A 72,089-nucleotide genomic window follows, 5' to 3' on the forward strand; every position below is an offset into this window, starting at 1 on the left:
TGGGACACAACCAACTGAACGGTAATTCAAGGAATGTGAGATCTGGAGCTTTTCTTAGGGTAGGAGAGATGAGCATGTTTCTTGGCTGAAAGGAACTAGCATAGAGATACATGAGAGAATCTGTAGTCAAAGAAGACAGAGGAGAAAGGGCTCAAAGATGCAGATGGTATGAGGAAGTTGACTTCACCATTTAAGACTGAAAAAGTGATATATTGAAGTGTGCAAGTTGATAAATTTCTATACGGGGGAATTAGCAACTTGAGGGAGATCTGAGGAATTCCCCACTGAGGGCCTAGATATTCATTCTCTCCTAAGAACGAAAGAGTTTGCATGGTGTCAAATGCTTAAGAACAGTAAAAATTTGTTGATGCTTGAGAAGGGCAGCAAAAAAAAAAGTGTTGGGATGATATATTCCTGACTGAGGATATGCAAAATCACTTACTGGCAGTTCTGAGTCAGAATTTTTTATGAAGCCTATTCATGTTGCTGTCTTTTCTTGGTTCAGGAGAAGAAAAAGTAGTTGGGCAACATTGATTTTGTGCTGTTTCGTAAAGTTTAAGACATAAGGAAACTTAGCATATCTGTAACATAATAAATAAGATGATCAGCATTTTAGTTCAGGTTTTGTAAGAAAAAAAGATGAGCAATGGAGCTAATAAACAGAAAATGAAAATATCAAGGAATTTGATATTTTCATGAAATGGAAGAGCAGTATAGTGGGAGTTGAAGATAGAGGTTACAGTCAGAGTGAGGTGAGTCATTCGCAATGCTGACAACATTTAGAGTTTGGTAGTTAAGTATAGGTGAATCTCAGTGGAGTAGAGAGGGTCACTTGCATAAGAAAGGTTCAGCGACTTGGAGGCTGGTTTGAATGATGGTTATTAAAAGAAACTGTGAATTTTCATAGATTACCATAGTAAATGAGGAAGATTCTGACTAAGAGGGGTAACAGTGTCAGGGAGGTCAAGAATGAGGATGTAGTTTGATGGCATGAGCCTTGAATGTGGATGAACTATTTTACCTGTACATGGAGGTGCAATCCAGTGACAAGGTGAGAGTGTTCAAGATGAATTACTTAACGAAATAAGCACCTCATTGGAGAAAACTATATGTACATAGCTATAGTATGATAGTGTGATGATCATTGCAATTTTAACAAACACATTTAAATTCAAATTTTTTCAGTGACAACATGGATAATTCATTGCCCTTTATGACTTCACCTCCCAAGTAAGACAAGGGATTGAGCTGCTCACCACCAGGCTGTTACTAATTTTTTGTTATATTGTGACTCTCTTTTAAGTATTCTTCCTCAATGTGCTGGTTTTAAAATATGTTTGAATCTAATTCCTCTCCCTGTGCATTTGGTCTGATGTTAGTGACTTGCTCCTAAATGAATAGAAGGTAGTGAAAGTTGTGCTGTATGATTTCTGAGGCTGATTATAGGAGATACAGCTTCTACCTGGTTCACTGTTCCTTGGGATGGTTGCTCTTGAAACATAGCTGCAATGCTCAAAGTAAGCCCAGGCCACATAGAGAGGCCACATAGAGAGGCTCAGCCTCAGCTGAGATCTCAATTGCTAGCCCACATCAACTCCCAAGTATGAGTGAGGAAGCCATTTAGATGCCTCTGCCTCCAGCCACCACTTGAGTGTAACAGCTTTAGAGATACCTATAGATAGAGATACATAATGAGATGACTTTTAACATTTAAACATATTTTCTGTCAACAATGATAATTCAGTAACCCCTATAACTTTCCTCTCAAACACCACAAGGATTTAAGTACATCTTAATATTTTTCAGCACTGCAATAAATTTTTCTTTTAAATATCTTTTCTGTCATTTCCATGGGATGTTGGGACAGAGGGTAGGTAAAACATGTGCCAGGTCAACTATCTTTATCTAGACACTACAAATACCAGTCTTTTACTTATATTTGCAGTTTACAGCCTTCATCTGTCCTAAACTTATTTCAGTCTGGTTTCTATCCCCAACAGTCTACTGAGATGCTCTCCCCACCATCCCCACTGATCAAGTAATCAGTACAATCTGGTGCTCAATTGGAACACCCTCCCTACTTTTAAAGTACTTCTCTTTCTAGGATTTTGTGGCACTGTTTTCTCTGGATTGTTTCCCTAGCCTTTCTTTATTTTACTAACTCCTCTTGTCTATTACTTAATGCTTTGATGCTACTATGGCACAAGTCCAAATCCCTCTGCTGGTGAGTCGCTGAACTTATTCAACTCTCTTCACTGATCTCCACGTAAGCCCTGCCCTGTTCAGGTGGTCTGTTTATAGTCCCCTAAGCTTGTCATGTGTATTCCAGACTCAGCATTGGCTTATACTGTGCATTCTACATGAAATCCCTCCCACCTTGACTAGCTTTCCTCATCTTATCCATCCTTTAAACAGGAGCCCAAATCTCCATACTCTATGAAGCATTTCCTGGCAAAATCCCAGAGCACTTTAAATTCTTTTAGCTTCTCTAGCTGAATAGTCATTTTTTATTTACCATAAACTCCCATTTATCATTAATTACCTCTAAATTTACATGCTACTTCCTTGGTTAATTTCTTCAAGAGCAGAATTTGTGATTTGCATATTTATAATTCTCTTCCCCCATGCATCATCTAGGAATGTGAACACAGAAAGCACTAACATTGCCCCTGAAATAATAAACAAGAAATTAATTGATCTGTAACTACCAGTAACAGTTTCTTGGCTAGGAAAAAAAAGGTGGAAATTTTAGAGTTGAAGATTAAGCCAGCCTTTGAATAGCTGCAGGTGAACAGTGTTAACAATATTTTAATAATGACCTAATAGGGAGAGCATATTAGCCCAGTTAATAGACTTTTAAACAGTCAGCACCTGTGTGGTTTGGTTTTTGTTTTCCTATGTTATCACTTGGCTGTGGAGCATTGGAGTATCAGAAAAACCCCTTGTGCTTCTCAGCACAGCTGGTTTCAAGAGGGATGCCTATGACCCACAGATTAACGAGGATTTCATAGCTTCATAAAATCATATTAAAAAGGAAAACACCTGTTAGGTCAGCTACCTCAAATAAGAATGTTTCTATGTGTGCGTTCCAGAAGGTAAAGTTGCTATGAGAACTCACTGATTCTGGGCATGATGTTTAAAAGAATCAAGATTTTTAAAACTTCCCTTTTAAAAAATTCTGTTTTCTCAGCTCAGAAAACAAAGAACCTTATGTAAACTAGGTTTCTAATTTTTCTGATATACCTATTTTTCTAATATTCCTTTCTAGAAAGTAAAAATATTAAAATTGTGTTTACATGTTATTAGGTTAGGTCTTAAATGATGGAAAATCATATAATTTTGAGAAGACATCTTTGTAAAAAAGTAAAATTTTGTTGTCATCGAACTGAACTCTACTTTTCAAGCTTTGTGAGATTCTGTGGTCCAGGCAACAAAACAGTCTGGTTGGATATCTGATTTGGAATCTGGACACATGTGGTTAAAAGACACATGTGCCTACTGTAGTAAATTAGGGTTTTAAGAAGAACTAAGGAAACGGGATGGGTATAATAGATGAAGGGGATTAAGAGGTTCAAAATTCCAGTTATGAAGTACATAAGTCACAGCGATAAAAAGTACAGAAGGACTCTACTCAATAATATTGTAATAGTTTTGTGTGGTGACATGGTAACTAAAATTATTGTGGTGGGCATTTCATCATGTGTATAATTGTCGAATCACTATGTTGAACACCTGAAACTAATAAAATACTGTATGTGAAATATACATTGATTTTTTAAAAATTGGAATCAGTTAAAATTAAACAATTCAAAGGCTCAGAATAAAATAAGTAACTACCACAAAAACAGGCATTTTCAAAACAACTTTTCTTACTTAATAAGTGTCTTGCCAATGGGTTTCAACCTTGGACAAGTTCACTGTGGATTCAATGAAACCAAAGAAATGACAGTAGAATGTTCTTAGGGTGAAAGGGTTTATACCCAAGTTTATTCCCACAGTGGCAGGTCAATCACTAGGATCCAGTCCGCACAGAGTGAGTCTGCCTGCAGCAAGCCAGTCTCTGCCTCTGGGCCTCTCTGCCAGTGAAGCTGTCTCAGTCTCTGTCCACAGTGCTGCCACCACTCCAGTCTCATCTCTGCTCTCCTGCAGCGTTGCAGCCATGCCACCATGTCATGAAGAACACTGCACCGAGCTCTGTATATAGAGTCAGTAACAATGTATTGCCCACATGTGTGTAGTGAGCTAGCCAACCAGGGTCAGGTGAGAATCCTGGCCACAGGAACCTTCACCTTATTCACAATAAGTTTTCCATACTCATTTTGTAGAACTGATAAAAAGTCAATTGTTTTCAATGGAAGAATACTTATGTCAGAATCTTTCTGGATTTGCATAATAGCATTTGCTCTTGTTTATGTTCATGAAATCTACCCAAACACTCATTGTCAAGAGTAAAAGCTTTAGAAACACTTTCACAGTTCTGGGAAGGGATGTTATCTTACCAATAGGTTTCAGTTCTGGGCAAGTTCACTAAGGATTCAGTGAGACCCAAAAATGACAATGGAGCGTTCTTGGAGTGAAAGGGTTTATACCCAACTTTATTCCCATGGTGGCAGGTCAATCAATAGAATCCCATCCACTCAGAGCAAGTCTGCATGCAGCAAGCTAGTCTCCACTTCTGGGCCTCTCTGCCCAGCAGCCGTCTCAGTCTCTGTGCTCAGTGCTGCCACCACTCCAGCCTCTGCTCTCCCGCAGCTGTGCAGCCATGCCACCATGTCTCCCAGAGCACTGGGTAGGGCTCTTTATATAGAGTCAATAGCGATGTATTGCCCACATGTGTGTAGTGAGCTAGCTGACCAGGACCAGGTGAGAATCCTGGCCATAGGAACCTTCACTTTATCCACAGATGTCTTTTTCTTTTTACAGTTACAACAACTCAGAAGAAATGTCATTCACCAGCAAGATGATATGATAGTGAGATACAGTGAGATATCATCATTCAAATCTTTATTGCTGCCTAGTTCTGTGGAATGAGGTTAATGTAACTTGGGTCATCTTCAAGCTGACTTCTGTGAAGCTTAGTTAACAATACAAATGTCAAAAATTTCAACTTCATCCTGTGAACAAAGTGTTCTAAAACTGCCTCAGTTGTCTGAAAAATTCAGGTAAGTCTTTATGGAGAAAATAGAAGTTCCTATGGCCAGGATCCTCACCTGACCCTAAACTTCTTAATGATGTAATTGGCCTACTACTAGGCTAATGCTCCCACACCTGTTGGCAATAAGCTATTATTGACTGTGTCACTATATAAAAAGCTCTGCCCAGTACTCGGGTGCAGGCAGAGATGAGGTGGATTATGGACCTGCAGACTGCTGGATGCAGATGTGATTCTAGTGCTCACTCTACGACAGTGAGCATAAAGCCAGGTATAAAACCCTTTTTCCCCAAGAACATTCCTGTTGTAATTTCTCAGTCTTACTAAATCTATAGTGAACTTCTCCAGAGTTCAAACCCTCAGGCAAGATAGGCTTTAAACACCAAATCTGTCTTCACTCATTTTCTCTAAATTTTCCAAAAGTATTTCAAATATTTATGTCTTTCACTCAGCAGGAAACACTGAACAAATTTAGAATTCTTTTTCATGATTCAGGGCCATCAATGAAAGCAACAGTTTCTGTAATCAGAATGTTCATCATGTAAAATGAATAAGCAAACTATGCCCCAGGGCCAAATCTGGCCCTCTGCCTGTTTTTGTAAATAAAGTTTTATTGGAATACAGCCAAGCCCACTCATTTACATGTTGTCTATGACAGCTTTCACTCTATCCCAGCAAAGTTGAATAATTGTGACTATATAAATCCTAAATCCCAAAATATTTACTACCTGGATCTTAATAGAGAAAGTTTGTAATCCCTGACTTACACATGGTTCTCTTTTACTGTTCATTGGGATATTGGATAGTCCCTGGAAGTAATTTTTGGTAATTTATAATAATCCCCATTTATAATAAAAATTTAAATGCTTCTAAATGTCTCCCCACATCCCCATTGTAATAAAATCCCCACATCCCCATTTGTTTTTTTAAAAGTGCTTCTAAATGTCTTTGTTTACATTCTAAATATTTACTTTTTAAATGCCTTTTGAGTTTTTCCACTCCTTTCCATTTCCACTGTCAGCATTCCAAGAAATACATCATCATATGCAAAATGCTACTGTTATAGCCTTTTTACTGCTTTTCCTGCAGCCAGTCTTGCCCCCAAGTAGATCCATTATTCATACTGTAGCCAGAGTGATGTTTTTAAAATACAGGTTTCCTTATCTCACTCCCATACTGAAAACTCTTTAATAGCTTCCCTGTGTTTGTCAGGATAAAAACAGTATCTATAACACCCTGCATCTATTAGTCACATATCCTTCCACACAGTCTAGAACCAGTCTTTTTAGCTCATCTCATCTTACTACTCTCCTTACAGTGGTCTTTCATCTCCTCAGCTTCCTCCTACCCCAGGACCTTTGCACAATCAATAGCATCTGTAGGAAGCATTTCTGCACCCCTCATCTTCACCTATCTTCCAAACAACAGTTACTTTCTACATCCTTCAAATGGCTGATAAAATTCTCCCTCCTTCGGAAAGCTTTATGTAAAAATCATGTAAATAAATAGCCAAACTCTGCCCCAGGGCCAAATCTGGCCCTCTGCCTGTTTTTAAATTTCATATACCCATAATTTTCTTTCCTGCTATTTATCAAAATATTTTTTTCATAACATTTGCATTAAAATATGCCTCCTGCTCTAACCTATAAACTTCAAAATGGCAGGACCAAGTTTGGTTTTTTTGTTTTATTTCTGGTGCTTGGCATATGGTAGGGCCTGAGAAATACCTGCTGATGGAATTCAGGTTTAAGTGCTGCCCTCTGGAGTTGTCTCAGAGTTTTTGCCCCTCAGGGCAGGCTCTTTTAATTTGCCTGACTCCTGCCCATAGATTTTTTGTCTTCTTTCTTTCTGAGGTCTAGGGATATTGGCATTTAGATTTGACATATCAGTATCTAAAGGAAGAATAAATCGGGAAGATTAATGATTATTTGAGAGGCACTTTTTGAAGTAAAATTCATGAACATTAGCAGGTTTATTTGTGCCTTCCTTAGGGGTTACTCACAGAATGTTTTTACAGACTTTCCAGTGATTACTCTGTTGGTGAGGATTCAGGTCCTCTGCCCACTTTTTAATCAGATAAATTTAATCCAGATAAATCATGTGCTACTTTAATACCATGCCAGACATCACCTTTTGCCTCTCCAATCGAAAAGCAAAAGTACGGATTTCTCATGTCTTTTCATACTGTCTCTGAAACAAAGAAATTAACCCATAGGCTTACTTCCAAAGGCATGCATTTCTGAGACGATATAGTAACCTTCACGGTGTCATATGGGTGCTTCTATAGCAGATAATAGAGTCAAAACATGTGTCTTTGTAGACCCTTGATAATTAGAAGGATGAAGAACACAGGTTTTCTGTATGGTCTCATCTTACTGCAGAAACAAAACAATTGAATAATAAAGCTTAGAATCAGAAGAGGCCATTTAATCAATTTTTCTACCTTGAGGCAAATCAATGGTAAAAAGAAGCCCAAAAAACCCATGGGGGACTATCAGGCTGAAGTAAGAGAAAGAAATGGTGCTCTGGGCAAAGAAAATACTTATCCAAAACTATAACACTATCTTTTCATTTTAACCACATTTCCTAGATCTTCAGATACATTTCATCAGCAGGAAATCTCCAAATAACAACTCTTAAGCACATATTCATTGTGTTTACAAAAGAATAACCTAAACTATCTGAGACAGACAATAACCTGTCCCATTTTCAAACATTTTACAATTCAATAGTGAGGATTTTACAGTGTCCTTTGTAATTCATTTTAGATCATATCACCCCCCCCTAGAGCGACAGTGTTCTTCCTCAAATCTAACATAATCTCTCTAGTTATAATTTAATCCCATCCTTCTACCCTCTGCAGAGAGCAGCTGGCAGCATCCTCCTTCCTAATAATCTTTCAAATAATTACAAATGGCCACTCACCAACCCTCAGCTTTTCTTGTCTATACAAAATCAGCTCAGCATTTCTTTAAACTCCTTTCCCCACAGGGGATCTGTTTTTTTGTCCTTTGATATTTTTTATAGGCCACACTTGTGTATTTTTCATATTCTTAGTATACTTTTATTTCTTTTAGTGTTTCTTGTTGCTCAGTAGGCAATGTTATGGAGAACAAACATTGTGCACATTGGAAAAACTGAGACTGAGATTTTCAAGTGGCAGATAACACATACAGGGTTCCTGGGTCTAAAAGTCAACCTACTTGCATTGATAACTAAGGCAGAACCGAAGAGAATTAGCCTTGGGTTGGCAGATGAGAGCTGGTTTGTTAAAAAATCTAACTCATGGTGAGTTTGACTCAGCACTAACAGTGAAGGTGACGAGATACAGGGGGTGATCCTTGTTCATCCTTTCAAGAGAGCTGGCAAGAAGGGAAAGATGTGGACCTTGATACAGAGAGGGGAAAAAGAGTGGAGGGAAATCATGTTGGAGGGAAGAAACTCGAACAGAGTTTGTGGGAAACAACCAGGAAGAAAAAAAGAAAGGAGAGAAAGTGGGCAACTGATGAAACGAGCTCCTGACAGAGACAGGAGGGAGTGGAAAGAAGTGCAAAGAGGGCATTTAGCCTAGAGCTCTTAATAAGCATAGTTCTGCTGCGTTGCTCTGAGCGCGTGATGCCTTGATTTGTACATATTGTGAAATGATTACATCAGGTTCTGCTAACATCCATCTTTGCATATAGGTACAATAAAAAGCAATAAAAGAAAACAAGGAAAATAATTTTTCCTTGTGACAAGAATTCTTAGGACTAAACTCCTTTACCAGCGTTCCTGTATATCATGCAGCAGTGGTAGCTGTAGTCACCACGTTGTCCATTACATTTATTTAACTGATAACTGGAAGTTTGTACTTTCTGACTGCCTTCCTCCAATTCCCCTCCCCCCCACCCTCTACCTCGGGTAATCACAAATCTGATCTTTTTCTGTGAGTTTGTTTGTTTGTTTGTTTTTCGATTCCGCATGTAAGTAAAATCATAGGTATTTGTCTTCCTTTGTCTGACTTATTTCACTTAACATAATTGCCTCCAAGTCCAACCATGTTGCAGCAAACGAAATCTCTTTTCAAAAATTGTCTTAATATTAACTTTAATGTATATTAAAATAAGAACTAGATTTATTTAAGGGTAACATGTAACAAAGAAAAATTAAATGAGCCCAAGGTGACTATTTTTTTTCTGGGTGTGATTGTCTTATGAGGAATTACAATATAATGCATTTCATTAAAAACAAAGAAGCACCCATCTCTGCATCCTATATACTCACCTTGACCTCTCATTTTCTGACCCCTTTGTCAAGGAAATTGACTTTTGTGATTTTCTTTTCCTTCATTCCTTCTTTCCTTCCTTCCTTCCTTCCTTCCTTCCTTCCTTCCTTCCTTTCTTCCTTCCTTCCCTTTCTTTCTTTCTTTTTTAGTTAAAGAATAATTGAAATACAGTATCATATTTGCTTCAGGTATACAACATAGTGATTTGATATTTTATATACATTGTAAATTGGTCACCAAAGTAAATCTAGTTACCATCTGCCACCATACAAAGTTGTGACAATATTATTTGACTGTATTCCCTATACTGTATATAACATCCTCATCATATCTTATTTATTTTATAATTGGAAGATTGTGCCTCTTAATCCCCTTTACCTTTTTTTGAGTAGGCAGTTATGTTAAGTGAAATAAGTCAGACAAAGGAAGACAAATAATTATGATTTAACTTACATCCATCTCCCTCCATTCCCTCTGACAACCATCAGTTTGTTCTCTGTATCTATGAATCTATTTCTGTTTTGTTTTGTTTGTTCATTTATTTTATTTTTTAGATTCCACATGTAAGTGAAATCATATGGTATTGGTCTCTCATTGTGTGACTTATTCACTTAGCATAATATCCCCTAGGCCCATCCATCTGGTCATAAATGGCAAGATTTCGTTCTTTTTTATGATTAAGTAATATTCCATCATATACATAACATGCCTTCTTTATCCATTTGTCTATTGATGGACACTAGGTTGCTTCAAAGTCTTGGCATTGTAAATGCTACAGTGAACATAGGGTGTATGTACCTCTGAATTCATGTTTTTGATGTTTTCAGATATATACCCAGAAGTGGAATTCTGGATCATATGGCAATTTAATTTTTAATTTTTTGAGGAACTTCCATATTGTTTTCCATAGTGATTGCACCAATTTACATCCCCACCAACAGTGCACAAGGGTTCCCTTTCCTCCTCATCCTCATCAGCACTTACTATTTCTCGTGTTTTTGATAATTGCCATTCTGACAGGTATGAGGTGATACTTGAGGTGGTATTTGGTCTTGATTTGCATTTCCCGTATGGTTATTGATGTGGGGCATATTTTCATGTACCTCTTGGCCATCTGCATGTCTTTGGAAAAATGTCTGTTCAGGTCCTCTGCCCACTTTTTAATCAGATTATTTGATGGTTGTTGTTTTTTATGTTGAGTTGCACAAGTTCTTTAACTATCTTAGATGTTAACCTCTTATCAGATATATTATTTGTGAATATCTTTCCCCATTCAGTAGGCTGCCTTTTCATTTTGTTGATGTTTTCCTTCACTGTGCAAACGCTTTTTAGTTTAATGTCATCTCTTCTTCTTCTTGTTTGCTTTTGTTGCTTTTCTAGGAGTCTAATGGTTTCAAATCTTACACTTAATTCTTTAATTTCTTTTGAGTTTGTTTTTGCATATGGTGTAAGAAAGTGATCCAGTTTCATTCTTTTGCATGTAGCTGTCCAATTTTCCCAATACCATTTATTGAAGAGAATGTTCTTACCCCATTGCATATTCTTGCCTCCTTTGTCATAGATTAATTGAGTATATAAACTCCCTTTGTACTTTAGGTATGATTTTTGACTGCTTTATAGTTAAATCATTGATTATTAGAATTGCATTAGCACTTGATTTTAAAATGTAAATGTTTCTAATTCACTTACAAGTGTAATTTCCCCTTTCTGAGCATTTACATAGTTCTTGTCATGATTTGACTTTTTATAGCTTCTCTTTTAAAATGATCAGGTGCCCCCTAAACCCACCAAAATACTTGGGAACAGTCCAAGTTTCCCCCAAATTTTAGTTCCCCCAAAATGCAACCAGCTATGTGAAAAACAGCTTTTGGTATCCTGTTCCCTCAGGGGTTTTGTTTTATGGGTGAGATCAAAGCAAAGGATGCTATTTGGAGTAGACTGAAAAGCAAATCCATTTTCTTAAGCTGGATTTTAATTAGTCAAATGGGACATGTTAATGTTTTTCATTTGAGGTTCAAGGCAAAAGGGACTAAAACAGTGAAGAATCCAACTGAGATTCTCTGACTTCTCTAGAAACATGGGGTGGCACACCCCTCAATTTTTAATTTTTTCCAACAAAAGTATTTTAAAAGAAAAAAAAATTATGCCAGGCTAAATGTTACCCAGGAATATAGTAGCATATGTGCCACGAAGCTGCTAAAGGCTCAAGTACCAGGCGTAGTGTTTCTTTGCAGCACAGTTGCTTATCAATGAAGCGTGTATGCAGCCTAATTAACATAATTGGAACTACTATAATTATGCTATCATTTTGTTTACTTTGGCACATTCTGTTGAGGTATATGGGTAGCAATATTTGCTATTGAAATATTGCCCCCTTGCTGCACACAGGTTGTTTAATCATCCTGTTTATTCTACCTTCCTTGTGGTGCTGCCCTGCTACTCAAAGGTGAGGAAAGTGTTAAGTCCTTGTAGCCAGGAAAGTAGAAGAGAAAAACAATGAAACTACTCAGAAGCCCACAGCCACAGAGCTCCAGGAGTGGGCAGTTCTGTAAAAGCACAATGGGAAAATAATACTCCCCAGTTCAGAGCATTCAGTCTAATAAAATGATGAAGGAAATTGATTTCAAACAGAATGTATTCAGCATGCTCTGTTTTAAGCAATTGAAACAAGTTATATCTCATTTTGAAAAACTGAAAATAAAGTCATAAAGCCTTAGTGGGGCTTGTTCTAAATTTCCATGACCAAAATGGTAGCCAAAGATTTTATTTGCTTTGACCTTTTAAATGAAGCTGCAAGATGGGAAAATGATACTTCTTGCGACTCAACGTTCCTGCTCCTAGTTCCTGCTTTTGGAGGCACTAAGGATTTTTTTCCTGAAGTCTCAGCAGAACCAGGCAGGAGATAAGAACTTCACAGGCCATCAGGACCTTGTATGATTTCTCCTTTCCAGAATCTTCAAAGGGAGGCAGAGAGCAGAGGGCTTGATTTTCAGAATCAGTTTACGCGGCTGTTCTATGGAGCAGAAAAGGTTACACAGGTGCTTCAGGCCTTTGAAGTTTTCTTTTTGCTCGTGTTGTTCCCAAAGAGAAGGTGTGGGCTAAAGCACTCCCAATGGTTCCTACCGGCGGCAAGCCAAGGCCAGCAGATGTTGGTGTCACATTCACAGCCAATGAGTGTAATATCTGGTTTTTCATAACTACTCTTCTAAAGAGCATAAACAGAACACAGCATAAAGATCAATAAAACAGGGGGAGACATGCTCCATGCCCTCTCCTCCCACTGAGCTCTCCGGATGACTCCACATCCTCCTGCGTACATTTCCTGAGTTCCCTGTTAGACACCAAAAGCGACTGAAAAAACTGCTAATGTGTATGCTCCTCCTTAAAGGTACATCACATTTTCTTTGTTTAGGTTCAAGATGTGGATCTTAATCATCTACCAGATGTTTTTATTTACTAGTCGTTATTTAAAATAGAGTGTAGGGTTTTCTTTTTCATTCTGATCTCATTACATTTGGAAGTCTTTAAATGCATGCAACACATGCATTCTTGAAGCAGAGACTCAGCAGCAATAATGAGTGCTGCGAAAGTGTTTTGTGAAATGCACACAAAGCCAGTCAACTGCATGAACATGCTGAACACTATTTCATACTAATCGTATGAAAAGAATAAAACAGGAACATTTTAATAGTGGTTGAGGCAAGTGGATGCTGTCAGTGCCCCTTGTCAAGATCCCCTTTTCCCGGCAGTATACCTCTACCCCAGCTTCTGTGAATGTTGGTGGCTAATGGCTTATACTTGCTTCCTTCTTCAGATAATTTCCTTATGCTGATCTAAACAGGCATGTTTTCCCTACGGTTACTCTGATGCACACACACACAGCAACCACTGCCAATAACTGAGTAAAATGAGGGTATATGGGGCTTGTGCACTAGGCTATGGTGCAATTCATACCCCAAAGCTCCCCAAGGGATCAGCCTGAAGCTGGATATCAGCTAGGACCATAGTCTTATACAAATCTTTCCCCTGCTCTATCATGCTTCCCTCACTGTCTCTCTCTTAAAAGTTCTCTTTGATGAACTGAAATTCCTGCTTTGCTTCTTGGGAACCCAACCTAGAAAATGGGAGTATCTACATAATTTACACCATTAACACTGAGGTTATGAATCAATCAAAATACACTCTGAAAATAGAGGTGGCAAAGAGCAATAAATACACAGAGCTGAAGTCACTCTCTGTCACTGAGCAATAATTCTCTTGTTTATAATGGGTGAATAAATAAACAAACAAAAATGGTTCAAAGACTGCTATGATTATTTTGAGAGGCACTAATGTCCCTTATTATGAGCCCAGGCTCTGCAGCAGACACCTGAGCTCATCTGGGTGCCTCCATTCTCTGGTGGTGTAACCTTGGACAAGCCATGGAACTTCTTTGTTTCTTAGTTTTCTCATCCATAAAATTGGAATGATATTTATAGAGTTGTTACAAGCATTAAGTGAGTTGATGAATATAAAGTTTGGAACAGTATATAATACAAAGTAAGTACTCTATATAATAATAAAGTCATCTTTTATCAATATCATACATGTCTACAAGAACAACATTGTCTTTATCAGCAGACTTTATAAGTACTGGATGTGGGATATTCAGAAGATTCCAAAATGACAAGGCATCCTTCTCTGCCCTGAATCTTGTAGAGACTCACTCAGATTGGATAAAATTGTTCAGAAGGCAGTTCCAGACTTTGCAGGACACAGCAGAGTATTATTCATTCATTCAGCACACATTATTACCAGGAACTGTTGTGGAAATTATACATATAACAGTGAACTGACCAAGTTCCTTATATTCTAACAGTGGACAAAGACAAAAAACAAATGAAAACAAGACTTCTTCAGATAGTAATAGGAGCTATGAAATTAGACAGTAACGATCCAGAGTGATGGCCAAGAGAACTCTCTGGTGATGGAACTATTCTGTGTTGCACTGCTCTGGTAACCACTAGCCACATGTAGCCACTGAGCACGTGGAATATGGCTAGTGTGACAGAATGCATTTGTAGTTTTATTAAATTTAAAATGAAACTCAAATAGCCACCAGTAAATTTGGATTTATAGAAAGAAAAGTGAGAATCCAGAAATAGCCCCATATTTAACATGAACACTGAAATTAAGAAAAAATAGTATATTTTTCTATTGCAGAGTATACTGCAGAGTAAGGAATAGATGGATTTTTCAGTAAATAATACCAGGCTATTTGGATATAAAAGTGAAAATACAAGTTGAGGCCTGGCCCCTGCCTCACACCGTATAAATAAATAAATTCTAGGGATTGTGTATCTAAATATTAAAGTCAGCACAATAAACCTCTAGAAAACAAACATAGGAGGATTTCTTTGCTGCTTTGGCATAAAGATTTCATAAACAGGACTTACAGAACACTGACTGTAATGGAAAAGATTGATAAGCTGGAGTTGATTAAAATTGTTAAATTTCATTTATCAAGATACCTTTATGAGATTTTTTTTAAAGCAAGCCACAGAGTATAAGAAGATATTTGTAATACTGATATCTGACACAGCACTTATATCCTGAATACATAAGGAACACTTAAATCATAATAAAAAGACAGAGAATTTAATGGAAAAAATGGACAAGACTTAAAGAAATCTTCACAAGACTTCACTAAAGGAGATACCTAAATAGCCAATAAACATATAAAAAGATGCTCAATCTCACTCACAGTCAAGCAAATGTAAATAAAAAGCAACATGGATTACCATTGCACATCTACCAGAATGGCTAAGGTTAAGAGGATGGATGATACTAAGGGTATAGGGGAATATGGAGCAATTGGAATCTGATATAAAGTTGTAGGGAACATCAGTTAGTATAATCAATTTGGAAAACCATTTGCAGATACTCTTACTCCAGCGATTCTGTTCTTGAATGTATACCAAATAGAAATGTACACAAATGTACTCAAAAATATATGTACAGTAACCTGAACAGCAACACTATTTATAATAGCCCAAAACAGAAAACAGTGCAAATTCCCATCAACAGAAGAATGGATAAATAGTGGTGGAGTGACACAGTAAATTATTATGCAGCAAGGAAAAAAGGAATAAATCACTGCTATGTATGCATAATAAATGTCATAGATGAATCTCACAAACTGAATGTGGAAGGACAGGAACCAGCTGGAAAAGTATACACTGTCTGAACAGTAGATACCCTATTTAGAGTTTAAAAACAGGTAAAACAAAAAAATCTGCAGAGTGAGATATCAGGACAGTGGTGACTTTGGAGAAAAGGGAGGCTCTTGGTTAGATGAGGATATTTTACTTTTGATGGGTGTTGGTAACATTTAATTGTACAATTTTCTATCTTTTTTCAATAAAAAGCTTATTTATTTTAATAAGCACATCACCAGACAGACTGTATAGCTTGATCCCATCCCATATTGTGAAAATATGTGTGTGTACCTATATAGAAGATTGAATTATCTTTGGGTGTTTGGAGGGAGTTACTAGCAATCTGTTTTTACTTCTCTTACATTTTCTAATGCATCTGCAATAAACATGTATCACATGGTAATAAAAAAGAAAAATTTTTCCCTTTTAGAACAACAGGAAGAACAACAAAAAAATAAAATGAAATGTTAGGCAGAAAGAAAATGGAAGATCAAAGGAGGGATTTTCTTTGAGACAGTATGGGAGACCTGAGCTTTTTTATGTTGTAAGCAGGAAGATTTAGGGAGATGCAGGAGCTGAGAGATTTTCATTTTGTTTTGTCATTGTGAAAACAGGAAGAGCCATCTTATCCACTGGTACCATGTAAAGGACGGATCTTGCTCTGGTATATGCAGTCTGCCAGAATTTGCCTTACTGGAGCTTTTCATTTTTATTAGCTTTCTTCTCATTTCCTTGATAGTCTGACACTCCCAAATACCACCTTTGAAAAGCAGTTAATTCTCTGTGAAAAGAATGAACATAGGGAGCCAACAACAAACAAAACTATGCAAAATGACCAGTATTTTCCTTTGCCTTTTAGATATTCTAACATGATACTCAAGGCCCTTCAAAATGTGGCACCAACCTTCTTTTCTTGCCTTGTTTTCTGCCACCCATATCAGCCCTGCTCTGCTCGAGGCATACCAAAATACGTGTATGCCTCTTGCCATTTCATATTTGTGTTATGATCTAGCCTCTTTCTCTACTTGGCAAAATCCTCCTGGTGTTTTAAGGCTCAGCTCTTAATGACCACTTTTGGGCGGAAGTTGTCTAAATTCTCCTAGTTGCTACAGTTCTGATATCCCTATATGTTTTCTGAACCCTTTTTAATAGTAAAAGCTATTGTTATTCACCAGGAACTGGGCTTGATATCAATATTGCTAGTCCTCAAGTAGATATGATTACACTTCTTTTATTAGATCAGAAAATTGTGCCAGCTCACTTAGCCAGTAAGTGGATGAGCCAGAATTTGACCTAGATCTGTTGTCTCTAAACCAGTATCCTTGTGTATGTGTCTGGCTTACCCTCTACATGGTGCTAATGAGGGCAAGAACAATGCCCTACTAATTTTGGTTTCCCCAACATCTGGCACAAAAATCACCTATGTTAGGCAGTTATAAATGTTTGCAGAACCTAATTAATTTCAATTCGGGAATGGTAATGTGTTATGGGCTGATAATGTCCCACTCAAATTCACGTTGAAATCCTAGACCCCTAGTACCTCAGAATGTGTCTGTACTTAGAGACAGGGCCTTTCCAGAGGTAATTATAATTAACATGAGGTCATGTGGATGGCTGTCATCCAGTAAGACTGGTGTCCTTATAAGAAGGGGAGATTAGGACACAGACACACATGGAGAGGACCATGTGAATGCACTGGAGGACGATGACCACTTTCAAGCCAAGAAGAGAGGCCTTGGGGGAAACCAAACCTGCTTATACCTTGATCTCTAGCCTTCAGAACTGTGAGGAAGTAATTTTCTGGTATTTAAGCTACCTGGTACTTTGCTATGGAAACTCTTGCAAACTAATATAATCACTTGGCCATGGGGCCCTAACAGGAGCCTCTGTCAAAGCTCTACTGAGTTACTTTCTCTCTGCTAGTCTGCTTTGCTTCCTTCTGCTGGGTATGCAAATCTTCCAGTTCCTGCTTCTTCTTTACCAACCATTCCTAGCCCCCTACCACTTTGTTCTTCACTTGGAATTTGTGGTTTCCTGTTTTACCCATCTATGTGACTTCTTTCTCCAGCTTTGCCCTTTGTATTGGCCCTGTTTTAGGCTTGCTTATCTGATTCTGACTTGTAGCTTTTTGTGACCTTAACATTACTGTCTGACTAGAGTTGCCATATTTAGCAAATAAAAAATATTATTTATCCAAAATTCACATTTAGCTGGGTATACTGCATTTTATTTGTCAACCCTATGTCTGACCCTTAATTTGTCACCATTGTCTTCAGTGTCCTTATTGTGACACAATTAATTACAATGTGGTAAAAAATTTATACCTGCAGTTTTAAAAATGTATATTGGGATTTAGGGCAAGACACAGAATTCAAATTCTCACATTCACAGTAACTTTCCAAGTAGCATGAAACATTTCATTCTATTACTTAGAGTCTTTCTTCATCTGTAAACCCATAGAACATTTCTTATCAAACCTAGCTAAGAAAGGGAAAACTTAAACCCATTCTATTTATATCTATCCAGCTCCTCTAAATCGTTGGGCTCTTTATTATTTTTCAATTCTTTCATCATGCTTCCTCCAGCCAGGACCAAGGCAATGTCAAAGGGTTATTTTGATTCACTCTCCATCCCATCCTCTCCCTATCCCCCCCACCCCCACCCAATGCTTAGGAGTCTTTTCCCATTCATTCGTTTGGTATAAACCATTGGAAAAATATCCACAAAACATTTACAAACCCCTCCCCATAAGCCTATGCCTCACCCCAGCATTGGCATCTTCTACAAATAATTCTTTTGGAAAAAGAGTCTGAGTTGTTTACTGACTTCATAAAGCTCTTATGTAAATAAACCAGTTTGTTTTGCTTGTGATCTGCTTTTTTATTCAAAGAGTTGAATCAATAGTATGTTTTGTGACTCTGCTTAAAGGAAGATATAGTTAAGTTTAACAGAGACAGCATGGGCCATAGAGCAGTTGCCCAGGCTCAGTAGATGTTGATTACCTCCCCAATGTTCCTTTTTAGACAGATGTTCCCTAGGAAACTTGCCAAAACACATGCATGTTCTGTTAGCAGTGAAGAAGTTAAATAGAAAAGCCACTTCCTCCTTTCCCTGAATGCATGTTTGAAAATCAGAAACCATAATTAAATGCATATGTGGCATTTTTCACAATATGTTAGGTTGGTGGTTCTAATTATTATCATACGTACCATATTTGATCTGGTGGAACATGTGAAAATGTTTATATACTTTTACATTATGGTTTAACAACACACATAAACATTTAAGTACAAAAAGATTATAAATTTTGTTAAAGGCATTGAATTACTGTCAAAAAAGAGAAAAACTTTAGCAATTAGCCCTGTATTTTCTTGCAAATCTTTTGTCAAAGAACAAACTGTTTCTGAAAGTAAGATTGTAAGGAGAATCCAAATTGAGGAAGTGAGACTGAAATGTGTCAAATAAACAGAATAGATTTTGTTGGAGCAGTCTTTTAGGGCTCTGTGAGGATCTGAGGATTCAGGGCCAGGGCAGGTCCTGAGCTCATCTCTCTATTGCTCCACTTGTGAAAGGTAAAGACCTAGGAGAGGAGGATGTGTGATTGACCCAGTGTCACTGAGCAGTTGCCCGCCTGCGAATCATCAAGAACCCACTATGTCCCAGGCACTCTTCACACATAAATTCTAATCTTCACAACAAACTGGCTCTCACATTAAAAACTGAAGAGTGTTAAGTACTTTCCCATTGTTGTGTAGCCGATTAAAGGCAGAACCTAGAGCAACAGCCAAATCCAGGTCCAAGGCTAAAAGCTTCCTCTGCCCCAGGGGTTGAGGGTGGGCTTAGTTTGAGCTACCCTGCTGAAGTGTTAGGTGTGTTAAATTAATTAAACAAGAAGGCCATTAGGCGGAGCTGGCTCTTATGCCTTACCGGCCTACATGAGCAAACAAAACTCTAAGCCTGTAAATGCTTCAAGGTTGTGAAATTTAAGCCTAAGAATAACCAATCACAACAGGCTTTAAGCTGTAGCCAATCAAATAATTGCTTTTGTTTCTGCCCTTTATAAAAGTCCATCCCTGGCTCCTGGAGGTGGATTAGTTCCTAATCTCTTCCGATTTGGTGCCGCCTGATTCCAACCAATAAATGTTTAAAAACCTCTTAGAATGATTCATATGCCTCAGTTTATCTTTTACTGGGGTGAAGGGATTTTGACATTTTTATATAAGTGACTTGCACTAACTTTTTGTTGCTCCCTGGAAAGATGACAGGCATGCAAAGTAATGCTGAAGCTGTTTTGTAGGGCAGCAATTCAAAGAATGTCAAATCTGGAAAGTCTTGGAGGCATCTGGTCCATTCCTTTAGTTTTAAAGACGAGAAGTCTGAGGTCAACTAGCTGTGTGACTTGGGATCAGCAACAACAAGTGAGGGTGTGGGTAAAACTGCAACATCTGCAGAATCTCTCGCCTGACTTTAGTCCATCTCCATATCAATAGGTAATTACAAGGGGGAGCAAGGGCATATCTGGACTGGAGAGGTTGGTTTGGTTCCCTTTTGCAGCCAGGTCACAAAAGACACGGGTAAGCAGAAGTGGACGACTGCTTGTAAGCAGTAAGCGGGTTTCTCCCACTTTATTTCTGCCACTTTATTTCTCACTTTGACTGATTTCAGTTCAAAGGTGTTTTGCCCCGGGCCGGGAAAACATTTCCCCCTCGGGGTTACAGAGGGTATTTTGGGAACACCACCCTCCAGCATCCTCCTATCTTTATTTCTAAGGCAGAGGAGTGGGTGGCTGTAGTTCAGATTCTGCCGGCTGTCTCTAAATGTTAGACAATCTGTTTTCTTCTGCCATGAAGTCAACAGTAATGATCTGGTTAGGCAGTCAGGACCTACTGCACAGTTAGAGAAATCTCTCCCAGGATGCTTAAGCACGTAGATAACCCAGCCAATCGGGACAGTTTTTCCTAATGTTTTTTGCTAAATGTAAAGGATCAGTTAATCAAACTTAAACTGCTCTAGCTGGTGTCGGCGATTTCCTACCCAACTGATGGGGTTGGAGCGCCCAAGGGAGGGAGTCTCTGCAAACCTAGATGTGGCTGCAGATAAGCTCTGTGGTTGGAAGGAAGTTAAGAATACCCTGAAGTCTAGACACAGAGACTCATCTTTAAAGGTGGACTAAGGAGCCATGGTGAGGGACAGTTGTAAAAGCACAGCTCAGGAGTCCACTTTAATAATGACTAGAAGCCACCAGGCTAGTGCTCCCTTCTGACTTAAACTATTAGAAGCAACCACTATGATTACAAAGGGATGAGAGTAGAGATCAGCTTCCTTCCTTGCTTCCTCCTATTCCTCTAATGCATTTTGAAGTTTGGTGATATCACAGGAGCCACTTTCATTCATTTCTAGCAGTGAAGCAGATCACAATTACCCATTATAACTGCAAAGTAACTTTTTTAAAAATTCAAATTTTAGGGAATGTTTTTAATACCATATGACTGGGTACTGACAGGATACAACACAAAGATAATAGAAAAGTGTTCGGTGGCAGAGCATTTTCATTAAATAGACCTTTTCCTTCTCCTGCGTCCCATTTCCAAGGCTGTTTAGAATAGGAGTTAATGCCCATGCTCAGGAAAGGGCGAACCTGCTTCTAATCTCCCAGGAGTGGGCACATGAGCAGGAGAAGTGGGAGTGACAGCCAGGGCCACCTCCTTATTCCTTCTCTTGAGTTTACTAGCTTCTTAGGCTCTCACACCCAACCTTCTTCTTTTTCTTTCCCTGTTAAAGTTCATCCATAGGAGAAAAGTTGACAAAAAACATGAGAAACTACCTCAGAAGATGAATCACTAAATCCCCAAAGGCATCCAAAATTAGGTCTATCATACTAGTTTTGTAAGTATTTGTTGAGAACATACTAAGTGCAAGTATTGACTAAGAACTGTAGAAAATACAAAAGTAGCACACAGGTTTATAACTGAGGACAGGAATGGCTGTGCTTGGGAACAGTGAGACTGTAGCATGTTTTGGAAAGGATCCTGGTAAGAATTTGGCTCATAGAAAAGCATACCCCTATCATTGGAGATCTTGTCCATGGATTGGCAGTGACGGTATCTCACAGAAGCCTCCCAAGCAGCCCTGCAGAGGAGAAAGTAGATTCCCTCAATTTATATATTGGGAAAATGATCCTCAGAAAAGTTAGATAATGTTAGGGTCCAGGACTCCGGGGTTTCCCCAGAGAGCAAACCACACGGACACGGAGATGTAAGTCCAAGCAAAGTCTTTATTCAGCCGGCTAGCTGGGGCCGACAGCACCTCCCCTGACACGCAGGCCGAGTCCGAGCTGCCGACCCCCAGGCAACTCTAGGTATGGATTATATAGGGTTTTCACAGCCGTTGCACCGAAGCCCGCGCATTTCTACAACCAATAATTTTAAAACACATTCTATATATTCTATATTTTAACCAATGGAGTTGAAACGAGAACACCCCGGTTACCTAACCGCTTCCCGTAATCTCTAGCTCACACAAGCGTGTCTACGTGATTTATCACAGGTTATGTCCCGAGGCTACTGCCCACCTCTGGTTATCTAACTTAGGGCAGGCGTGTTAGCTTCGGGCAGTTTCTACGAAAACTGGGTGGCTCTTGCTCTAGGGTTTAGCTAGGTTTTATTAGTTCTTTTTCCTGACTTTTGCTGCTCTTTGCACTTCTTTACAGATAATTCCAAAAGGCATAGCTAGTAAAGGTAGGAATCAGGTTATCTGACTCCAATGTTGTATTTTACAATTTAATTTTTAAACGTATATACCACTGTTCTGGACTTCTGGGAAGGCAGTGAGGTGAGCATAGTTGTTTAATTTTCTGATGGTGAAAGAGTACTAGAAAGCAGATAGAGGGAACTGAGGAGAATGTGACTGGCAGCCCTTGACTCAGAGAGGAGACAGCTAGAGGTGAGAACAGACCAAACATCACCCAGTGGGAAAACGTGAATCCCGTGAAAGTAACAGGACACCTTCTGAACAAAGAGCTTCTAGACCGGGTGCCATTGCATTCACCTGCAGGGGTCAGAACAAGCATACAACACTTTGGACCAGAGGCAAAACTACCCTGCAAAGACTGCTCAGTGTTCTGACTTAAGCTCCCTTTCCACAGTCCCCCAGTCTACAGAATCTGAAAGCTAGTCAAATAAAACAATGATAAATCCAGCTTTTTTACCTTCTTTATTTGAAAATGAAAGAATTGGAAAGTGGCCCACATCAATCTCAATTTCAAATTTACTTTAAGTCAATCCTGGGTAAATATAGACTGCCCTATGCAAGAAAAAGCAAAAAAAATCACCATGCTTTTGAAATTATATCGCAGGCCAAAAGAAAAGAATAATCCTGAGATCATCATCACAGGTGTCTTCCTTTTACTGCAAAGAAAAAGAATTTTAAAATAATTCTAACTTGGGTTTTCATATATATATATATGAAATATATATATATGCAATATATATATGAAATATAATATATATACACTATATATGTACATACACACACACACACACACAAGAAAACTTTGAATTAAATAAAATGCAATATTAAGTCATAAAGATAAAAAGGTCTTGGATAAGAAAATTTATACAACATGAAAGACATGAATTTACAATAAAAATTACAGTGTAGTCTTTCCAGGATATACTTAACATAACAAAAAATCATTTATTATTTTAATATAGAATTCAGAGGGACAAGGTAAAGAGATCAAAATTTTAATGCAAAACAAGGAGTTCAGATTCAGGAGAATATATAGGATATATATTTAGGAATTTCATTTCTGTGTACAGACACCCAATATCTCAGACATCCAAGGAGCTCAGAAAAGATAATATTTGAGTACTTTCTTAAAGCAACAATTTGAATATGTACTCAAATTAAGATGCAAATCAAAATAAATTCAAATAGTGCCTATGCATGCACTTAAAATTTTACTGAAAGGGTAGAACTTATGTTAGGTGTTCTTATCACAAAAACATAAACAAATAAAGATGCCAGTTCATACCTGTTAGCATTCTATTATCAAAAACAGCAGAGAGAAAAAATTCTGCCAAAGATGTGGAGGAAAGAAAACCTTTCCAATAAAGCTGGAAAAATAAAGGAGGGCAGGAAATTTTGAGGTGATAGATATGTTTAGGGTGTAGATTGGGATGCTGGTTTCATGGATATATATTTATCTCTAAACTCATCAATTTGTATACACAAAATATGTACAGCTTTTTGTATGTCAATCATACCTTAATAAAGTAGTTTTTAAAAAAACGAAACTAAAAAATGGTCAACGATGTGTTTAAAAGAACAGGTGTGTACAATGAGGTTAAACAGTAGCTACATAATTTCCAGTAGGGTTATAAAAGTTAATGCAAATGTGAAAATGGCCTTTGAAGACTAGCTGGAGAATGTAATTAATAGCCATAATATTTAAGTAAAATCTCATTTAAGTGTTATGTATACAAATATGTGGTTTTAGATATGTACATATTTATATACTCAAAAATCTATTTCAGGCAGACCTGGGCTTGAATCCTGGTTTTACCACTTAGTTTAGTGTATCTTTACAACATCCACATACATATACTTACATGCTCACACACACATATACATACAATAAGATAATCGAATAAGATGTTCAAAAGAATTATCTCTAGTTGACAGGATTATGTGAAAATTATCTTATTTTCTCAATACATTTCTTGTCTTACTCAAATTTGTAAACTAAGCATTTATCACTTCAGGAATCAACATGTTTTTATATATAAGAAGAGAGAGAGACTAAAAATTTAAACTGTAATTCTAGCTAAGGATCTTTTCTTCTGAAATTCAAATCTTCTGCACAGTGAAGGACCTGGCTTAAGTTCTAGTCAAACCTATATTGGTAAGCTTATTAAGAACACATGTCATCCTATATATTTTAGAATCTCAAAATGACATCAGTAGAATTATTGACACTCTTGAATGTGCTGTTAATGATCAACATCATTGTAAGGCTATGAAGAGTGGCTGCTGAGAACATGGGCACTGGGGTCACACTGCCTGAGCCTGTTTCCTGCTCAGTCTTTGCTCATTCGCCTCACATTATCCAGGGCAAGATATGTACCCTCTGTGGGTCTTACTTACCTAGCCCGTAAAAAGGAATGCGTTTATCATAGCTCAACTGTGAGAAAGAAGTCATATATGGCGATGAGGAACTGGAAGGTCAGGGAAGCTGCAGTCAGTTTTCAAAGGTAAAGGCGACAGCCCACAGAGCTCTGCTCCCTGCCTTTGGCTCCTCCTCAGCCCTGAGACCTGGGCCTGAGGCTGGGGCTTCTGCAAAGTTTTCTTTATCTCCATCCTTCTGTTTGGGCTAAAACTGTATGTGGTGCTTTAGTCCTGACACCAAAATTCTTTCATATTGACAAATCACTTATTTGGGAAATTTTGAAACTCTATATATGGCATTCATATGGGCCACTGTATTCTGACCACTTAAAGTTTCTATTAAGCATATCACTCGTGTATTAAGAATAGAATAGGAAAAAATAAACATGTGATTTCCATTCTAACTCTGAAAAACATATTATTTAGACATTCTAGCTATGGTGTTGTAGAGCTAAGGCCTCTCAAGCTCCTTTAAAATTATCACAATAGCACTGCATACTCTCTTTGCCCATCAGTGGATCTGTAGAGAAATGGAAGGTGAGTTACAGTTGCTGTGCCCAGGGATTTTTGGCTTTGTTTTGCAGTCATTATATTGAAAATATTCACTCTTCTCTTTCTTTGGTTGGCTGCCCTGTACTTTTGGATTCTAGCCTTCTTGCTTCACTAGAAGCAAGTCTGAATACTAATGGTTAGCCAATTTCAAGTTATCATTTGGAGGTAATTAATTTGGACAGCAAGCAGAAACCTAGCATTTGTGGGTCTGACTTGAGGCTAGGTTAACTCACCGGATAAATTATTCCATATTTAAGTAGCTGCTCTTCCAAAGACCCATTGAATAAGACAGGTGTTTAACCTCTGGTCCCACGTCTAACTCAGTCCCAGTGGAATACCAAGTTTCCTGAATATATCAATGGAACATTTCAGTATGGTTTTTTCATTTAATTTTTACCAAGCCAATCACTTAATTTTCTTTTCTTTTTTTGAGGTCAACAAACTACCAGGAGCTCCCAAAGCAGAATAGAACAGGGAAAGACATGTTAATTATTCTCACATTAGATTTTGGAAAAAGCTATGACTGATTTTACTCATTGAGCAATTATGAAACATATACACCACATTCCAAAAGCATATATTTTACAAACAGTGCTTACCTGACCAGTTCCCAAAACGTTCTCCCTCTGAGAAGCAGGCAGCCCTCAGAACATCGCTCATAAAACGCGTTTGCAGCATTCTATCTGTACTTCTGAAAAATGGTGAAATCTGGAATCAGCCACTAAAAAAACTTCAAGGACATCCCCACAAGGAGAACGCTATATTCTCAAACCTGAAACAGCTGTGCAACTACTTGAGCTCAGTTCCTTGCGGCCCTTTTTGTACCAGGAACTATCACCCAGATGTAGCTACCTGGAAGGACTTGAATGACTCGCATACTTTGTCTAACATAATAGGACAATGACCCAGCCTCTTAGTTCAGAGGTGCAACACAAATGTAGCAGAACATGCCATTGTGCAGCATGGTGGCTGGTCACCAGTCTCGGCGTTCACCGGCGTAATAGACTGAATCATGTTGTCTAAGGCTTGAACTCTTGTGCTCCATTTATTTCAGTCACGCTCCACCGACATACGGTTAGTCAAACGGGCAGAAGTTAACCTCCACCTCTCCATCCTCCAGAAACACTTAGGTCTGTTTCATCTGATTTAACATCAGCACATATGTGCCTTACAAATCTTTGCTAAAGACCGCTCACCTCAATGTTCGGAAAAGGGCACTGCTGCCTCTGACGAATTTAAAACATGGAAGGATGAAAACCAAGAATTTCACAAGATTGCTTTTGTTAAAAATGCTTTATTAGACAAGACTGCCAAATGGGGAATGTATCAAAGGTAATGCTACTACAAAGAAGAAAAGTGCTTTTCTTCCCCAAACATATGTTTCCCAGCTGAGTCCTGTTCTCAGTTCTGAGTCTTGTTTCATGTGGCGGTCTGATTCTCTTCTTTGGCTTAAAGCCCAAACATCTCTGATGATACTTTCCCTATCTTCCCAGACTTCAGATTCAGAAACTGAAACACTAAACGGACCACATAGTAAAGTATTCACATGCGAATGAGTCTCCAAGTAATCAAGTTCTCAAATGACATGTTTGTCCAAAGCAAAAAGTAAAACAAGAGTCATTTTTGCTAGTTGGAAAAGCATGTGGGGGAAGTTGCACATTTTTCTCCCATGAATATTCCTTCTTCTTCAGATTGAAAAGTGAGTGAGGTGAGAAAGGAAAGGCAGAGAATGAAAGAGGAGGGAGATTTTTGGAAATTGGCAGAACAAAATGTGAAGATTCAGAAATAGTGTTGATGGATAGAGCAAGGATTGTCACAGTAAAAGAAGAGTGGTTAGTGTTCCGACATTTTGAAGGTGCATATGCATTAATGCTAATTCCACTGAAAGAGATGTAACTGTTTCTGGAAGATGAAAAGGTTAAGGTTCACTTCTATGTGTTCTGCTCACCATATGTCAGTGGTTTATGACTAAAATAATTGCGGCAGTGCTTCCTCCACTCAGAATGAGAAACACTATAGAGAAAAAGGAGCACATTTGCAGGCCCTGCTCTTTCATGAGGTTTCATGATTCCTTAGCGAGCCTGATCCTGTTCTTGATGACTTCAAATCCTGTTTTGGTCAGTTTCTTCTCAATGTTCACAACTACACTCAGTTACTGAGGAGTGTGACCTGACCATATGCAAAGCCAAATTTCTTTAGGCCTTACTATCCTTTGAGTAATGAATGAGATCACACGAATGTTTGTACTGACAGTTCATTGATTCACAATTCCTACCTACTTAGACACAACTCAGGTCCTCCAGTCTCCTCTGTACCACCGCACCTCCACCCGCGGTGGGAATTCCCGTGCCTTCAGGAGCAAGCGCTCTCTCACGGCAGCCTTGGTGCTCTAGGGCAGTCATCACCGCTTTGTGAGGAACAATGATCTTTCGGTAACCCTGGGGACACAAGAGAGTCCTGCCTGTGAGCACCACTGCTCGAGGGAACTTAGAGGCACAAACCTACTGCTGCGGCCCCTATAGCTGCTCTTTCCCTCTCCTCCCCTACACACAGAAAAATGATTTTGCCAGGGTCTTTTGGGAGTCCTTTTCTGTGAGGGAGATGGTGTGTTCCTCTGTAGATCACATACTGTTAGAAATACTCCCCAAATAAAGTTATTTGGGTCACAGTGGAAGATGACTTTTGGTGAAAGTTCTGTTTTACTTTTACTTACCGCATTCTCTGGGATGTAGATGACCCAGAAAATTGGAGCCAGAAATACATCAAAATCCATGCTCTCTCCCAAATACCTATCCTTCATATTCATCAAGCTCATCATGCCTGGTTCCTTCTTTCCTTCAAAAGACCACTCAGCCCTCCTACCAAAAGACTTCCCTCGGGTCATTCAAATCAGAGCTTCAGATTTGCCAAGGTATTCCTGTGCTCAGTCAGAAAGTGGCCTTCTCTTACAGGTCTCCCGTTTATTCACGGCACGTACCAAAACTATGCATAAGCTCTGATTCTCTTAAGACTTAGGCCAGTTTTCTCCTCAAATTTTAAATTGGATATTTAAATGGGACATGAAGATTCAATAGATTTGACAGTCCTAAAACGATAACCAGACCAAGATATAAATTTACAAAAGAAAATATTTTTGTCGATTTGGAGATGGATTTCATGACTATTATCGCTCTAGTTAATTTTCAGTATGGAGCAGACTACATGGAGATAAGGAAGGGGTTTTAGAAATAAGCTCCTAGAGAAATATTATGTGCTATGAGTCCCACCATTCTGAGACCACATGAGGGGCTTGCCAGGGCCTCTCAAAAGAACTTGATTTGTGTCTCCTACAGCTGGAATGTTTACAGTGAGCTCATGTCAGATTTTGCAAGTTAAATATAAAAGATGACAGGCTGACTGGCTACTCCAAGGTTGAGAAGTATTTGGGGTCTAGAAATGGCTTATATCCCTATAATTTGTTGAGGCAAAGTTTTCCAAGCCTCCCTTGAGAGGTTTTTGTCCAAGAGGAATACCTCAGGCCCAGACAGGCCTCAGCATGGAGTAGGTGAAGTCTAGCTAATCTGGGAAAGCTATAGACCAGTATAAGATGGTATAAGGGAAATAAAACTTTCTTACATTCTTGTCTTCCTTCTTTTCCTATCACCTCTCACCCTCCTCCCCCTGAAAAAAATCAGTAGCTCTCGAGTGCAGGAGGGGGAGGGGGCCGTCCAAAAAGAGGGAAGAAGCTGGCTATGCTCCCTGCTTCCGGGGGCCCCCCTGCTCGTGGAGGGAGAAGGAAGGCAGCTTTCACATGAAGGACCTGGCGATTCTAATTTCTAAATCGAGAATCTATTTACTGATATAAACAGACTAGAAAGTTCCTTACCAGAGAGTCATGGAAATGCCAAATTTTTGTTCAGAGTCATGGAAAACTAACCCCAGCAATTAAAGACAAAATGACAGTACAAAATAAAGTTGCTTTAGGAAAACACTCCATGAATTCTGCATGTAATACCAAGTATGGTAGCCACATATCCCAAATGACAACAGGTGGAAGTCTCACACTTGTGATCATACCTGGTTGCATCCCTTTTTCCTTCTTGACTCTTCAAATCCATATGACACTTCGTGTTTCTAATTAGAACAACTTCTGTAATGTTTCCAATTTCACTGATTATATCAGTTTTATAATCACATAAATTCTAAAGGTGGAAGTAAACTTAGGAGCATCTATCTATTTCAGTGGTTTCCAAACTTTAATGTGTACATAAATCACCTAGGATCTTGTTAAAACTCAAAGTCTGATTCAGTATGTCTGAAATGAGGCCCAAGAGTGTGTTTCTAACAAGCTCCCCAGTGATACCAGTGCTGTTGGTCCATGGACCATATTCTGGATAACAAGGCTCCAGTCCACAACTCTTACAGTATAACCAAGAATACGAAAACTCATAAAACAAAGAATTAAAGGCCCTTATAATAGGAAATTGGGTCAAGAAAAGGTGAATCCAGAACAAGAACCCTTAAGTCATGCTTCTCCACTGCCATTACCCCTACATGTGTTATAACCAGGTCAGGTGCTGAGTGACCTGCAAAGCTCCCCCTCAACCATGTCAAAACATGGTACAGGGTCCACTAGCTACAATTCCCAACTCATTCTATGATGCCAGTATTACTCTAATAACAAGGCCAGACAAAGACATCATAGGAAAACTAAAGTCAAACATGGAAGCAAAAATCCTTAATGAAATATTTTTTTCCCTCTTTTATAATTGGCGTTCTTTATTCAGTCATAAAGACAAACCAGCATTTTTTAATAGCTGCATAATGGCGAGTCATTTTTTTAACTAAAGTATCATTGGTATACAATCTAATAATGGTTTCACATGAAAAACACTGTGGTTCCAACATTCACCCATATTATCAAGTCCTCACCCCCTCTATTGCAGTCCCAGTCTATCAGCATAAGATACTAGAGTCATTACTTGTCTTGTCTGTGCTGTACTGCTTTCTCCATGACCTACCTATATTATGTGTGTGCTAATTATAATGCCCCTTAATCCCCTTCCCCTCCCCACCCACCCTCCCTAACACCTTCCCATCAGTAACCACCAATCCCTTTTCAGTGTCTGTGAGCTGGCTGCTATTTTGTCCCTTCAGTTTTGCTTTGTTTTTATATTCTACAAATGAGTGAAGTCATTTTGTATTTGTCTTTTTTCACCTGGCTTATTTCACTGAGCATAATACCCTCTAGATCCATCCATGTTGTTGCAAGTGGTAGGAATTCTTTTCTTTTTATGGCTGAATAATATTCCACTGTGTGTATGTACCACATCTTTATCCATTCATCTACTAATGGACACTTAGGTTGCTTCCACATCTTGGCTATTGTAAATAGTGCAGTGATAAGTGTAGGGGTGCATATCTCTCTTTGAATCAGGGATCTTGTTTTCATTGGGTAAATTCCTAGGTCTGAAATTCCTGGGTCAAATAGTACTTCTATTTCTAGTTTTTCAGGAACCTCCATATTGCTTTCTACAATGGCTGAACCAATTTACATTCCTACCAACAGTGTAGGAGGGTTCCTCTTCTCCACATCCTCACCAACATATGTTGTTTCTTGTCTTTTGGATGTTGGTCCTTAATTGATGTGAGGTGATATCTCAATGGAGTTTTAATTTACATTCCCCTGATGATTAGTGATGTGGAGCATCTTTTTATGTGCCTGTTGGCCCTCCAAATTTCTTTTTTGAAGAGGTGTCAGTTCAGATCTTCCACCTATTTTTTAATTGGGTTATTTGTTTTTTGGGTGTTGAGGCATGTGAGCTTTTTATATATCTTGGATGTTAACCCCTATTGGATTAATTGTTTATAAATATATTCTCCCATACTGTAGTATGACATTTTGCTCTGCTGATGGTGTCCTTTGCTATACAGAAAACTTTTAGTTTGAAGGAGTCCTACTTGTTCATTTTTTATTTTATTTCCTTGCCTAAGGATATGTATTCAGGAAAAACTTGCTCATTTTTATATTCAAGAGATTTTTGCCTATATTTCCTTCTAAGAGTTTTATGGTTTCATGACTTACATTCAGGTCTTTGATCCATTTTGAGTTTACTTTTGTGTATGGAATTAGACAATAATCCAGTTTCATTCTCTTGCATGTAGCTGTCCAGTTTTGCCAACACCAGTTGTTGAAGAGGCTGTCATTTCCTCATTGTATATCCATGGCTTCTTTATATTAATTGGCCATATATGTGTGGTTTTATATCTGGACTCTCTATTTTGTTCCATTGATCTATGGGTCTGTTCTTGTGCCAGTACCAAATTGTTTTGATTACTGTGGCTTTGTAGTAGAGCTTGAAGTTAGGGAGCTAATTCCCCCAGGTTTGTTCTTTTTTCTCAGAGTTGCTTTGGCTATTTGGTGTCTTTCATGGTTCCATATGAATTTTAGAACTATTTGTTCTAGTTCGTTGAAGAATGCTGTTGGTATTTTGATAGGGATTACATTGAATCCATAGATTGCTTAGGTAGGATAGCCATTTTGACAATATTAATTCTTCCTATCCATGAGCATGGGATAGATTTGTATTTATTGTAGTCTTCTTTAATTTCTTTCATGAGTGTGTTGTAGTTTCAGAATATAGGTCTTTCACCTCCTTAGTTAGGTTTATTCTTTTTGATGCTATGGTAAATGGAGTTGTTTTCCTGATTTCTCTGTCTGCTAATTTGTTGTTAATATATAGGAATACAACAGATTTCTGTGTATTCATTTTGTATCTTGCAACTTTGCTGAATTCGTTTATTAGTTCTAACAGTTTTGTGGTAGAGTCTTTGGTGGAGGGTTTTTTTATGTATAATATCATGTCACCTGCAAACAGTGACAGTTTAGCTTCCTCACCAATCTGGATGCCTTTTATTTCTTTGTGTGGTCTGATTGCCATGGCTAGGACCTCCAGTACTATGTTGAATAAAAGTGGAGAGTTAACATCCTTGTCTTGTTCCTGATCTTAAAGGAAAAGCTTTCACCTTTCACTGTTAAGTATGATGTTGGCTGTAGGTTTGTCATTTTGTATACGGCCTTTATTATGTTGAGGTACTTGCTCTCTATAACCATTTTGTTGAGAGTTTTTATCATGAATGGATGTTAAATTTTGTCAAATGCTTTTTCATATTATTTTTGTCCTTTTTGTTGATGTGGTGTATGATGTCAATGGATTTTTTAATATTTTACCATCCTTGCAACCCTGGAATAAATCCCAGCTGGTCATGATGGATTATCTTCTTGATGTATTTTTTAATTCAGTTTGCTACTATTTTGTTGAGGATTTTTGCATCTATGGTCATCAGGGATATTGGTCTGTAATTTTCTTTTTTGTAGTGTCTGTCTGGTTTTGGTATTAGAGTGATGCTGGCCTCATAAAATGAGTTCCTAAGTATTCACTCCTCTTCTACTTTTTGGAATACTTTAAGAAGGATGGGTGTTAGATCTTCTTTAAAAGTTTGATAAAAATCAGCAGTGAAACCATCTGATACAGGAGTTTTGTTCTTAGGTGGTTTTTTGATTACCAATTCAATTTCATTGCTGGTAATTGGTCTGCTCAGATTTTCTGTTTCTTCCTGGGTCATCCTTAGAAGGTTGTATTTTTCTAGAAAGTTGTCCATTTCTTCTAGGTTATCCAATTTGTTGGCATATAATTTTTCATCATATTCTCTAATAATTCTTTGCTTTTCTGTGGTATCCATTGTGATTATTCCTTTTTTATTTCTGATTCTGTTTACAGGTGTAGACTCTTTTTTTTCTTCATAAGTCTGGCTATAGGTTTAACTATTTTGTTCATTTTCTCAAAGAACCAGTTCCTGGTTTCATTGATTCTTTCTATTGTTTTATTCTTCTCTATTTTATTTATTTATTCTCTGATCTTTATTATGTCCCTCCTTCTATTGACTTTGGGCCTTCTTTGTTCTTCTTTTTCTAGTTTCATTAATTGTGAATTTATACTGTTCATTTGATATTGTTCTTCTTTCTTGAGGTAAGCCTGTATTGGAATATACTTCCCTCTTAGCACAGCCTTCACTGTGTCCCACAGATTTTGCTGTTGAGTTATTATTGTCATTTGTCTCCATATATTGCTTGATCTCTGTTGAATTTTGGTCATTGATCCATTGATTATTTAGGAGCAAGTTGTTAAGCCTCTGTGTGTATAGGCTTTTTTGTTTTCTTTGCATAATTTATTTCTAGTTTCATACCTTTGTGGTCTGAGAAGCTGGTTGGTACAATTTCAATCATTTTGAATGTATTAAGGATCCTTTTATGGCCTAGTATGTGATCTATTCTGGAAAATGTTTCATGTACACTTGAGAAGAAGGTGTATCCCACTGCTTTTGGTATAGATGTACAAAAGCTGTAGATGTCTGGTAGGTCCACTTATTCTAATGTATTGTTCAGTGCCTCTGTCTCCTTACTTATTTTCTGTCTGGTTGTTCTGTGTATTGGTGTGAATAGTGTATTAAAGTCTCCTAAAACGAATGTGTTGCATTCTGTTTCCCCCTTTAATTATGTTAGTATTTGTTTAACATATTTAGGTGTTCCTATATTGGGTGCATAGATATTTATGATGGTTATATCCTTTGTTGGACTGACCCCTTTAACATAATGTAATGTTTTTCTTTGTCTCTTATTACTTTCTTTGTTTTGAGATCTATTTTGCCTAATAAAAGTACTGCCTCTCCTGCTTTTTTCTCCCTACAATGTGCATGAAATATCTCTTTCCATCCCTTTAATTTTGGTCTGTGTATATCTTTGGGTTTGAAGTGAGTCTCTTGTAGGCAGCATATAGATGGGTCTTGTTTTTTATCCATTCTGCAACTCTATGTCTTTTGATTGTTGCATTCAGTCCATTTACATTTTGGGTGATTATCAATAGAATGTACTTATTGCCATTGCAGGCTTTAGATTTGTGGTTACCAAAGGTTCAAGGATAGCTTCCTTACTATTTTACAGGATATCTTAGCTTGTTTATTACTCTATTTCAAGCACACTCTAAAGGTTTTTTTTTCCTCCCCTTCTTTTTCTTCCTCCTCCACTCTTTATATATTAGGTGTCATATTCTGCACTCTTTGTGTATTCCTTGGCTAATTTTGTGAGTAGTTGGTTTAATTTCATATTTGCTTAGTAATTAGTTGGCCTACTACCTTTACTGTGAGTTTATTTTATCTGGTGACAGCTGTTTAGCCTTAGGAGCATTTCCATCTAGAGAAGACACTCAAGTCATGGAAGCACAAAGATCACCCAACAAAAAGAATCCTAGGAAGGATCTCTTAAATTCCATTTAAGAGATCTTGTAGGAATGGTTTGGTGGTGGTGAATTCCTTCACTTATGCTTATTTGGAAATTATTTATTCCCTGCTTCAAATTTAAATGATAATCTTTCCAGGTATACTGTTCTTGATTGGAGGCCCTTCTATTTCATTACATTAAATATATCATGCCACTTCTTTCTGGCTTGTAAGGTTTCTGCTGAGAAGACTGATGATAGCCTGATGGGATTTCCTTTATAAGTGATATTTTTTCTCTCTCTGGCTGCTCAATATTCTCTCCTTGTCCTTGATCTTTGCCATTTTAATTATTATATGTCTTGGTGTTGCCTTCCTAGGATTCTTTTTGCTGGGTGATCTTTGTGCTTCCATGACTTTAGTGTCTATTTCTTTCTTTCCCCAGATTTGGGAAGTTTTCAACAATTATTTCCTCAGAGATTTTCTGTCCCCTTGTCTCTCTCTTCTTCTGCTGATACCCTTATAATGTGAGTATTGTTCTGTTTAGATTGGTCACACAGCTCTCTTATTATTCTTTCATTCCTAAAGATCCTTTTTTCTGTCTTTTCTCAGCTTCTTTGTTTTCCTTTTGTCTAATTTCTATTTCATTTACCATCTCCTCTACACCATCTAATCTACTTTTAAATCCCTGCATTGTATGTTTCATTTCAGATACTGAATTCTTCAGCTCTGAGAGGCTATTTTTCAGGATTTCTATCTCTTTGTTGACATCCTTCCTCAGATCTTGAATACTTTTCTGTAAATCTGTATGATTATGACTTTTATTTTGAAATCTTTATCAGAAGGATTGGTGATTTCAGTTTCACTAAGCCCTCCTTATGGTGTTATTTTTTGTATTTTTTTTTAGACCAAATTCCTCTGCCTATTCATTTTTTTCAGTGTTTCTTATGTGAGGACTTATTCTTGGAAGCAGAATGGGGAGAGAACTTGTAGTTAGGCCATTTGAGGCCCTCCCAATTTTGTCAGATGTCTGGGAAGTTCATGCACTGAGCTTTAATTTCAGGTCTTACTCCACACAAAGTTAAACATGAAACACTTTAAATTCTGCATTTGATTATATACCTAGAAAAGTGAGTCAACAATCCTGTCCAACTTCTTTATTGAGCCTCCCTTGCCTCCGTTTACAATCAGAGTGTTTATCAATTGCATAATTTGTAGAGAAGATACACTCCAAAATTAATAACCAATTCAGATAATAAATTTCTGTAGGAGGTGTCCTCTAGTGTGCAGAAGCTCAATATCCTGTGCAGAAGCCCCAGCTGTTGGCATGCAGTGAGTATGGTGCTTTTCTGCTTGGCTCCTGGTGATTTGTTTTCAGGTGAGCTGTCAGCTGACCATGGGAGCAGTGAGAATACTCTCCAGAGCTACTCTGGGCTGCCATGCCCTCCCTCTGGCCTTCCACAATGGTGGGGCCTGCAGGCAAGTGGGACCGGCACCTGCCAGGAGGAAAGAACTTCCAGGGCTGGGCATGTGGACGTGCGGTGGGAAGAGCATCCCTGCTGCAGGATGGGAGCTGTCATGGGTGGAGCTGCCCTTCACTTAATAAAATATTATTAAGCACAATCCAGCAATACATAAAAAAGATGATATGTCATAACCAACTAGGATTTTTTGCAGGGATACAAAGTTGTTTAAACTTCAAAAACTTAGTTAATGTAACACACCATATTGATAGAGCAAAACAGAAGTGCATACAAGCCTATTAATAGATAGAGACAACCTGACAAAATCTAACATCCCATTAGGTTAAAAACAACAACCACAACAATAACAACAACAACAAAAACTCTCAACAAACCAGGAGTACAAGAAAACTTGATAAAGAGTATCTAAAAAAACAGGAAAAAAAACCCACCAGCTGATCACATACCCATGGTGAAAGACTGAATGTAGATGCTTTGCACCTATGATTGAGAATAAGACAAAAAAGTCTGATGTCACTTCTTTAAGCATTTTATGGAGGGATCTAAACAGAGAAATAAGGAAAAGACAAAGGAAAGAGAGAGAAAAAAATTTTGAAGGCATCCATGACGAAAGAAGGAAGTAAAACTCTTTATTAGCAGTGATAAGTTCCTATTTATAGAAAGTCCCAAGGAATAACAGAAATTACTAAACTGAGTTTAGCAACATCACAGGCTATAAAATCAAAATATAAAAATCAATTGTACTTCTATACACTAGCAATGAACTATACAAAATGAAATTAAGAAAGCAATGTTTTTCATAATTAGATGAGAAAAGGATAGAATACTCAGGAAGAGTTTAAAAAGTATAAGACTTATACACTGAATATATAAATATTATTATGAGAAATTTTAAAAGACATAAATAAATGAAGAGATATGTGCATGGATTGGAAAACTCAATATTGTCAAAATGGCAATTCTCCTCAAGTTAATCTATAAATTCAATGCAATCACTGCCAAAATCCCAGCTGGGTTTTAAGTAGAAATTGACAAGCTGAGCCTAAAATACAGAGAGAAATATGAAAGATCCAGAATTGCCAATACAATTTTTTTAAACAACAAAACTAGAGGACTTACACTATTAATTTCAGAACTTACTATAGAGCCACATAAACAACACAATTTGGTATTCACACAGGGAAGGACATATATATCAATGGAACGGAATTGAGAGTCCACAAATAAACTCTTACATTTGTAGTCAACTGATTTTCAACAAAGATTCCAAGGCAATTCAAAGGCCAAAGGGATAAAACTTTTTAACAAGTGGTGCTGGAACAATTGGATATCCCATGCAGAACAAATAAACAAACACATTTTTATCTCAAACTATAGACCTAAATATAAAAGCTAAAAGCAGAAAATTTGGAATAAATTATAGGAGAACCATTTTTTAACTTTGGGTTAAGCAAACAATTTTAGATATGATCGAAAACACAATCCATAAAAGAAAAATTGATAAATTGGACCTCACTGAAATTAAAGACTTTCATACTTCCAGAAAACACAGCTAAGAAAATGAAAACACAGCCACAGTCTGGGAGAAAATATTTGCAAATCAAATATCTTATAAAGGACTTGTGAACAGAGTATCTAAAGAACTCTTAAAGATCAATGAAGAAAACATAAAGGAATGAGATGTTGGTTGACACGTTATTGCATAGATGAATCTTGAAAATGGTACTTTTTAAATTAATTCACTGAATAAATATTTGTTTTGTTTTTATTGAGATGTAAGACATATAACATTGTGTGATTTTTAGGCGCACAACATAATGATTTTATATATGCATAGTTGTGAAACAATCTTCACCAATAAGTTTAGTTAACATCCGTCACCACACAGTTATCATTTTTTGCTTGTGATGAGAACTTTTAGGATCTAGTCTCTTAGCAACTTTTAAATATACAATACAGTACTGTTAACTACCATCACCATGAAAACATTATTTTAAGTGAAAGAAACCAGACACAAAAAATTACATAATGTATGCTTCCATTTACACTAAATGTCTAGAAAAAGCAAATTCATGGAGACAGAAATCAGATCAGTGGGTGCCTATGGTGGGCGTGGGAATGTAGGTAAACTGCAAATGGGCACAGTGGAAAATTCTGAAACTGGATTTGGGTGATGTTTACACATAATAAAATTTACTAAATGCCTTAATTGTAAAATGTTTTAGGGAAAAAGTAAGGATCAAAATTAGAAATAAGACTTTTTTCTTTTATTATTTCAGCACCTCATCCTACTTTCGGTTAATATACTAATTAGTGGTGACATTAACTGTCTAATCAGTTCAAAATATTAGTCATAACATATCCTCTTCATACAAAATGTGTTGTTGCAACAGGGAAACAATTTGAACACTGTGCTTGTTCTGAGGGGACCAGCTGAGCACCTATTCCCAGTGGAGTCACTTCACATAACATTTTTTGTGCTGTTCTGGACAAAGTCCAAAGCAGCAGTGCTTCTCATCCTGCAGCTTTATCATGTTTAAGTGACTTCTGGCCCCCCCTGCCTTCAAAACATACATACATTGTGGCAGTGCCAGGATTTCTTATGAGTAGTCCACTATGTCACGGGGCACAACAAGCCGAGTATTTTAATCACCTCCTCTTCATCTCACTGGTGAGGGAGAGATTCCCACCCTAGGGTATGGAAATGGCTGAACATATGATACCCAGCACTAGATAGATGAGATCAACAGCAACTTATTAGTCACATACACTTGCAGCATGGGGCTGGGGGGGACACTGTGTGCCAGGCAGGGCTCCAGGGGGCTGCAGTTGGGAATAGAGTGAACAACCAGGAGCTGTGAGAGGCAGGCTTTGGAGTACCAAGGCTGCAGGGTGTTTACTGGCTCCATGGGAGGATGTGATTGGCTTGTTTAAATAATTCTCTGGATCAGCAGGGGACTGAAACCTGCTTCTCAGGGATAGGCAGGAAGTATACCTGATCCATTTGATAAGGAGAGTTGTTTGAATGTGAGGATTTGGAGGCAGAATGGGGAGAGAACTTGTAGTTAGGCCATTTGAGGCCCTCCCAATTTTGTCAAATGTCTGGGTAGTTCATGCCCTGAGCTTTAATTTCAGGTCTTACCCCACACAAAGTTAAACACATGAAACACTTTAATTTCTGCCTTTGATTATATACCTAGAAAAGTGAGTCAACAATCCTGTCCAACTTCTCTATTGAGCCTCCCTTGCCTCCATTTACAGTCAGAGTGTCTATCAATTGCATAATTTGGAGAGAAGATACACTCCAAAATTAATTACCAAGGAGTCATCTATAAGATGTTTTATCTGCTTGTGAGGAGAAACAATATGTATGATACTACAGAGACCTCATAATAAATATAGGGAAGAGATGGGTATTACTTTGGGTCCTGAATGACCCCAGGGAGCATCTTATGCTACTCTATTACCCTTCAGCACTGAGCCTAATGTCTGGCAAACTACAGGTAATAATACCTAACAGTGAGGGCATTTATTGCATGCTACACAATGTCCTAAGCAATATGTATACATTATCCTATTCAGTTGTGACAATTCAATTGTGACTTATCAAGTAGATACTATCATTTCAGTTTCATAGGCTGACAAACATTTCAAATCACAGGCTGACAAACTTTTCCTGTGAAGGACCAGACAGTAAATATTTTAGGCTTTGTGGATTACATGATGTCTGTTGAGATACCCAACTCTACTACTGTAGAGAAAAAGCAGCCAGAGACAATATGTAAATGAGGGGCAGTGACTGCATTTCAATAAAACTTCATTTACAAAAACAGGCAGTGGGTTGAATTTGGCCCATGGGCCTTAGTTTGCCAATCCCTATTTCAGATGATACACTAATGCTTGGTATGATTCAGTAATTTGCTCAAGGTCACACAGCTCAAAAGTGGCAGAACAGGATTTTAAACCTAGATTTGTCTGATTCCTTTTCCTAACCACTATTTCATACTACATCTAACTGTTGCACTAGTCACTGGAGCCCGATACATATTGTTGCATAAAGGACAATTTTCATCAATACTCATTTCACAGAGGAATAAAACTAGTCAGATTGCGTTAAGTCAGAACATAGTCAGGGCTCCTGACTCCAATTCTAAACTGAATGTAAAATATAATTAAAAACTAATCAATCTGGGAGCAGTGGCTCTCTGTCTGCTGGTTTAGTGGTATACAAAGTCTATATCCAGAATGATAGAGCAGTTATTAACAGAAGAGAAACAGACCCTGGACCATGGGCTTTCTTTTCCATTGTTTGGATTCTCAACTGTAGTGGCCTCACCCTAATTCACTTCCATGTCCTTCAGGCTTTGACTATGCACTAATTCGTTTGACTTTCCAGGGCTGTTCGATCTTAAACCTGTTCACATTCCTGTATGCTAGAAGAAATTCAAATACCCCAGCAACTAGCTCTTTTCCTCCCTCAAATTAGTCATAAAAGACTAGCAATATTTTTTTTCACACTTTGTTAAAAAAACTGCTTCCCAGCTGGGATACTGTCTTCTAATTTTTACCAAAAACACATAGAATGAAGAATAAAAAATTGCTGACACATCTTTTACTGACTGCCTGGAAAAATGGCATTTCTAAGGTGGTCCAAGTATTATTTTCCATAAGCTGGAGGAATGAATAACTACAGTGTTATTACTTATAATTCAGAGCTAGCTGGTATGAAAAAAAAAAAAAAAGACATGTGACATCCGGAAAATGTAATTAATTTGATGGTATAAGCCTTCATAAATTATCAAGTATTCCCAGTAGCAGCCATGAAAAACTTAGAAAGAACATGAGCTGCCTTTAAATTGCTTCGTTTGCTCACAACCAGAATTATTTTAAGGTGGTTGAGTTGCTGCTGGTATTTAAAGACGGTTGAATTATTATTACCATTAATGGTGAGTCCACCTTTAAATAAGGTGATAGAGATTTGAAGTCACACACAAGCCAGCATCAGCGTCTAGAGGCTGTCATTCTTCTCGCTAATGAACTGCAGCTTACAGAAATTAATTATGGGGGAAAGGTTGCTGTTACCCCACCAGGAATGAAGTCTCCAGATTCCAAATCAAATGTTGCTGAGGAGGAAGTGCAGAGACTCCACCTCCCAGAGCTGTGCTCATGTTGTGCTCATTCTGCCAGGAACAAGCGACATGCTTGACTGCACAGTGGGAGAAGAATGACTTAGGAAAGGAGTTCTAACATTCACAATAAGTATGAAAGGCAGTCCCAGAAAGACAAAACAATCCAGTGGCTAAAACAATTCCCAGGGCCAGAGTAGTGGGTTCTCAGCCAAGGGCTCTGAGTGACCTTGAATTTAGCTTTGAATATCTGCATGGTCTTTGCAAAATAAACAAGGTGATATCTGACTTTTCCAATTTGTCTAGAGATATATATGTAAAAAGTATACATAGATATGTATGTATATGTAAAAAATATGCATAGGTATGTATAAAATATATCTGTATGTAAAAGCTATACATATTTTAAATGAATATAATGCATAGCATAGTTCTATCTGCTGAAATAATAGAAGACATTTATATCAGCAAAGTGTTTAGGCGGCACCTGAAGACCATCTATGTTACTTTTTGCTACTGGTCGGTGTGCTAAAAACAAACAGGCAAACAAAATATCATCTTCTACTGTTCCAAGATGATATAGTCATCCTTGGGAGGAAGTTACTTGAATTTGTCATCCTGGAGGTATTAAGGATTAAATTCTTTGCCTACTTTTTGTCATTTTGTATGGGAGTTTCAAATATCTCCATGAAGTTCTCGTCCTGGGTAGCAATGAGGTCCCTTTTACTCTTTTGATGATTTTCATTCTGTAATAAGGCATTTATTAAAGGTATGGGTGATTAGAAAATTAAAAACACGAACTATGTGACTTAGGTCAAAAAAATTAAAATAATGAGATCATACCTGATAGAATCCAGACCTGAATACCACCTTTTGAATAAGCCCACCCACCATCTCAGAGAGACCTAGGTTTCATCTTACCTAGGCTACAAGTATCCTCCGGAGGACACGTCAGCAAGCCATAAGCCCACTTTTCCCCTGACCCCTCCCCTCAAAGAGCCCTCCAAAGCCTTGGGCATAAAAAGCCTCTTGACCTGTTAGAGACCCTCTTTTTCCTTTGTTCTGCTGGCCAGGTCAGAGGGGTCCCTCTTCTTGGACTGTTGAGATCACATCCCCTCTCTTCTTTCAATACCCAGTGTCAACCAAAATATTTTCTAAGTGGGGACAGGAGAAGAAAACCTAAAAATAACCCAGCCTGCATTAAAGTAGGAGTTTGAAGACTTCAGAGTTATAATGGTCATTTTCCCAACTGCACAATTGCCTATAGCTGATTTACAGGCAATTTACAGAAATGTTCTCATCTTCTCACTTTCTGGAAATAAGGGGGACAAGATAAATGGACTCCCTGGGTGGCTTGTTTGAGATGGGGAGTGAGGGAAAAGCAGCACTAATTTTAAGGCATCGATTAACATGCTCCCTATTCACTGGCAACATCAGAGCTGTGAAGGAGTTCTAAATGCTTTGAAAATACTAAGGAACGTTTTTATAGAAATGTCATAACCACTGGCTTCTGAATATTCAGTGCAAGAAATTGGGTTCTTCTCTTTATGTATTTATTTATGATAATTACAGGATATATTAAATTAGATAGTGGCAGCAATTTCTTTAAAAAAAAATCATAATCATATACTGAAATAGACAAAGAATAAAAGTGCCCAATTGTAACAATGCATTTCTTCTGTAAAAAGAAAACAAAATAGTTCAGAGTAACCACAGCTTCTGCTATCAGAGATCAACCACGACGTTATGGTTAGCCAAGGTGCAATGACTATTTTTAGGCATGTTTCCTTGTGTCTCAAGGTCTGCAAAGCTGATGACACTGGGTGCTGTCATTGCTCACTGGCAAAGCGCTGAGGATACCTGCAGAAAACTCAACCATTTACCTAATCTATCAATATCTATCTATCTATCTCTAGGTAGCTAGCACCTATGGATGGATTGATCAATGTATTGATCTATTATATATTTATCATAATAGGCGGACCAAACCTCTGGCACAGGTCACTCACCAGTCAACTAGCTCAGAAGTTCATGATGAGAAGTTGCCAATTAAAGCCTTTCCAATTTGCCATGGGAAGCTAGGAAAACATAGAAGAAAATGGCTTAGCTCACTTCATTTTTTTAAAATAAAACACATTAATCTTCATAATTTTCTTCACTCTCTCTCTTTTTTAAAGTGCCCATTTAGAAGCCAATATACAGACCAAGGAGAAGTAACAAAGTAACAAATAGAGAAAAAAAGGAATCCTTCTTAAAGAATAGAGAGTTCTGGGTTGGTTCCAAAAAAAAGGAATCCTTCTTAGTTAGGAAAGGACTGTGAAGGTAAGGCAGCCATTTGCATTTTCTGTTGAAGGAAAGGAGTACTTGCTAAATTATCTTAAATAATGCTACATTGACTTTGACAGGCATGTATGTAGCTAAAAATACACTCCCAGTAAAAAGCATGAGAAAAGGACTGATCTATCTACTGAAAAAAAAAACCAAATTCATGCAAACAGCAAACCATTTAAAGAGGTTGCCTCAACCACTCAATTTAGAACAAATACGAAGATTTTGCAACTGTTTTCTCTGCTTTCATAAAGAATAGCTTCATTTTACAGCTCTTCAAAAGAGATTTTTTTAGGGTTTGCTGCGAATGGAGAGAAGGAATGAATTCATCCCACGGCGTTGAGAGCCTGAGTCACACCAGGAGTGAGAAACACACGCAAGCCCTGGAATGGGACTGGGGAGGCTTGAGTCCATGCTCCTCGTTCTAGAGATGAGGCCACCGACATTCAAGAAGTGAAAACGATGTTTCCCATGCTTAAATGTTTGTAGCATGAGGCCACTGGATGTGAGTCCTCTGAGTGGGAGAGAGGTCTGGGGAAAGCTGGGTAGGGCAAGGTTCCCAGAGTCCTACAAGGCTACCCTCCAAATTTCCCCACAGGTGATCAGACACTGGTGATTGGCCAGCCAACACTTCCAAACTTAGAGGGGAATGCAGCATTATAGCAGTTCTCTCACACACCAAAAACAGGTTACTTTCCTCTGACTGGCTGGATCTTTTTCTGTTTTAGATGTCAGAGGAGAGAAATGAATGGAGAGGTTCTGTGCCTCTCTCCCAAGGGCCGTAGGGTTTCTCTTCATCTCCCACCTCTTTATTCTCTACCTTCTTCTTAAGTAATATCACCATTATGTCCCCCTATCCCCATATAAATCTTCATTCTTGCCTGAGCCAGTGTACTTATGGAATTTATTCTCTCTCTGGGTCACCATAAATAATAGCACCTCTCAAGGATTAGTGGACAATTCAGAATTTACTGGTGATTTTACAGGAGAAATGGAAGAGAAGATTTATTTTGGAAACACCTCTGCAAACTGCTTAAAATCACCCTTCCCCAATTTTTCTCTTTCCCCATGCTGCAAACAGGGGTCCTTAGTCCTCCACTTCTTACCTCATTGCAGCACTCACATTTGCTGGTTCAATTCCTCCTGCCACAGGCCCCTCGAGCTCACCTCAGTTCTCTCCTTTTGCTGGATAGTAAACTCCTTGAGAGTATATAATTATTGCTCATTCAATTCTAATTCCTCCTGATACCTAGAACAATGCTTAGAACATCACAGATGATGAACGATGTTCCAAGTATGGTTTATTAAACAGTTTATTGAATCCCTTCTAGAGAACAACAGTGAGTGATGGAGTTCTTATAAATATAAATGAGGTTTGCGTGTTCTTATTAAACAGCTAACGCAATCAGCCATCCCTCCTAACACTGCTTTGCAGCAGGTCATTCTAGGCACCTGGAGCACTGCAGGGTTACGAAAGCTTTTCATCTTGATGGCTCAATAGTTGTCGCTTACATTCCCAGGTGGAAGGAGGGTGAGATCGGAGAAGTGACAGAGCTTCCTCTCCATTGATTATGCTCTCCAGCAGCATGACTGTTTTCTCCAGGATGGCAGGTGGCACAGATGTTTTGCTGCTCAGCAGGAGGTGTTGGCTCAAAGCTGATGCTCCAGACCTCTACGGCGTGGTGGGTGCAGCAGAAGGGGAGACAACTTTCTCCATGCAGGTTCACATGAGTACCCCACGAGTCCCCACTGAGCCAGGGCCACAGGGCCCCTGGGACTGACTGCAGGTGACTTTCTCATTTACAGGCTTCTCTTTCCATGATGACTGGCGTTTTTAAAGCTGAGCTGGCAAGCAATATATGATGACAGCCTCCAAAGAAGAGATCATATTAAGTAATGATAATAGCTTGGGTTTATAGAGAATCTTTCTTTGCACTTACTCTCATTTTCATAGACAGCTATGTTCCTTCCCTGTAAAAAGCACAAAGTGATTCCCACCCCTGTTTTCCAACTGAAGAAACGAAAGTACATAGAGACCAAATGTGCTTCTGACTCAGACTGAAACCTAGGTGTCCTGCTTCCTAGCTGGAGACTGTTTCACTCTCAGGCTCAGAGATAGAATAAGATTTTTGGAAAGCACAATGATAGCATTTTTCTTGGAAATAATCAAACATAAATCAAAATGCAAGAAGTCAGGAACCATTCCCTCTTTTCTTCAGATTTAAACCCTAAGCTTCCTATTTCTGATATGGCTCTTTCCTGAGTCCTTGTTCTTATCTATTCAATTTTGTTCAAAAAGCCATGTTGTATGCCACATTATAGAGAGTTCGGGGTTGGTTCCAAAGCTATTTGTATTTCCTTAGAGAAGGGACTTAACTATTGACCTGCAGGGGATTTTTTTTTTTTTAAGTCTAAGGATCACAGAAAAAAATCAGTGTTAAGACCATTCATTTACAGTGTTTCTTTTTTATTACAGTACTTTAAAAATTTTTTTTTCATTTTTAAAAAGTGTTCTTATAGTAAAAAGACAGGGAAAGGAAGGCAGAATGTTCTTAGATGTAAAAGAAAATCTAATGATGCACCACATCTTAAAACAAACCAAATAGTGGAAAGTGGTGGTCACTCTTAATTTTTTGTATTTCTTTGTTTGATATAGGTAATGCTTCATCAAAGAGCAGATTATTCTGATTACCAATTTTCTCTCATTTTCAAGATAGGCTGAGTGGTTGACTTCCAATTTCTACCCACCTCAGAGTGTAAAAAAAAGTAGCAGTCAAGCCAGGATGAAATCAGAAATCCAATGCCTGAAAAGAATCAGCTGTCCATCAAATGTACCTTCCTCTGGTACCAGTTTGGCCGCCTTCCAGACCAGTTACATCTTTACAACAGAGGGAAGAGTTTATTCATTACATCGATATTAAGCATAACAGAATATTCATCACAAATTTTCATCAAAAAGAAGATCTATACTCCAAACTGTGTAAGCATCAGTCTTATCTCTATCTGAAAGGAAAGATCGTCTCTCTTTTGATATGGAGAATGAACACCCTAGACTGTTTGTTGTTTAGAAACTTAAAAGGAATGTATTCTAATAGCCAGTACTCCCTTACTTATTGTAGTCTTCTCCCGGAGGTCCTGGGAATGCCCAACCAATAGTGAGTATCTCCAACCTTTTCAATCACCACTGATTTTTCATAATCCTCTGAATGCACTCCCGCCCAGCACCTCCATGGACTTTGAGCTTGCAGGCATTTTCTTTCATACAACCTTTTTTTTTTTAAGTGATACTGCTTTGAATCATCATCAATGTTGCATATATCCTAACAAGAACCAAGATTAGATTTTCACTGCCAAAGAAACTAAAGCAGGAAAAAAGTGGAGGAGACCGTGCAAAGTCTTATTTTGCTTCAGAGAGCTGCCTGAAGTTACTAATTCAGAATTCTTCTTGGAAGCATCCTCTCTTCCTACAGGAGTCGACTTTCCTTCTGGGCACATCGTCATGAAGGAGCTTCTTATATGAGCTTCCTAAATCTCACAGAAATTTAAAAAACAACCATGGAGAAATATTTACTGAAGAACTTTCCTTTAACTTGAGCCTTTGTAAATTCATTACGGAGAAGGAATCATAGTGATGAATGTGTGCTGGGAATACTGCAAAAGTTGTGTTTCACAAAACTTCTGTCGAACCCTGAGACAGCATCGACTGCAGGGGAACTCTGAAACAGTACTGACATCCTCTGCAGCAGTAAATTAAGCCTCAAGAAAAGTGTCAGTGTTATTTTAAAAATAATAATCAAAAATAACAAAAATAGTTTATTCTTGATGACTCATTCAAAGCAACAAGAAGCAAAGTCACAATTCCAATCCAGTCCTACTTCCTAGGAGGCCTCAAGCAATCCTTCATAAATTTCTAAAGATCAATATTTAAGCAGCAGCCAGAAAACAAATACAGGGATTTTTCTTTTCTTCCCTATTTGTGAAATCAGTACAGGCCTTCACAGAACAAGGTAGGAAATAAAATGAAAAATCATTTCCTAACATGAAGAGAAAATAAGGCAATAGGTGGGGGCGCAGGGGAGAGGAAAGATATTTTTATAGATCAGACCAGTAAGCTTTACTGAGAGCCAAGAGCCAATTACTTTCAGTGCTATTTTCTAAGGGATTTAAAAATACATTTCCTCCTAATATGTTCTAGCACCAGCTCTTGAGATGAGAGATTTGAGCTGCACACTGGTGTGAGCAGAGAGCCCAAACCAAACAGAAGGAGCACTCCAGCGTGCTAAAGAGGTGAGTCTGCACCGAGAACATTCTGGATGGAACCCCACCCACCCCAAAGGTTACCAAGGCAATTTAGAATAAGAATCCATAAACTATGAGAAATTCTCTGCTTCAAAAGAGAGAACTGAGAGGAAGAGGGGGCTTCTCCTTTTCCTTTTTTCTTCTCAATATCCTTTATTTAACCCCCCTACCTACCAATTGCTGTGCTGGTCTTTCCCAGGGGCATGCCAGAAGGTCCCAGGGAGGTGTAGCATGTGCCTCTGAAAAAAATCCCCACAGGAGATTTTCATCCTAGTTCCCTCATGCCCCCCCTTTGAGGACCATCTACTCAAATATTGCCTTAAACCCGTATCATTCTTGTTTGTCCTTAACCTCTTTCTTTCCATGTATCAAATCCTAACAGGATGATTCAATCCATTTCTGTGGCTAGACATGTTAATGATTCTCTAATGAGTATCCGACTGAGATGTGAATATTCAGCTTCAAATTAGACATTACCTCTTTGGAAGACACACAGGTTCATCAAAGTCAGTATGTTTGAAAGGGAAATTAAGACCCTCTGCTGAAAGGGGGCTAAGCCTACTAAGAAATTCAAGTAAAAAGGCATTCACTTAAAGGATACCACAAAAAAGTTCTTGGGCATCCAGGGACAAATGTTAAAGTGGAATTAGCAGATGGAGATTGGACGGGAAAGTCAGGAACCAGGCTCCTTTCTCTGAGCGAGGACGATCCTTCACTGCCATTCCTGTCCTTCCAGAGTCTCTGATGCTCTTTTTCTGTTCACACTTGCCTTCTTGGCAGCATTAGAACTTCATATTGTCCTTGGTATTGGTTTTGCATATGTGTTTTTAAGATGTTTTCAGCTATAATAACAAAAAATATTCAGTTGCTTTATACTTCATGGAAAATTTTGTTTCTTGTTGAAGAAGTAACAAGGTAGGGCTGGTTAATTCAAAAGTTCAATGACCTCATTAAAGCCCAACTTACCTGTCCTCCTGTGGCGTCTATGTTATCCTCAGGCCAACTCCCTCCTTGTTAAAAGGTGGCTGCTGCAACTCCAGACATCTAGTGAAAGAAGAGGGATTTATTTAGTTCTTTTCAAAAATGAGATAAACATCTGAAAGAGGTCGCAGTTAGATCTCACCACACATGCAGTCAAAGCCGGTTCCATGTGCATCCCTAAACCATTTACTAGCAGGAGACAGTAAGAGAATTCGATGGCATGTCCACTGGGTAAGATAACCAACAGTGTATATCTCTCAATGCTTGGAGCCAAATTTAGTCCCGAATGAGCATCCACCAGTTGTCATTCAGAGCCAGGCCACCTCCCTGTTCTTATTTTTTATCATCTCTTCTTTCATTTTACTTAGGCCCAAACTCTTTAAGAAAATAATCCATCTCAGGGCCGTCAAACCAACTTCCTGCTCCATTCAGATCTTTGCTCAGCTGTCATCTCTGCCACTATTGTCCTACTCTTAACTAACCAGTTTAAAATCAGCACCCCACCACTTTCTATCCCCCTTACTCTGTTTTACTTTTCTTCATAGGGCATATCACTACTTGACACATTTGGTTTTTTATCTGATTTTCTATTAGAATAATACTTCAATAAGTTGGGACTTTTTGTAGTTGTTCATTGTCATATTAACAGTGCTTGTAACCTATTCTAGCATGGAGTTAATGCTCAATAAAAAAAATTCAGAATTTTTTAATGAATAAAGAGTTTCTCAATTTCTTTATTGACAATTCTAAGAAAAAGGCATCTTTCTGGCTAAAATGGGTTAAGCAGTTGCTCACGGTCCAGTCAACTGTGGACTCTCAGCAGGATTATGAGCTTCAAAGATAAGGTGACCATATACCCCACCTACTCTGGACAGTACCAGTTAATACCTGTTGTGCCATAGTAATTATTAACAGCTTCCTAAGTTCATTCTCTAACATGCCCCAATTTAGATGATAAATTAGATGATCACCCTATATACAGGACTTCTCTTCTAGATGCTGTGGAAAGAGAAGCTGTTTTCTAACTAAAGGAATGTGGATGAGAAGCAATGAATAACACATCTAATATTTTCCCCCAACTCTGCTTCTGCATTGGGATTCTCTAGAAATCTTACCTCCATTCACCCAGATGGCCAAACCATAAAACTATTTGCCACTGAGATTTTCAGTTCTCCTTAAGGGCATGCCGTCCTCATTTAATTCATAATGAACTTGTGTTAGGTATGCCTTCTTATCATATATCATATCTACCTCCTCCTTTTCATACCTAGTGCTAATATTTGGACGCAGTCCCACTCTTCTGGAATGCTGTAATATTTGTACTTCTTTTTTATTTAACAAATGGTCACTTAGCAGCTTTACTGTGTTGCAGGTCCTTCCCAAAGGGCTCTACAAACATCAAATTACTTAATCCTCATGACAATCCTGTGGGGAAGGCAGTTTTCTCATTATTACTACCCCTTTTTAAAAGTGTGAGAACTGAGGCACCAAGAGGTTGAACAATGTCACACTACAGTAGCGAAGCCCAGTTAATTGACCTCAAGAGTGGGGGCTCAGCCCCTATGCAGGGCTGCCCTACCCGAGATCTCAGCCAGTGATTTCATCTCTCTCCTCTCCATCAAAGGAACAAAGAATCAACCAAACCTTGAACTCCTTAGCAAGGTATGTAAGAATTTATGTAATCTAGCTGCCTCTTACACCAGTCTCACCTCACTATGACAACCTTATTTCACCTTTTTTTGAACCAATGCTAAACAAGCTACCTATGCTCAGTGGACCATGTGTTTTCATGTCCCTTTTCCTTTGCTCACAGACCTCATTCTACTTAAAATGTCACAATGCCTTCAATACCCAATCTAGAAAATACCCAGTTAAATTCAACTTATGTCACCTCCTCTGTGACCTTTATCCGTATTCTAACTTGCTTCCTCTCTGTTTCTACAGCATTCTTTATCAACAATATTATTTCACATAGTTCTTATTTTGATTATCTCTGGATATATGTTTATTGAATTTAAAAAAGAGAATTAAAAAGAGAGCAGGGAGAAGTTAAAGTTCTAGTCATAGAAGAAAGTGTCCAGAGAGGGGTCAGAGTAAAATATTCCTCACTGGACCACACAGAGATAGCTAATATATTTACTTCTAGTTTCTATGACAAGGTAGGCCAAATCCAGCCTACTACCCATTTTTTGTTAATAAAGCTTTATTGGAACACAGCCATGCCCATTCATTTCTGTATTATCTAGGCTGCTTTTATGCTACAACCACAGATTTGAATCGTCGTGACAGATACCATATGTCCTGCAAAACTGAAAATATTTCATGTCTGATCCTTCACAGCCTTCTTTGTCTGAGTGAGGAGGATCCCTCACTGTCATTTCTGTCCTTCCAGAGTCTCTGATGCAAAACATTTGCAACTCCAGTTCTACAATATAATGTTCAGTGACCGCATACAAAGTCTATTTGATGATGCCCCATTTTTCAATCTAGATCTGATGCCACAGAATAAGTCTAGAGATGAACAGCCCTCCAGAAAGAGGAGGATAGATACTAACACAACTTGAAATCATCATTTCGTATTTTTTGTGGCATGATCAAACTTATCTCCTACCCTCCAGAAGCACAGGACATACCCATGCCCCTTTTGGGGGTGTGGCACAGACTCAAGTAGGACTGTCATGAAGAGAGAGAGAGAGACCTTGACTACATGTACCTAAAGTATGTTTGGAGATGACTTTACTTAATGAGAAAAACCTCTGGTTTTGTAGGCTCTGGACCAGGAAGGATGACTTTTCTTCATCCTTTCTGCATAGGTGTGTGATCTGAAATGAGCTCACCATGCCACCCACCTGAGCTCCACCAAGGCTAAAAGTGGATGGAAGCAAATAACTAAGAACACTCTTGAGATGCCAAGAGGGAAAAGTGGGATAATAAAGGAGAGGCAGAATGGCAGGAGTTTTAGGGAGGATGGTGATGGTGGAGAAAAGAGACAGTAACCAGGGAAGGACTTCTCTATACCCTGAACTTATCTTAATAAGGGTTCATAGGTTTCCAGAGGCAACAAGTAAACTCTCTTTGTTTTCTGGGGTCTTGTTGTGGACTTGGTTATCTAACTGTAATAGATTGCCGCTTCCTGCCCTTCCCAATGTTGAGGGCACAGCTGAGGGGCTGGACCGCATTTTTAACCTCGAAGCTGTGTCATTAAAATGGCAGTCAATTTATATGGGGAGAAGACTCTTCTGCAAATGGAATCGAAAGGAAACTGGATTTTTCGTTCCAGTCCATGCTAGCACTCCTTTGCCATTTCACCAGGCTCTGGAACAAAACAGAACAAAACAACACTGGATTTGGCATCCCGGGAGAGTGTGTTCACTTTCAGTCCTACAGATATTTGCATGTGCATGATGACAGCTGGACATACGTGGGCAATGCTAGCAGGTCTTTACAAAAGCAGATGTTGTGTGAACCATTTTGTACTCCTCACCAGTAAAAGGGGCAGGCAAGCAGAACGCTGCCTTCCTTTGCCTGGCATTTGGCAAAAAGGAGAAAACAAATGCATTTTTGACATCTGTTCCTGTTCTTTTTTATAGCTTAACTCTGCCAGCCAAGCAGGCCTGATCAGGCATAATTGATAAATTATTAAAGGCAACTTGACAAGGAGGGCAAAGAAAATGAATCAGAAGAAAAAGGAGAAATGAATTGATTCATGTTTGTTAGGTGCTTTGGAGAAGAAACTAAAAGGACAAGATGATCTTAAAAAATTCAGTATTGTCTTAGGAAAACTTCTGGAGTGCTATGGTGACTAAAACATAAATAACTTTGTTCTTCTTTTTCGCCTCCCACGAGTTATTGAGAGCACATTGAAAAGTTAAATTCTTCCTATAATGAAGTAAGAAGAGCTACAGTTTATTGAGTGCTATGCAAGGCATTTTATAATTTCTGAGTCCATAACAGAAATTGTTCCCATTTTAGAGACTGGAAAATGAATACCCAGAGAATAGGTCACAGTACTGATCAAATGGCAGTGGCAGGGTGCGAAAGATGCCTTCAGTGTGCCTCATTCCCATCGACATGTCTATTTAGAGAGGCATGGCTTAGCGACAAGAGCTGGGGCCCTGACACTTGAGAGTTTTGAAACCCGCCTTTGCTACATCAAAGCTGGTGGACTTGGTTTAGTCATTTAATTTTGGAACTCAGTTTCCTTCTCTGTGATTGGGCAAGAAAACTTCTCATGGGGCTTTAGTGTGAATGAAATGAAGAAATACATAGCAAATGCCTTAGAAGTAGTAGACACCCAGTAACAACGGTTCTTTTCCTTTTCCTGGGTGCCCAGTGAAAACAACATTCACACAAGACAAATAGAGGTACTTAATATCTTTTGGTATAGTTACAAAAAATTGTCTCAAGCTGCTATACTTGATAGAAAATGTTATAAGTAAAAAGTTTTGTTAGTACTGGTTGTATTATCCAATCTTACTACTAGTTGTATTACTTGTGTTAACAAATATCTTGACCCTAGTATCCTAAATTGGATCAGAATTTCCAAACCATGTTTCTAAATGAGTGTTTAAAGGCAAAGGTCTGGGGCAATGAAAAGAGGACTTCTCAATATCTTCCCAGTAGACACACAACTAGTTACTGGAAGAGAATCCATCTAGCATTTGTACCCTTTTTTGGCAATTAAAAGTCTCCATCAAATGTTTTTTGCCTCTGTCTTACCTGAAATCCTGTAAGAGCTTTTGATTATACTTTTATTTTTATGATAATTACATATATCAAATAGATGTTTAATTATTAGTGAACACATATGAGGAAATTTAAGAAGAGTTGCAATAAATGACATTTTAGGAAATCACTTTTGGAGTATAATGCCTATGAGAAATCCAGCAGGGGGTGCGGAAGCTGGAGGGAGTAGAACTCTTGCCTTTGTAAGTTCTAAGGTGGCTTTACCCTTCAGTCTTTAAGTCCTGTGGGAAACGTTTCAGTAGTACTCCTTGTTCTGCTGTATTAATATCTGAGATGACGAGACACAGAACAAGCCACAGCTGTAAATGTCCTGCAAGGTTACATTTGCAATTTGAATGGTATTAAGAAAGGTATCAAATGTAAGTGGAATAATGTGTATAAGGAAACTTCAAATGAAATGCTAAGTACTTTATTTCCTATTTGTATTTCCACTGTTTCTTTCTAACAGCGACATAGTTAATTAATCAGGTGTTCAGCATTTATTTTTTAAACTCAATACCATAATTCAAGTAGGAAATGAGAGCAAAAGATCTAAGTCAGATAAACTTCTGAAATATTTGAAACTTGAAAATTGTTTCATCACCATGGTTGTCTGAAAATATTTTCTTTATTCTAAAAGCCATGGAAACCTCTTACCTAGGAACTTGTAATTTCCCAATAGAGACATAAGTGTTAAAGATCTTTAGGTAAACCTGAGAGAAAACAATTACCACTGAAGGTCAACTTTCAAGTCCATCAGATAGTTATTCAGGAACACTTTTTTTTTTTTTAATATATCAAGTGGACAGAACTTGGAGTCAAGCTCTACAGTTGACTAGTTCTCTGTCTTTAGTCAAATTCCTTATCTGCTATGAGCTTCAGTGGCCTCATCTGCAAAAGGGAGATAATACTTGTACCAGTTCACTATTGCTGTGAAACAAATCACCCCAATCATTAATTCTGTTCAGAAATCAGTAATTTAGACAGGGCCTGCCAGAGACAGTTTGTCTTTGCTCCATGCAGCATAAACTCAGCTGACAGAAGGGTTGGAATTATCTGGAGGCTCACCATTCATATCCAGTGGCAGCTGGCCGATGGCTGGAGCGTAAGGTGGGAATGTGGAGTGGACACACTGGTCCTTCTCCACACTGGCCACCCTGTGTGGTGCTCTAGCTTCCTCATGGCGTGGAAGCTGTGTTCCAAGGACAAGCTCTCCCACAAAACTGTGCCAAAGAAGAAAGCTATATACTCTTTATGAGTAGCCTTGGAGTTGATACATTGTAACTTCTGTCACAGTCAGAAGTCTATTCAGATGCAGGTGGAGGAAACAGATGCACCTCTTCTTGGGAGTTACCTGGAAAGAAGAGCATGTGGCATTGGTGATATTGCTGTGATCTTTTTGGAATATACAATGTACCACAGTAATAAAATCCACCACTTCACATAACCTCCTATTTCAATTCTTTTTTTCAGAAAAACTCTCCACAAGCTTTTACGTACATGTTCACAATTTTTATCCATTTCTCAAAATAACAAAGAAACTTATTTATTTCTTTGAACTGAATTTATTTCTAATCTCACGTCTTTGCCCCTCATAATGGCTTTCTGGGTAAGGATGCTTGGTAGCTTCGGTGCACTGTAAGACAGGGAGCAGAATAACATGTAAAGCATCCCTTGTATTGTTGCCTTGAATTGTAAGAGCATGCGTTGAGTAAATTTTGCTAGTGGGACAAACAGAATCACACTTCTATCAAGAATACATTTGCTTTAGGAAAATGCACTTTACATTTAATACGCATGAGTTAAATTCCTCTCTGTCTTATTCCCTTTTGTTTTTCATGAAGTAAGCATTGAACAAGGGTTCAGGTACTTTCTCTCCTGGGTGAGTACTGTTGTGTGTATTCCATGTGACAATATATATGAGAGCCTCTAACCACCAGTTCAATAAGCAGCTATTTCAACAAGTAAAAACCAAATCTCAAACAGCAGTTGAAAGAACCAAGTTTTCTGATTGGCAAGTTAGTGATACATTTTTAATTTTCAGTCCCAACATCCTCACTTCTTCAAGAGAATTATATATAAGGCCAGGTGGGAGGAATAAAAAGCTCTGGCAGGAACTTTCCCCAAATGTCCCCAAATGTTCCCCAAATGTTGTAATGATCCCACAAAGAGAACTCCTTAGATGTTTGTCTTTCCATTAGAAAGCTGTTATAATACTCAATGCCAAATATTCAAACAAAATAAACCCCCCAAATTATTTATAATTTTACATTTTCCAAATTCCCAGATATTTAACATCATGAAGACTCAATTAAACTGTGTTTACCTCCAAGTTTTATTTTGGCATTGATTTATTAAACAAGAAACTGAGAAAGTCATTGAGAATAGTAGCAAAACGAAGTGCATTATTGAACTGTCAGCAAAACTGCCAGGCATATTTTCTAATTTGTGGGAAAGGGAAAAAAATAATGTAGTAGACAGAGTTCTCATTACTTCCATTAAACTGTTACTTTTTTTGTTGCCAAATCATACTATCTGGGTGCAGTGCATTAAAGGAGGGGTAGACACTCAAGATCCACATTATCAGTCAATACTTCACCCCAGGTGTTTCCTGCCCTCTTATATTTAGTTCTGGTGTCTGCAGTAGTCATCTTTAACAGTGGGAAAATCAGTGGTGGATTTTCTGTTGTACTCAATAGGAATAGCCCTGGAGGTTTATGTTGGACCCCGGAAATCAATGTTGGCTTTGAAAAAATGTATTTTAGACAATGTACAAAAAGAAAAGTCTGTTACATCCTACGTGTATGTTGTCCAGTTTAAATAGCAAGGCATATTTTACTACTGTAAACATAACCACTGGGTTTCACAGGTGATGACAAGGTAATTAGCTAATTAATCTTTGTGAATATCTTAAATCACTAGATTGAAGATGCCACTTAAATGATAACACCCTTTATTTGGAGAAAAATGACATAACATAAAGTAGCCTTAAGAAGTATAGTGTCTGGACTTTAATGCAATTGCTTTATTCTGAGGCTTGATGTTTTCAAATCTGTGACTATACCCCTGGCACAAATTAAAGATGTAAAAGGACTGCTTGTTAACTTTTAGTTATTCTTGAGAATGGGAGAGTATGGATAGATGAAACCCACAAATAATACAAAAATACTATTCTCCCAGTCCTGCTTCTGGGGAGACGCTGATAGACAGATGCTGAAAGTTCTTCTCTTGAGCCTGAACTGGGATGCTCTAACTGCTGAGTCAGGCTGCCAGGACTTGATTGACATGCAGAACAGGAATTTAGGGGTCATCCTAATTTCTTGTTATGTGGGCATCTCCACATGGCAACTTGCTTCAGTGGTGCTGCAAGCCAGTGAAACACTAGAATATGCTGGCACATGGAAGTCACTATATTTTGTAGTCTCATGGTGGAAGTGATATCTCATTACCTATACTGTTGTCTATTAGATGCCAAGTCTAGCCCTCACTCACTTGGCCTTGAATAGCAAGAGGGAGAGGTTACTGTGTGTCTCAGGGCGGTTGAGGACAGAGACACTGGGACGGGAGGGAAGCTGTGCGTCTGCTCCTGGTAACTCAGAGAGCAGAGCTTTGCTGTTTCAAAAGTTTGAATTATAAGGAGTACTGTGAGCTGTGTCCTTGTGTTTTTATGCAACTATAAAATGGAATGTTAAATATGACAGGAAGGATGACTCTTGTCTGAGCAGTTTTGCACATGCTAGATATATAGTTGAGCACTTAATTATTTTATATGTATATGCTCTGTTTCACAATTCTATTTTATTACTTTCCCTTTTTCCTTGGACTCACTAAGTTCACTGGATGCTCTAAGCATTCTACTTTGTAGGTAACAATTATAAGAAAAGCCAAATATAAGTCACTTCTTTAGGTCTCACAGCAGAAGCCTGGGTGGAGGGGCAAGTGGTGGTGCTGCTCTGACCTCTAACTTATATCCAGAGGAATGTTTTGAACGTAATATTTGTATATTATTTGGTACCTCAGCATATTAATTCTACATTTTGTGAGCAATTTTCTGGCCACTAAAATGTGTCTGTCTACACACATGCTAGATACACAAAGAGGATGTAAGCTCTGATATCAATGAAGTAATAATAGGCTAAAGAATATAGAGAAGGAAATAAGAGGAAGCAGAGAAAGAGAAATGTAAAGAAGTATTTTTTTTCCTTGATAATCCTTATTAGGTCTCTTCTGAAAGATATAGTCCAAGGACCACTACAAAGTATTCATACATTTTGTTTCTTTTGAACAAAGCATTTCAGACTCTTCATGAAATGAAGGGAAGGATGACAGGAGACCAAAATCTCAGACATGTCTATTGAATTGGCTGCACAATTTCTTTTGTAAATAGTTTTATAATGAGCTTATGATGGACTATTTTCTCTGAAATCCTAGAGATTTTGGGATGATGTTTCAGTACCACCTCATGTCTAATATTTATCAAAATAGGAGAGACTAAAAGGATTAAAATGTCTAAACTTTATCACACATTTGTGTCTGCTGGCAAGGCTCTAGAACAGTTGTTAATATTGAAAATGAGATGAAAGATGTTCTAAATTTATCTTATCAGCACTGTCTTTCAGCATAATGATAGTACTTGACACTATCACATCGCTGTTCAGCCAGTTGAAACCAAGTCTGCAAAGATACACATTCATTCAGAAGTCAAGGCTCAGAACTACAGAGTGATGCCAAGGGAAACAGATAAATGTTCATTCACCTGGGAACCATACTTTGACTGCCTTATGGTGCATGTTGGAAAAAAGAAAATCAGTGTTCACATCAATTTAAAAATCATACTTAAAAGACCTCAGATGGAAACCATATACTTTTCTAATATCCATATATAAATTAATATGTACCATCTGGGTCACATCTGGTGCATAAAAATGTTGTCTTATGAACCCTAAAGGTGTGAGAACCATCAAGCAGATCCAAGTTGATGTGGCACATTTGTTCACAAAAGGAGGCAGTCCTTTATGTGGTAAGATTTAACCTAGAAAGTAAATAGAAGCTTAAAAACTCACCCCAATATTACAGTTTGATCAAAAATGAAAAGAGATTAATTACATTAGTATTGATAAGATAACCAGATTGCTGTCTATGTTTGGAGATTATAAAGAAGAAGAGTGAATCTTGGAAAATAAATCTGTATTTGGATCTTCTTATCAAGGCTATTTTGTACCCATTATAGAAGTACATATAGTGTATGGAGATTGTGATTCTCCTAAGTAGGAAAATCAAGATCTAACCCACAGTCTACCTGTCTGCAGGTCTGTGCCCTGTGCTATATGAAAGTTCAAAACTCACCATGTACACACTGACCATTGCACAGAAAGCCTCAACTTCAGCTTCTACCTGTAAACCCTAGTACCAACATTAGTAAAAATGAAAATAAAATTCTTTCCAAACACATTGCTCCCATTTGTTAGGAGATATACAGGCTAAAAGCTAACATGCTTAACTAAGAGCCTTTATTCAATATGAGCAACAAAAAGACAAAAGAAGAGACAAACAGATCTATGATTTAAAATACAAAGGATGATTTAAACAATCCTGATTATTCCTTGGCTGCTAAAACAATGAGTGGGAATATACTAGATTGCAGATGGAAAATAAGAATTGTGACCGTATTTATAACTGGAAACACTTATTCCACAGAATTGGCAAAGTTGTGAAAAAAGCAGTACAATCAGGTAATAGAATAAATATGCTCAGGATCCTCAAGCTGAAGGCCAGACGAGAATCTGCCTTTGGTCTGTGCCTTATAAGGTATCTGCCTTGAGACGTGGCCTTGGTGCCCAGCCGGAACTGTGCAGTCACTGGGGGAGGCAAGTCAGGTGCAGAGAGCAAGAAGCAGGAAGGCTGCCGGGAAGGGCTGAGAGCATATCTCTGGGCTTCTTTGAACCTGTGGGTCTGGCTAAATTTCTGGGAGCCTCAGCAGGGTGTTCAGACCAAGGCAGGCTATTGGGTAGAAATTTGTATCACCCCATGTACTTCCTTTTCCTTTGTCGCCCCAGTATTTTTATGCAAGTTAAGTAAGCTCATGGTGAAAATCAAAGGTATTAGTGAAGGGAAAGAAGTAAAAATGGATAACATGGGAGTATGAAAAGGTAACAGATGATTTCCTGATCAAGCTGGGGGACTGGGCTGGCCACCGGGGTTGCCCCCTGCTGGCATGTGCTTGTGCAGCGCAGTGCAGCAGGGGTAGGTGGAGATGGATCACCCTGACAGCACAGCCCCGAGCTTCGGGTGCCCCACAGGCTGGCCGCACAGTGGGAAGTTACGGTAATCAAATGCCTGTGAGAACCATGCAGACTCAGAAGCCTGAATTTGGCTGCACCCTGAGAAATGTCTTCTGAGGCAGTCACACTAGCTGAATTCACGAGCCTGATGAATACAATAGGAAGGCCGTTTTACTCTCTCCCACGGCCAACGAGGTTCTGCCTACCTGCCCTCCTGCGCAGTACCTTTCTGAGCTAGTCTACTACCCCACTCCTTGCTCACTGTGCTTGGGCCACCCTAACCCCTGTGATCTTCCTCAGACACATAGGCACACTCCCTTCTCCCAGAGCGCACTGCCTCCCTTATCTTCTCAACTTACTCTGTCACCCCTTTCCAGTCATTTCACAAACGCCAGCTTCTCCGTGAGGCTTTTGCTCATGCTCTGTTTAAAATCCAATGTCTCCCTACCCCCCACCCCATCTCCACTGCTCACCCTTCTCTGCTTTTTTTTCCCCATAGCCCTCATCCCCATTTGATGCAATTTTATATTTTACTTATTCATTTATTTTTTAAATTTAGTAGGATGTAAATTCTGCTTATTTACTAGAAAGTAAGCCCCATGGTGGCGGGTGTCTGTTTGATTCATTGCTGTAGCTCCAGAATCTAGAACACTGCCTGGAGCATAGTATGTACTCAGTTAAAAGGTATCTTTAATAAAGTCTGAAATGGGGACCCTCCCTCAATAAACACCAAAAACAGGCTCCCTTCTTTATCCTATCAGTAGGGATGGAGTCAGAGGAGGTATTGCTGATCCTTGAAGGACTCCTGCAGATGGGCACAGGATTTAGTGCCTTCTATGTGATTTGTGTGTGTGTGAATAAAAACAAAAAGGAAAAAATGTGTTTAATTAGATAACTAACTTACATGCAAAAAATATAACTATGTGTATTAACCAGGGTTATCCAGAGAAACAGAACCAATATGTACATATAGACAGATAGATAGATTACATAGATTAGATGGATAGATAGATAGATAGATAGATAGATAGATAGATAGATAGATAAATAGATATAGATATAGATAGATAGAGGAGAGAGACGGAGAGAGATTATGAGAATTGGCTCACGTGTCTATGGAGGCTGAGTAGTCCCACGATCTGATCTGCCACCTGCAAACTGTAGAACAAGAAAAGCTGGTGGTTTTACTCCGACTGAGTCCAGAGGCCTGAGAAGGGGGAAGGGCAATGGTGTCAGTTTCAGTAGGTTTTACTTAGTGCGGCTGCATCCAGAGGAGGGGCTACTGGGTCCCTGGTCCTCAGTTTCTACATTGGTGGGAACCTGAGTCACCACACAGAGAAACGCTGCCCACCGATCAAACCAACCTCCTTGGACTATTGCATGAGAAACAGAATAGATTGCAGTTAGCCTCCAAAAGTTGGCTATAGCTGCAAGTATTACTTTAACAAATATAAGGTTCTGTGGTCCCCTAGAACTGGGTCAGGGATGGAGGATAGATACTTCCATAGTACAATCAGAGGCATCTAACTATCCTGCTTTCTCTTTCTTACACTTTAATCCTAGCCCATGAAATCTCCATCTAGTCTGAATTCATATAAAAACTTGTCCCTGGATGATATTTATTCGTTCTGCCTTTATATTTTTTTATATATTGTTATACTTATATATTTATGTATTTATTTTAGTTATTATATTATTATATATATTTATATTTATATATTTAGCACAGGGCCAGTCGTGTTCTAGGACGAAATCTAAGTCTTATCCCTGTTTCAAAAGTATGCTTTGAAATTTAGAGTATTGCCTGAAAACATTTTCTCTCCATTCTCATTGCCATAATTCTTCTGAAGCAATGGATGTTTCTGGCTAAATGGAAGTTAAAGAGGATAGCTTCTAGTTATGTAGTTTAGATGGAGGGGGTAAAATTCAATTAAGATCATATCTTCTTACCTTCTGTAATTTATACCATTGCATGACACCAGGAGGGACTTCCCATGGAACCATAGTACTTTAAACTCTAAGATTTAACATTTATTTCTCCCTAGATAGTGCTTTGATCAGCTTTGCCAGCATTAACCTTGTTGCTCTTCCTTTATCTCTACCTTCTTAGCTGACCCTCCCTCCTGACCAACATGTGATTTCTTTAGACAGTTCATGCTTGCAATAACATTATCTTCAATGCTGATGGTTGGGAATCATTTTAATCTTTAAGGTGACTGTGTTTATCTTTGTTCTCACCAATTGAATATGTATTTTTTAAAGCATATATTCGAGGATCATCAAATATCCCTTAAGTCTAAGATTCTGGGAACAGCAACTGTCTACCCACTCTCCACATGCCTAAAAACTGGTTTTGGGGAGGAGGTGTCCTTCTACTGTAGTTTGGCAACCAAACCACACCTTCTGGAAGGCCAACTAAATCTGTCTCACTGTTGGGAAGGAATTCAGTTGGGAGATGCAGGGAAGTCAGAGTGATAAGGAAGGAAGGAATTCATTAGAGTGAGAATAGCAGGGAATGGCAGCTGTCTTGCAGGCAGCAGAGAGCAAGGAAGAAGAGACAAAGGAAAGGGAAGCTCATTCAACTCCTGCTCAGCATAGGGCAAATCCTTCACCAACTCCTAAAGTCAGGGTCCCCTGGTGTCCAGCATCTGCTTGAATCTGCACCACATGGGAACTAAGTCCCTACCACCCCAGAATTTGGAGTCACAGAGCACTGGATGGAGTGAGATAATGTTCTGAGAACTTCCCAAAGGCAAAGAAAGGAGATTTTCAGGCAGGCTACTAAAGAGCACACTCAAGCAGCTGCAGCCCTGCCTAAGTCACCCAGGTGACAGGAACTTGCAAGCCCAAATCAGAGCTCTCAGTAGCCCCTCCCTATTTATCTGGAGTAGAACAGAGACAGAGTGAAGACTTGTACTTAAGTCTGGAGAATAGAATGAAATAGCAAAGTGACAAAGGAGCTTACCACTGGACAATCACGTATTCAAAACATAGTAAGTTGAGCAGTAAGAAGTTTTTATTTAAGGCAAAGAGTACACACTCAAAGAAAGGGGAGTGTGGGCAACCTCAGAGAGGAGTCATGCTGAAGGGTCTAGGGTCTGGGGTTTTATAGGGTCTTTTGGGTAAAGATCAGCATGAGGCATGAGGTATACAGGTGATTCATAATTCCTTTGAAGTATTGTCTTAAAAATAGGGTTATTTAGGTGACTGTCTTGGTACAGATCTCAGCATTTTCTATCCACATACATAGGTTCATTTACACTTTGGAGATCTATCTACTGTCTTGGTCACAAAGTTACTTAGTTTATTAAGGGACTGGAAGAAGAGGAAGAACAGCATATAGATTAAGTTAAATAATAAGCTGGGCCTTTTTCACAGGCTAAGTAGATCTTACAATGGCAGGACCCTTGTCCTATTCCTTGCTCCACCTCATGAGGTAGGGCAGAGAAGTCCTTGATTGACAATCTTTGACCCTGGAGGCCTGATCTAAGTGGTACAATGAAGACATGGGCTGCACTCTGATACTTTTCTTTATCTGGGGAATATCTGGGCATTCCATGTCATGCCTGTGCTTTGAAACTTCAACTAATTAACTCTGTGAGTCCTTTCTGGCTCTCTGGTTTTATCTGGTTAACTCTTTGAGCCCCTTTAGTGGGCTTTACTGGCTTTATTCTCTGTCCACCCACTCATGTCTGTCTTTCTGCCTAACATCCCTAACGTGAACACTAGGCAAAATCTCTGGATTTATAAAAGAAGTTCCTCCAGATGTGGATGAATTGAAGAGTTGTGGCTATATGGGAAGATTCCTGCTCATGCATTTTTAATAAGTAAAGAAAAAAACCCTGACAATGGACACAGAAGACTGAGGTTACATGCTGAGAACCCTGGCTATCTATTTTAAAGCTAAGCTAATACAAGTGTGATTGCTATCACTCAATGCAAGGGTTCAATTAGGATAGTGAGAATTCAGAGTTTGGATGGTGAAAGATACTTACATTTGATTTTTGAGGTCAAATTGTGAATTTCGGTGGGTGAGGGTTATCTGCGTTTCCAGGTTCTTCTTTATAAGGAAAAAGTTTCCCTTAAAAGGGCATTCTACTAGATTCCTCTTGTTATGTCAACAAATGTCTTCCTATTTACTTTGCAGAAAAGGCAATTAAGTTAATGTCACTTTAGGAATTGTTCAAATGTCTGCATGATTAACAGGAACTTAAACACTGTTGACTATGAAAATGGTATGAATCTCTTTCTTCTGGAACCAGAAGGCATTGTCTCTTGCACTCTGTGCTCAGATAATAAAACTGAGACTCAGAAAGGTAAAACACTTGCCTAAGATTATCCTTCTTTGTACAGGATGAGAAACAATGGTGAAGAAATACATGCTAGCTAGGAAAGGAGTAGGACACATGGAAACACTGTCAATAAAAAGCGATGTGTTGAACTAAGGTAGGCACACACACATATACACACTTGTACTGGATGGATGTAGTACTCTTTGTCTTTCCCTCTACACACACACACCCACACCCACATTTGTTTCATTAGGCAAGAAACATGGAATACCAAAGTATTAAAATACATGAAACAACACGCAAATGTTCTCTCTATTTAGAATGATGTTATTTGTTATGGACACATGTTCAAGAGGCCTTGGTAGCTGAACTACCTTATAAATTAAAAACAAGTAAATAAATGAGGTGCTCAAATACACACAGAAAAATAGGTTGAATATTCAAGGGAAAAGCTGTAATAACAATGAACTAAATCATAATAGCTAATAATATCCTAAGGATTTTGATGTTCATTGAATTCTTATAAAAGCCTGATGACTGCTATAAGAATTGCCATTTTAAAGACACAGAACTTGAGGCTCAGTGGGTAAACGAGCCCTTTTACACAACTAAGCAGCAGGGAAAAATTTGAACACAATTTTGTCTCACTCCAGATTCTCCCCACTCCCACTAAATGTTGTCTCCTTAACCATCCAAAAAAGGGCAAGTTCAGCTTTCTTCTAGCTTACTTTCCCCCTTTTGGTTCCATATCTACGTCTTACCACAATGGCAGATTTACTGATGCTCGTGGCCCAATGGTTGCTAGGGCCCCCGCACGCATTCGAAGAGTCACTGCCCTCTAGTGCATATCAAAGGCACTCAGGTAAATAGGAGATCAGTTATTCTTGTGAACTAGAAGCTCAACACCCAGATTATGAGAATTTTCCATTTGAAAAATGAAAGACCCAATAGCCCATAAAGATTAAAAAGTCTGCCTCCACTGTCTCCTTACTGATCTCCAAAGAGCCATAGAATGAAAAGGGATGGCCATCAGCAGCGTTAAATATAGTGGCAACTTGAAAATTATGTTTTGAAACACAGGTCATTGGTAATACTATTGCTGATATTCCTTCTTTCTGTCATTAGTGTGAAGTGCACAGCCTTGGGAATGGTGTTAGAATCTGAGGTATATCTCAGGTAAAACCCCAGGCTGAACAGAACAAAAGCCTCCAAACCTTGCTTTCACACAGTCCCCTTTGCGAATCTTCACAGACAATACCCCTCTATCAGCATCTTGATGTATTCATTGTAGAAGTAAGTGGAGTTGGACAAAGACTGGGATATATGCCCTTTCCATTCAGACATGTAGCACTTATTTGTAGAGTACTGTCTGGGGGCCATGCCCTTTTCCCAGTCAGGGAATACAAGGAAGAACCAGGCAAGGCTGCTGGCTCATTCTAAATCTAGCAGTCTTCCATGCTTTTTCTTATCCACACCGATGTTGAATTGGCATCTCCAAGGTGGGATCAGCATTATGAACATGGGAAGCTAATTCTGTGAAAGAAAGGGCCATGGCAATTCCAAGTCAGAGAGAGGACACATGAACTCATTCATGCACAACCAATTTCCTAGCTCCAGCACATTGACACAGCAAGAATCATACACTAATAGCCGACAGAACATTTCACAACAGACATTAAACTGCCATCTAGATATCTGCTGGTGTATGCTGGAGAACGGAGTTCAAAGGTCTGACTTTTATCATTATTACACATTTGTAGGGAGACTATTCCCATCAGGTAAATATTCCCAGGTTTGATTTGGTCCCTTCACTGACCATTGGCTATTTGCATGATGTTTCTCACCTAAATACCCTTATAAGAAAATGAGGTATCACTTCAGAAATTGATGTAGTTTCCTTCTCCTCCTATAGCCTATAGCTTTTGACTTCACCCTGAAACGCTCTTCCCCACCCACATGTTACCTCCCCCATCACTGTGAAATAGAGTCTCTGAGTGCATGAATGTCAAAACAATGTGCTAATGTGGAACCCAGCCACCCAAGTTTTCTCTGAGCCGCACTATTGCGAAATCCAATCTATTTTATCACTCTGTCTTGGTGCTGGATTTAGCAGCTTCATAATTCCACACCTCTGTCAACGAGACCCTCATTATGCATTCTCCTAAACATTTTACTTGGGGAAAGAATAAACAACATATTTGGTACTAATGAGGTGAGATATTGCTTTTTTATTTGCATTACTGTTTAATGATTGTGATATCTCCAGCACTCTGAGCTCTGGGAGCTTGTTTTGATTGATGCGATTTTTCAGCAAGCCGCTCTCACAGCCAGCCAGTTACTTGCACAGAGTAGCTTGTCACATGTTCTGGATATGGGGCTTCAGAATGATGGCAAAATGGAGCACCCCACTTCCACTCACCACGGTGGCTATCCAGGTGATAATACTCTTCATTTTGTTTATGTTTCAGCATAAACATTTAAATGGAGCCCTCACCAACCAGAGAAATGTAAACATAACATTTTTCCCTTTTTTTTTTCATTCTTCTTCTTTGCTATACAATGGCTGTGAAATGCCAATGATTTTAATTGTTTTCTCTGATCCTAATTCATCCTAATTCTGCCTGTCTCAGTGTATCTTTCAAAGAGCATTTACCTAAGCAAACATTATTTGGTCCATCTTGTAAAATAAAATTAAATACTCTGTAGTCACTCCAGACTAAGCACAACTGAGAGCAGCAACTTTTGGTCTCTAAATAGGGGGAGTTTGGGAGCAATAGAATAATTACAAAATTTACTTCAGGACAGGTCAAATGCAAAGACAAAGTGAAAAGAATAGAGGCTTTGTGGCCGGGCAGGGCTGGATATGAATCCCAGCTGTGCCACTTAGCAGCTCTGTAGCTTGTGCTAGTTACTTAATTCAACATTCAGGTTCTTTATCAATAATTGGGGATTAAAAATATTACCCTCATTGAGTCTTCAGGATTAATGAGATAATGTATGTAAAATTCCATTGTGCAGAGGTCTGGTACAATATCAGGTACTCAGTACATTTTTGCTCTCATTATTATTATTAATATTAAAACACACCAAAGTAAGTTAGGTACATAGATCATTGGTAACCCTTAGAAAAACAGACGTAGTGCTTGAGCTGAGTATTCACAGGGAGACCAAAGAAGAGCAGCTTTCTTTCTCTTTATGTTTAATGCCTGATCTTTAAAAGCCCAGAGTACTCTCCATTCACACCCAGATCTTTAGTATGCCTAAGGGACATTAAAGAGTTCCCTAAGTATCCCTTACCAGGGGGGAAAGGATCTATACTCTTCTGAGAGACTGTCCCCCAAAGAGCAAGATGGTTGGTGCCTTGCAACCTGCTGAGGTTGTAACCTCTAAACAAGCTTAGCAGAGCTCCTTATTCAAAGGAAGAAGTTAGAAAGCCCTAGAATTAAGCTGGAAAACTGGTAGCTGAGAACCTCTTCATTCAATAGATGCTTTTTCTGCCTCTATTCAGAGCACTAAATATGGAGTCTGAAGACCTGGGTGCAGATCCTGATTCCCACTCGTCTGTGAAAGAGAGCTCTATCCTGTTGACATAGAACAACTGTTGTGAGGCTCACATGGGATAATGTAATGGAGATGGCTCAGCAAATTCTAAAACACTTTATATATGCCAGGTGCTGTACTCACCAGCTGAGAAGCATAAAATAAGCCACTATTTAATTGACAATTCAATTTAAATTTGCTTGTGGTTTTACTTAATCAGTAAATGTGAGTTTTAGGAGTAGGAAATCTGTATTTTCCTTCCTAAGAGCCTGGAGTGAGATGTCAACATTGGCATGGTTAACCCAAGGGCCTCGACAGCTGACCACACTTAAATAGCTGCAGATCTCTTTAGGCGCAATATTCATCCAGAAAATCTCTGTGGCCTATGAGATGTTCAAATAGAGACAAGAGGGTGCTAGGAATTGAGTAAAAGGGAGGTTTCACAATGAATGAGCAGAGGTTCTGAAATAGTTCAAATTTTGCATGGATGAGACTCAGTGAGTTTGACCTCACTAGGATATCAGAATAATTCCTTCAGAAAAAAATTCACAGCCTACAAGTGCCTAAAGGAAAAACTACACATTTTTATTTACTGCTGAGAATCATTCTATTTCTAGTTATTTTTGAAAGGTAGTCATGAAATAAAGTACACTCATCAACATGGCTGGCATAGAGCTAACACTTGATCATCAGTTTATTTTTTACTTGCTTAGCCTTTCTACTTCGTACCTTTTCTGCATATGTGTCTATGTAAACACATGAATCACAGTAAGGTATCATGAAGCATAGTCTCATCTTAAAGTTAGCATTGGCAATGATTATTCTGAAGTGCAAAAATAATTTCTTTTCAAAAAAAGGAAAAATGTTGCTGACTTGAGGTTGGTTTTTAAGAAATCCCCAAATACAGTTTAGATTTTTTCTCTGGTTGAAATGGTAGCTTCATTTATTCACATGCATTCAATGAACTCCTCCTATGTTCCAGGCACTGTGCTAGGGCCCTGGGTACTCACACGACGTGACTCAAGCACACTGCTGCTTTTACACACAGTTTGGCCAAAGAAGCCTGTGGCCTGGTTAGCACTGTCATACCCCCGACAAGTGGGGTAGAGGGGAAGCAGAGAGTGTAAGCATAAAGTTTTGAAAACAGGTGGGAAGACGTGTGATAGAAATTGTGGGGCTGAATGAGAGAAAAGAAACAGGAGCGGTTTGAGGCCTCCCAAATCTCACTGAAAAAGAATTTCAGATGTCACTTACTTTCCATAAATAACTGTTTATAGGTGAGGTTTCAATTTCTTTAGCTCAAGGAAATGCCAAGTTTAATGTTTCATAATATATAATACACAGCGAAATGCTGCATTAAAATAAGGATAGGCTAGAGATTTAAAGTTGTGAGTCTGTTTTTATGTCTTTATAATGTTTTGGTATATAGTAATCATGCTCTGCAGTGAAAATAGGGTAAAACAAACCTTTCACAGAGAGAATTAAATAAAAATTTGGGGACTCAAAACTGTAATTACAAAGGATTAGGTAGGTGTTTGAGCTTGGACACTATGGAGAATTATTTTCATTTATGCTTGGTTAAATGCATGCAACACTGCTGCCATTTATTGTGATTATAACCAACCTGGCTGGCATCCTATAAGCTAGAAATAGGGGTTGAAGCACCACTTAACCTAAATCTTTTCCAAGTTAGTGGCAATGAGTTGCCAATTCTTAAAGAGCAGGAATTAGTTGAAAGAGATTATTCCTGATTCATCTGTATATTACTGTGTTAAAAACACGTCTTGGAAATTTATTCACTTTACAGAATTCATTTCTTTTCCAATAATATTAATAAATAGCAGAGATAGAATCTGGGTTCCTTTAGTAAAATATCATGTGTTTATCTATAAAGGCATTGAAAAGGCATGGAAATCAACCTTTCAGTTAATTCCTTTCATCCCCTCCAGCTTTCATGCATTGTCCTGTGATGAGCCATCTCTCTGCCCCTGCCTGGGGCAGGGTCACGGGGAGCCAAGACACTCTCATGCCAGGGAGAGCAGCACTGCTGTCAGGCAGAGCATTTTTCATCTCACATATGAATCTTGACAAAGGATAAAACTTATTTGTCTAGTGTCTCCTGATTCTCAACCTGCTGCCCATTTCTTTTGATGCCTACAGTTATCCAACTTTTATTCTTTTTACCACTGGTGCCTGATGGGGATTATATGTCCAAATTTGAACCCAAGTCTGAAATGCAAGTTTCCATCCATGCCATTTTCTCTGATTCTCTGAATACCTGAGCAGAAATTGTTACATTTTGCTTTTTGGGAGGGAGTAAACAAATGGTGAAAGGCTCCCACAGAAGTTAACAAAGCCTGTTTTCTATAAACAAATGGAGCTACATACTACAAGTGCTGAGGGAAGTAACAGATTTGATGAGAGTCAGTAGCAATCTTTTAAATACCCTAAATGCATCATGGATGCATTTCCAAAAGTCAATGTGATATATTATAATTAAGTTGACAGAGCACTGCACACTTAGCTTCAGTTTAGAAAAATCAATTTGACCAAGGATGCACAACTCATTACAAGTAAACCAAGGAGAAGAAAAGAAAAGAGGAACAAGACAGAGAGGAGAGACCCCTTTTTGTCCTAATCACAGCAGACAAGAGTATTCAAAAGTTGATCCCATAGGAATTCCATCTTCTCACAACTTCCCAACTCAGGTGTCAATGCTATTCACAGGTGTCTTCCATTCTTACAGAAGTAAATATTTATGCTGGACATTCATTTCCTGTAGACTTTCGGAGTTTAGGAAAGATATCTACACAGAAAATGTTTCTAAAAGCTGAGTATGAATTTCTGTTTGGTTTTTGTTTTATTAATGCGCATCAGTAGACTCAACTCTTGTTTGAATTTTAAGACCTTACATTGAGTCAGTAGGTAATAACAATCCATCATTCTCAGCTGCTTTATCCTTTCCATTGGTCTGCTCCATCCTCCATGCAATCCCAATCTTCTGGTGTGCGAGGATGGGATGCAGAGGAGGGTTACTAGCCATGGGTCTGCAGTCACAACTGGCTATTGTTGGGACTGAAGTTGGGATGGAGTATTCTTACTCTAGACAACATCACCTGCTAAGAGTCAGGGACAAGACCCACTGAGAAGTGTCAACATTTGAATATTAACATGACAAAGTCCAAATGCTATCAGACACAGTGATCTGAGTAGCAAATCTAGTTGTTGCTGATTCATACTGAGTGAAGAAATCTCATGTCATGGGTAAGATGGGAGTAAATATGGCAGTTTCCTAAGTAATTGACCCTAATACATATGAGTATTAATATTAAGTAGCAGGAGGGGTTGAGGGGGCTAGAGAGGCAAAAATTATTAAAACAGTGTGAACATGCCTTTTGGTCATATACTGGCACATTCCTGGCATCTCTTAGCACCTGAAACTGTAGCTGTTATTTCCCTCAAATCATTAAGTTGTTTTCTTATTCATAAAAAACATAATTAAAAGTCAGAACTAAAAGAATTCTCAAGAGTGATCTAGCTTGGGTTAGACTAGAATGAGGCCAGGCAGCAAAAACACTGATGTTTTAAGATCATCTGTGAAAATCCAACTCCCTGGCTGTACATTAGATTCACTTGGAGAGCTGAAATTTTGTTGTTGTCATTGTCATTGTTTGTTTGTTTTAGTTTGATCTGGTTTGGTTTTTGAATATCCTAACTCCTAGACTTCATTCAAAGCAGCTTAATAGAATATCTGGAGGTTGGCATCAATATTCATTTAAAACCTTCCCAGGTGATTCAAATTCACAGGCAAAGTTGAGAGGCACTATGTTAATTCTATGAGTCCTGGAAGACAAGTTCTGCCTTTTAAGGAAGGTTAAGATAAATCATTGACTAGATGTTCAAGCATAACATATGAAATGAGGGAAGGATAGTTTCTATTCCTTGGAAATTATCCTCTATCATCTGAATTCATTCATTCAATAAACATTTATTAAATGGCTACTTTGTACAAAGCACAGGTACCAAGGACATTAGCAACAGCAAAATCACAATTCTGTCTTTTAAGGAAGCCCCAAACACACCACACCTCTACCCACAGACCAGTAAAAGGGATCAGGGTCAGTTGAGGGTTCCTTCAGGAATTTCCCTGGACCTCTTCTTTTGCCCTCATCCTGGTATTTCACAGACTTTCTACACTTGCCTCTAGATCTTCTTCTCTGCAATCCCAGTTCTTCCTGTGGATTATTGAACCTACTATTTATATGTGATCTGCTTTGTATTTCACTTTTAGAATACTCCTAGCTCTCTGACTTTTTGTGCTCCCAGCTGCTTTGGATAGCTTTTTGCTCTTCAAAGAAAAACCTCTTTGATAGTTCTAGTTCACTAGTGAAAATGGGAGAACTCCTATTCACACACGTTTACTTGTATACTCCAGGAAATAAGAAGTT

This window comes from Manis pentadactyla, chromosome 3 (genome assembly GCF_030020395.1).
Source record: "Manis pentadactyla isolate mManPen7 chromosome 3, mManPen7.hap1, whole genome shotgun sequence".
NCBI classification, from domain to species: domain Eukaryota; kingdom Metazoa; phylum Chordata; class Mammalia; order Pholidota; family Manidae; genus Manis; species Manis pentadactyla.